This window comes from Mirounga angustirostris, unplaced genomic scaffold (assembly GCF_029215605.1).
Source record: "Mirounga angustirostris isolate CCGP_5_RB_7025 unplaced genomic scaffold, mMirAng1.0.hap1 SCAF_13, whole genome shotgun sequence".
In the NCBI taxonomy this organism is placed as follows: Eukaryota; Metazoa; Chordata; class Mammalia; order Carnivora; family Phocidae; genus Mirounga; species Mirounga angustirostris.
Window position 1 is genome coordinate 68,612,329 of NW_026991721.1, and position 72,089 is coordinate 68,684,417.

At 35.9% G+C, this 72,089-nt stretch overlaps 1 protein-coding gene across 2 annotated transcripts; it reads right to left on the reverse strand.

The window, feature by feature from the left end:
• Positions 1-1,382: 1,382 nt before the first annotated feature.
• CHORDC1 (cysteine and histidine rich domain containing 1) lies at positions 1,383-23,774 on the reverse strand. 2 transcript variants are annotated; one of them, XM_045894596.3, is made up of 11 exons: positions 23,561-23,769; positions 20,051-20,100; positions 16,161-16,217; positions 15,079-15,236; positions 12,322-12,425; positions 11,679-11,737; positions 7,960-8,030; positions 7,082-7,187; positions 5,060-5,179; positions 4,584-4,646; positions 1,383-4,321 (listed from the first exon to the last, which is right to left on the reverse strand). In XM_045894596.3, exons 1-11 carry the CDS (start codon positions 23,622-23,624, stop codon positions 4,175-4,177), a joined length of 999 nt encoding a protein of 332 aa, XP_045750552.1. In that variant the 5' UTR covers positions 23,625-23,769; the 3' UTR covers positions 1,383-4,174. The 2 variants fall into 2 exon arrangements, with proteins under 2 accessions (XP_045750552.1, XP_045750553.1); XM_045894597.3 differs by lacking the exon at positions 5,060-5,179 and having other exon boundaries at positions 23,561-23,774.
• Positions 23,775-72,089: the final 48,315 nt, after the last annotated feature.

Sequence of the window (72,089 nt, forward strand, 5' to 3'; positions counted from 1 at the left end):
ATGGAGATACTATGGTTGGCCAAAACACAGTCAAGGTTATTGTCCGTCTATAAGAGTATACAGACATTAACAAATCAATCATACAAATAAAATATGAATATGGAACTGTAAACTGTAATAAGCATTTGAACGAAAAGATCACACTGTTTTAAAAGCATTAACCCTACTACACTCATCTAGTCTCATTTGTGGAGGGTGACAGGAAAGTACTACAGGTTCATGGATGTTTCCCTCTTCCAGGCTTAATAGTAATCTTACTTCAATTAGCAAAGTCTTAAAGATAATTTAACAATCCAGTCATTTGAGCAGTATACCTGCTTGATCAAAAAGAAATGGAAACCAAGTTATTTTGACACAGTTTTTAATCAACATAAAAATGTTTAAGGCTGGGCGCCTGGGTGGCTCAGTTGGTTAAGCGACTGCCTTTGGCTCAGGTCATGATCCTGGAGTCCCTGGGATCGAGTCCCGCGTCAGGCTCCCTACTCGGCAGGGAGTCTGCTTCTCCCTCTGACCCTCCCCCATCTCATGTGCTCTTTCTCTTTCAAATAAATAAATAAATAAAAATCTTAAAAAAAAAATGTTTAAGGCTGGAAGTTTTATTTCACTTTAATGGACATTAAAGGTGGCCTACTAAATTAAAGATTTTATTTATTTATTTGACAGAGAGAGACACAGCGAGAGAGGGAACACAAGCAGGGGGAGTGGGAGAGGGAGAAGCAGGCTCCCTGCAGAGCAGGGTAAGTAAGTTTCTAAATTAGAAAATTAAGAAAGGTCATTAATTAACATTTAATTAAAACATGCCCTTTAGAGAAACTGTTCTTGAAGGAATTCTTCAAAACTAAGAATTATATAAAAACTTAAAATCAAATAGTAACTATGCAGAAGAAAAACACTGCAAGCTCAGTACTTCAGAGATAATACTATGTGTATAAAGCCCCAGGCATCTACACCTAAATAAAAAAGGCAAGTCATGCAACAACTCCAGATGAGTTTAAGTTCTAAGATACTTAGGCAGGAAGGAAGTAATCAGGTAAAAAATCAACTGCCTATCAACTCAACAATTTAAATAAATGAAAGGAAATATTAACAAAACCTAAAAACAAGCTAGACTTAGCTTGCATTTCAGATCTGAGGCCACAGAATTATGATATAGGCAAAAGAATAAAAACAATACCAAATATGAATGCCTAATCAAAATTAATATGCAATAAAACAAAACCCTGTTAATGTTCTGACAACTTACAAATACCTGGTAATTATAAAAACAAAAAAAGAATATATAATCAAATGCCTTAAAACTGGTAAAGGAACTCATAAATGAGCTTTTAAAAATGTACTGTGGGTGTCAGATTGGGGAATGGCTGACTTTTTTTTGAAAAAAGCAAGGAGTGGCAGAGCAATACCCCAAAGTCATCTTAAAATATTTTCAACAAGTCTTTAAGGTTTTCTTCACCCTTAAATGGTTAAAGAATTGTCTAAAGAAAACCAAACAAGTTACACTTAATAAGAATTAAAATCTCTAGCATAAAATGATAAAATAGATCATTAGTCCTTTGCCAGTATATGGTCACAAGAAGTTACATCACTGACCTATATAAACATGGCTCTCTAAGGTAGGCTGATTTCAATTTATATTTTTAATGGTTTACAAGTTACTATCTGAAATTATTACAAGAAAACTAGGGTAGGTTTTAAGAACTACCCTTCAAGTGTTCCACTAAAAAAAGATGGTCAAAATCAATGTTCTGCTTTAGGTAGTAGTACTGTACCTACTGTACTAATTCTTAGTTTTGTACGTGTTCTATGGTCACATAAGATTTTAATACAAGGCAAAGATTACTATAGAAAATAAGACTTCTCTAAGTACTTTTTTTGCAACTCTTATAAATCTAAAATTATCTCAAGAGTTTAAAAAAAATAAAAGCTCAACTCTTAGGACCATACTACCTTTATACTAGCAAAGGTACTGAACAAGAAAAAAATAGTATTTTCTATTTCCCATGTTGAGTTTAAGCTGTCAGATTAGTTACCAAGTGTATAATAAACTTAGTTTTGACTGCTTTGCTACAAGTACTCTGAATGCTGAGAAAGACAAAGCATATTTCTAGAGATACAAACTTGACATTTTTAATTTTCTTGACAGTTAAAAGTAACACATACTCTACTGAATAATAACTCTGTCCCTTTATGTACGAATCTAAGATAAAAATATTTAGATATTTATTTGGGCAACAAATCAGAGGATCATTAAGAGTAGAGAGAAAACAGAATGGTCACTAATCACTAATGTAACTATATAAGCTACATCTTTCACACAGGCACACACACACACACACACACACACAGTTAATGCTTTGTAACTAACTCTCAGGTGAAAAATCCACTTGCTTTAAATAATAGTTCAACTGCATGTAACACATTAAGACACTGCTTAGGGGAAAAAAAGTCTCAAGAAGAAAACATTAAAAAAGGTGTATTAATCATTACTTCAAATCAAATCAAGTATCAACCTCTCCCCTAAACAATAAACAAGATTTTATGTCTCCAAATGAACCCAGGTCTTTAAATTATGAAAGATAATTTTTAAAAATTTAAATACAACCCCAAGTACTAGAAACTTACATACTCTATTTGGCCCAATTGTACCAAAATGTTTACATGGCATGTCATTAAAATACCATGTGTCATGCAAGCCCAGTTGCCAGATTTTTTATGTCTTTATTTGTAACAGAGCTAAATCATTTAATAATTACTTAACTACCTTTAGTAGTTATTTGCTAAAAGGATAGTTGAGTGAGACACACTCTTTATTAACCTATACTTCTAAAACTGTACTTATGCAAATTTTTGTTATAAGAATAAAAAAAACACTCAAGGGGCTTGGGAAATAATTATTTTAATCTACATTAGCATAATTCATACCCAAATTTCTTAAGTCCTGCCAAAGCTTTGGCCTTCAAAACATTTCTTAATTTTAGTTTTCTTGGTGAGCTCTGCATTGCCTCAAAAAGTAAACTGTCTTTAATGGGTTCAATTAGCATAAACAATCTAAGTCTCTGATACCTGTATCTAATGAAGTGTAATATATAATCAACATTGTCAAGCTGTTCATGAAAGCCTAAAACAAAACTCCAAAAGAATTCAGCTATTTTATTTAACATGTAATAGATATTTCTCATAAAGCAAAGCTTAAATATTTCATTTTTTGATACCGTAATGTATTTCCATAAGCCTTTAAATCTATGGTTTTATACATACAGTTTTCCATCAGGGAGGCCAGATATTTATATATATATATATAACATATATATATATAAAATTATAACATATATAAAAATTTCTCTTTACATGTAACTAATTAAAGATTTTAAGAGGGTGTAGGTTATGAGAATCAGGTACAATTTAGTCATAACACCATACAAAGACCTTATAAAATAATCAGGAAACAGATATTTAACATTATTGCTTAGTCTTAATAAAACGGCAAATTTTAACCAAATTGATACCTCTCTACTCTTATTTATAATGTTTTCTATACATTTAAATCATAGCACTTGGCAAGTAATATAGGTGCTGATATGTTTTAATTTAATTAGCTGTAAACAAATTCCAATTTGTTATTCAATGCATATACTCCCCTTTAACTAGCTACTACACTACCTCAGAATTATTCCTCCTAGAAAAAGTAACCTTCCCTAGGAAAAAACAATGCAGAGCTTCATCTCCTTCTTAAAGATTTTCAAGTATTATAGGAACACAAACTAATGAAAAACTAATTAAAAATCTGACATTCCATCTTGTTTTACTAATTATGGGATAATAGAAAAGAGATGTGAACAAATGTTTTTTTTACCCTTCTCTGCTAAACATAATATTATACCAAGAAATACTGTAACTGTTTATGAGCTACTTTCTAGCTTTTCAAGTATAGGACATAACTACAGTTCTGCCAAGTGAGGAGAAATGAATAATCAAACTTAGGTAACTCAAAAAGGAGACGGGAGGCACGAAAAGATAAACTGCCTTTGGCTTTTAAGAACCTACCGTTGACCCTGAACTGCCAGATTCAACAACAGCAACAGCAACAACGACAACAAAAGAGGACAGCAGCAAGCCACCATTTACCACATAGCAGGAATTCTGAAATAGGCAATAACTTCCTTTCCCTGTCATCTCATTCTGTTGTTTCTTCTTTTTGTTCTTCCTGCTTTTTGGTAACAGGCAGTTCAAGGCTTGCCCATTGCATAGCTTCAGCTTTTCTCATGGTGATCTCAATCTTTGTTGCAGTCATAGTTACATAACTTCTTGTTACATCAATCACCTGCAACGTAGCAGAGAATGACAGTAAACCCTGATGTTGTTTTTTAAGTCTTAGGGGAAAATATTGGTCTTGTCTATGCTAATAATCACAACTCCGAGCTTCTAAGGCCATTTTTATACCCAGATTTAAAGTTTTTAAAAGAATTAATGGTAAGTTATATTCCTACTTTGCATCATTGGTTTCTGAAGTATGGTCTTTTTACTGTACAAATTGGGTTTTTTAAAAAAGTATTAGAAAAAATTCTGGATTCATTGATACTTACACCCCATAATTTCACATTTTGATGAAATTCCTTTTCTCCTTCAAATACAATGTGCACATTTAACTGAAAAACACAGAAACCGATCAGATCCAAATTGAATAGGATTTAAAACAATGATTATAAAAATAAGATACTGATATAAGTCATTTAAGCTATTTCAACAAACTTCCAATATTGTGTATTTTTTTTGAGGAAACCATTAACAGAAAATTTAACTTGCCATTTCATATTGAGAACGAGGTATTGTATTATTTGATAAATCTAAGCTACCATAGTATCTCCAGAATGCTTCAGAAATAATTCACTATGCAGAAATTTTCATTTAAAATAGTTTCTGACAGTAATTTCAAGCATTTTTTCCAAATGGAAAAGATTAAAAAATCTTAAAATCAATCCAAACACAGTATTTATAATACATTAATATAGAGAATAATGTATGAAGACAATTTTTTCTCAAAGATATTTAGTGTACTTACCAATGTACTATTTGCTTCTACTTGGCTAAGTTCTGGAAGTGAATTTTTAGCATATACTGAAATGGTGACCTCACCCCCAGTCTGATGCCAGTCATGTCTACATGGAACAACTTTTTTCCCCTATGAAAGAAAAACCTTATGAATTTACCAAGTGCCACATAACCCCTCAAAAAAAGAGGAATCTGAGCCAAATAATTAAAAAAAGAAAAAAAATTACCGTGTGCAACTGAGCCCTTAATGTTTTTAAGGGCAAACAACTTCAAAAATTCCCAGCTAATGAAGGTTTAAACAATAAACTGTATCACAATAAAGATAACCTTTATAGTCTTATGGCTGGAGAACACGCTTATTCTTCCATTTGATTTTTTTCTTTAAGGGCCATAGCATTAATATACACTGAAAGAACTCCTACTAAATTTTATCCTATTTTAACGTTTCTGAAATCCACTAAGCACAGTCATAAAAACGTTCTATGAAGACTAAAATAAGACATTTGCTTAGTGAAATAATCCAGAAAACATCTTAACCTCATGCATAGAAATCTTCCATTTATTTTCTGTAAGTTGGAACCTGACTACAAATTGAAATTTCCAATTTCTACAAATTGGAACTAAGTGACTACTTACAGCTATCTGCTATCTGTTAGAGAATAGTTTATTTTCCTCTAATAATAAAATGAAGAAAAAAGTGGTAATTTGTGGAAGTAATGTTTTGGTTATTATTATAGAAATAACTATTACCTACCAGTGGAACATCGCTTTATCAAGGACTATTTAAAAAAGAGACAAATTCTGATTTGTTTTGTAAATTTACGAGAGCAACTTAGTTACATAATGCAGGAAACTGTGAGACACTACTGTTGAAAATGCAGTATTTATATTTTGGTATAAATATGCTAATAGAATTTAAATGACTTACATCACTTACATTTTTTGCCCTTAGCTGCTAGCTCAGACACTTAATACTTGATAGGCGCACGCATTAAAATATAACAAAACATTACTTCATCAAGGGTTATACTCTGAAAACTTCTGCATATAATAGAAAACAACATTTTAAGCTAAAACTTCCAAAGTTTTGGTCCCTGGAGAAAATACAGGGAGACTTTACTAAGTCTTTTTGTTAATAAAACATTCGTGCAAGTTTTGTGGCAGATGAATTATAACTTGAAGGACATATTTATAATACCAAAGCACGTTATTAAAAATCAGAAACTATGTTAAAAATCAGAAACTATAGAATACTTAAATGTAGAATGAATCCCTAAAGCAATCTGAAAATCTACAATTATTTTATAAGTTAAAAGACACATATAGTGAAAAGGTTTGTTGTTAGTGGGGTTGTTATTGCCAATATAGCACATAAAACTAATACATTATAAAATACATTACAATAGCTAAGGTGCACTTACTGAGCAATAAATTGCTTGCCTTCTTACAATTTAATGGGATTCTGGACACTTATTTGCATAGCCTATGTCTTTTTAAAAAGCTATCCAGTGAAGCTGGAACCAAAGCTTTTTTGGTTGTTTTGATAAACTACCCCGAAGCAAGCAGAGGCATTCAAGACAATTGGAACAAGTTTGCCATCCTTCTCTTTGGCCGCTAGGTGGAGTGATTTTGCATTGTAAATGGTTGCATGAAGTTTTAAGTGGCCAGAAGAGAATCCAAGGTCTAAGTGATTAGTATCATTGAAGGAGTAGAAAATTGATTTTAAAAAAACAAAAAGTGGGAAGAGCCTATGGAATTACAGAAACACATGCTTCAAATTTGGCAGAGGCTTTAGTATTTCACAAAAGCCTGTATATTTGCATCATCATACACAATGGCTACCTGGGATCAAAGACAGTGCTCTGGGAGCTTGACTCAATTTTAATTTTTAGGCACATCAAACCTTTTTACTGTATGAGAGACAGAAAAACTTTTTTTTTTTTTAATTTCTTAAGACAATAATTTTAAATCTTAAAAAAAAAAAATGACAGATAAATATATCCCAATATGTTGTTATGAAAATGTTACTTACAGCATCCTTTTTAGTCCACATGTGTTTCCCTGTTGTACAGCCCTCTTGGGCTAAGAATGTATTGAAATCAGAAGTTTTTTTTCTACAACAGCTCCAGTATTTCATCCTTTAAATTATCATAGAAAAACTTCAGAAATAAAATCTTACAACCACTTAAGTCCAAAAGTACAGTGACAGTGTGATTTTAAAAGATAAATGTGTGCAACGTTAGTATTCTACAAAGTGTCTAAGTTACTAAACAGTTAAAACTTTCAGAAGACTAATCATTTTAAAACCAGAATGGCATTTATTGTAGCAATTCTGGAGCTCCTCAGTAAAGATGCTTAAAACCATCACAAAATTCCAAATCCACTTTTCACTAATAGTTTTTTTCACTAATAATTTTCACTATTTTCACTAATAATTCCAGTTTCCTCATAAAGCTCCCAAAAAGTGATACAGACTGGAAGATTTTAACATGGTACTGCATTTCTATAAACCACAGCACAGTACGGAAGAGGGGCTAGATCTCAGGGAGGGCTGCAGAAAGTGTGGATTTTCTTGGATGACACAATATTGGTTTCTTAGTGCCCCAGGGCCAAAAATTCTAACTGTCCAGCAATGCACAGAACAGTCCTTCAAACTAAATAAGGGTAACCCATTGGAAAAATAAGGGAATAAGGAAAAACATGAGGTTTGAATCACAATGGCCACTCCACTGTAATAATTGTTTCAGTTTTCTCATATGTAAAAAGACAAAGCCCATATTCTAGGTTATTCTAAAGATTATATGACAATGTAAGTAAAATACCTAATAATACTGCATGGCAAATAATGTTTATAGGCATATTAACTTTTCTAACCTCTACCATGAAGTTTTAATTACATGTATAAGTTACCCTTCATGAAAAATAGGTACTCCAGAATGATATACACAGACTTCTTCTAGACTCTGTGGACCCTGAAATGTCTAAAAGAGAAAAAAGAAGAAAAAATTAGCTTCACATCTCAATGTCATATTTCATAAACATTTGTAGAACTGGTGACCTCTAAGAACTATGAAAATGCTCAAGAAATAGCAATTACCTAGAATATTCATAAATTCACCCCAGGCCATTCCAATAAGGAATGAAAAATGATTCCTTTTTAGATACGCTTAAGTTTTAGTTCCCTGTGAAAAAGGCAAATAGAAAAGTAGGCAATGGGATCTATTAAGATGCTTTCAGACTTTCAGGTACGAGGTCACAATTCAAGCATATTCAGGTATTTAAATTTATAGGACAATACTGAAACCAAGGGATTAGTATTCTCAATGGAAATACAGTTACAGCATGATTTATGTGTACAGGAAACTCTGTGTGGGTATTACAAATTAATAAAGCAATTCTGGAAGTTCTACAGTGCTGTTGACTTCTTATCCCTAGGAAGGGTAAAATGAGCTGCAGACCTATAAATATATCCAGGGTTTGTCTGGAAGATCCGGGCCCCATTGCTGCTGTAGGTGAAGGCTCTACAGATGAATTCACAAAAAGTTATGTTAATAAAACACAGATGCAGCCAGTAGTATATTTTTTACTTTGGTATTTATAGCAACCACCTACAAGTATAGAAAATAAAATTCTGTGTATTTACTTTTGGTAAATCCAAAGTACTGCCTGTGTACATCTCCTAAAGAGATTCCATAAGCTCGTAAAAATCAGTTATGTTAGATTCTGATTTTTTATCACTATTGCCCCCTCAACTCCTACTCTTCTTCCTACCTTATTTGATGGCACCATATCCATGTTTTCTATCATGAAATCCTGTCAATTTAGTTTGAAAATACCAGTTTAATTTGCTCACCTTCCTCATGATCACTAGCAGATTTTAGACAATAAGACTATACTAACAGATTCTAACTCTTTTCTCTACCTTCCATTTCTGTACTCTACTCTCTAACTAAAACATCTATCACTCTCTTGTAATAGTTCTTTAGTTACATCTACCTCACACCTTACAGTTATCAGTTCCAGGTGGTTTGTGTATTTTAAACGTGCCTCTACATATGAGAAAATATTCATGGCCTTCAAGTAGGCAAACTTCTTAAAAAGAATACGAAGAACAGTAGCCAAACAAAATAGACAAATTGGGTTTCATTAAAATTAAACAGCCTCTGTTTATCACAAGTCGTTATTAAGACAGTGAAAATGTATAGTGTCTCTCTCTGGTTAAAAAATAAACAAGAATTCCTAAAATCAGTAAGAAAAAGCCAACTGATAGAAAAATACATAAAAGATTTCGGACATTTCACAAAAGAGAATATCCAAGGGACCAATAAACATACAGAAAGGTACTCAACCTCATCATCAGGAATGTGCAAATTAAAATGGAACACTACACACTAACCAGAATGGCTAAAATATAGAAGACTGATATTACAAAATGTTACCAAGGTGTAGAACAAATGGAAAGCCTCATATACTGCTGGCAGATGTGTAAATACAACCATCTTCAAAAACTATGAGGAAGTATCTGTTAAAGCTGGACACAGACACACAATGATCTGGCAATTCCATTTCTAGTCATATACCTAATAGAAATGTATCCACGTGTCCCAAAAGTCAGGCACAAAAATGTTCAATAGTAGCATTAAACAAAAAAAGTTAAAGGATAATAAAAAGGTAAGCTGACTGGCAACATTCACACAGCAGCACATTTTAAAACAATGAAAATGAACAAACTATGGCTACATGCAACAAAGATAACTCTAACACACATTTCGTTAAGCCAAGGAAGACAGGTGCAAGAATACCTGGTCTACGATTCTATTCACATTAAGCTCAAAAATAGGCAAAACTACTCTATCTTGATAGAAAAACATGGTTACTTTTGGGAGGAAATAATAAATGGGAGAAGGCATAAGGAGGGCTCTGCTTTGTGAAAATCCCTTGAGCTATAAATTTACTTACATCTGTATACTTTTTGATGTTATATTTCAATGAAAAAGATCAAATAATGGCCTCTCTAAACTACATCAAGTGAGATCTAACTTTCAAGCACTATAAAAGCCTTTAAAGGTCTGGTCCCTACTTCTCTCTTTTAATCTCCACACCAACAAATTTTATACATTATTAACCGTTTCTTGTTTGCTGTATACGGCTATCACCTCTGCTTGAGGAATCCTTTCCCTTTTTGTCCATTTATGGAATTGACATTCATGTTTCAAAATCGATCTGAAACTGTCTCTCTCTGATCTTCCTGCACCTCCACCCCAGTACTCAGTCACTCTCTTCTATCTACTACTTCTACCTTACATACATGTAAATCCATTTCCATTTCCATCCCTAAATAAGCAAGGTGATCTCAAACTTAACATGAGGGAAAATTACAAACCTTGCTCCCCAAACCCTGTTTTTTCCTTCTTGGTTAATGGTGTCACCAGTCACCTAGCTGCTGGAGCCCCAAGTCCCCTCCACTTAAAGTTCATTAGCAAGTTCTGCTAATACTTCCAAATAGTATTCATTCTGCATGGTTTGTCAGGAGCCAGGCACTGTTCTGAGCATTTAAGATACAGCAAAGAACAACAAAAAAAATTCTGTCCTTGTAAACCTCGTATGAGTGGAGGAAGGGAAGGGAAAATTAGATCATAAGCAAAATGCATATGCAAAAGAAGTAGCATGTTATAAGGGGATTAGTGTCCTGAAGAAAAAAGGACAGTTGGGAGTGGAGATGCTGGAGGGCATGCAATTTCACACAGAGGGGTAGGAAAATCCTCAGATGTTCGCGTAGATCCCATATTTAACCACTTCTAAAAAATAAGCTCCAATCCCACTGCCTGCTCTTCCACAATTGCATCCTAGCTGGTTTTCCTTCCTCCAAATCCCCAGTGCCCCATTATATTTGCCAGGTTATCAGTCAAAGAGGTTTTTAGAACCCCTCCTTAAAACAGAGAATGTCTTCCCATTATACGAAAAAAAGCCCAAACCCCTCAATGTGCCCTGTAAGGACCACCATAATCTTGTCTACCTCACTTACCCCTACCTTTCATATTTCACACCCATGACCAAGCCCCACGGACTTTTCTCATAATTTCTTGAAAAGCCAAGCTTTAAAGGCCCTACACATACTGCTCCCCTATCGATTGGAGGTTTACATAACTCACCTGCTACATTATTTAGATTTCTGATTTAGTGTCACTTCCCAAAGGGCTTTCCTGACAGCCTTATTTTTAATAGCTTTATCTCCTTGTTTACTATATTTTCTTCGTATCTACCTAAATTCATAATATTTAATTGCCTATGTGTTATCCTTCTCCCTAAATTAAACTATCAGCTCCACAACAGCAGAAATTTTTGCTTCCTTGATACTGTGTTTCCAGCCCCCCAGACACTGTCTGGCATACAGTAAGTGCTCAGTAAATACTGACTGAATTAGAATTATTTATTCCATGATTCTGTCAGATATGATGTTCGTCAGAGACAGAGTCTCTTATCCATGTTCACAGCCCTAGTCCATAGCACACTGACCAACACATAACAGGCACCCAAATGTTTGTTGAACTGAATCAGTAAATTGCACCCTCTTCTTCAAAAATTACATTTCTACTTCCATGACACAACACAAATTTTACAATATATACCTTTGAACACCCTCCATTTTTACATGCGGTCCCAATCTTAATTTCATCACTGTCCTCTTCTAAAACAAGAAAAGAAAATCAAATTAGAAACATTAAAATAAATACTTTAGTGTCATTCTTAAATAACCTCTTTCATAAAACAAGTATTTGAAAAAATACTAAATCTAAAAAACACTGATATTTGAGAACAATTTTAAGTTACTAAGTTTTCTATGTGACCTTTCAGGGAATATATTTAAAAAGCTGGTAAGAATTATTGTGATTAAGTTTTGCCCATGTCCCCAAATGGTATATGACACATTTCTATTCTATAATGCAATACAATATCCAACATCTTAACCCTATAAAAGAGAAATCACGAAAGGGATAACTACTTTTCTCCATGGTATTGAGTGTAGGTCAGAATATACTGAGAATATTTTATATTACGCACAATGAAACATTTAATAAAGACATTTTAACAAAGACATTATGGAATAAACCACTAATTCATTTTGTGGTACTACTGGTATTTAGAAAACAAAAATAAATTCTTTACTATAATGTGCTACCTTTTCATATTTATATTCAGTGAACCACACTGTGGTCTCTTTTAGATAATTGGTTAATTGTACAGAAAAAAAAATACAAAATAAAATCTTACCTTTCTTATTTTCTTCATTCCCCGAGGATAGTTTAAGTTTATCAAGTGCTTGTTTTAGGGAAGCAGATATTTTTAATTCCAATTTTGTCATTGGTTCATCTGGGCTGGAGAATTTTTAAATTTTATTACCATTATTGATATACCAAAAAAAAATACATATATATATATATATATATATTAGTAAAAATAAATACACTAAGAATCTATAAAAAGCCAAATGCTTTGTGAATCAAGTTTTTCCTATTAAATAGTATTTTACAAATAACTGTAATATGTATCTATACTTTCAAGTTTTAACAGAAAAATTCTGATATTAAAATATTAAAACTCAGGCACCTGGATGGCTCACTCAGTTAAGCATCCGACTCTTGATTTTGGATTAGGTCACGATCTCAGGGTTGTGAGATTGAGCCCTGAGTCGGACTCCACACTAGGTGTGGAGCCTGTTTGGGACTTTCTCTCTCTCCCTCCGCACCCTCCATAAATACATACATACATACATACATACATACATAAATACATAAGTAAATAAACATATTAAGTCTCAAATAATCATGCTATTGCCAACATGGTAAATTACTAATCAGTAGGTCTAATGGGAAGGAAGTAAAGAATAGGAATCCACATTTGCCAAGAAGGAACCATGAAGTACTTTTACATTCTACACCTAAGCAAAATGCTGAGCATACAATTAACAGGCAACAAATATGTACTAAGTGAATCCATATTCCTACCAGTGGAGATAATTCACTTTGTGTGGACACTGGTTATATGCATCCATACATTCAGATAAAATTTTATCACAAGGCAATTTCAGTAGGGTTAAAAATCATTAACACGCCCCAACACTTCATAATGATTAAGTGTTATGCGTACAATTTATTTAAAGCCATTCAATAAGTATTAAGCATATTAATAAATGCAACAATAAAAACAGAAATTATTCATTCCACATCCTTAATGAAAACAACTATTGTAGGAAGATATAGGAAGCATTAACAACAGTACATAAAAACCTATATTCCCATAATCTCTACAATACTACCAAATGAATTTATGGAAAAGTACTTAAATTTCTCTCAATTAGTAGTCCATTATTTAAAGTAAATTATTAACTCATACTGCTAATTACAGTAGACACCATTGTAATACTTAAGAATGAGCCATGCCAAAGTTGTCTTTTCCTCTTAATTTTTTTTTGTAACTGGCAAATCAGCCAGCAAGGCATCTGATAAAGTCTCTCATGATTATGAATAAGGTGGAGATGGAATAAAAATCAGTGTAAGTAGTTTGGTTAAATGAACAAATGTCAAAAAGTCTCTCAGGCTTCTTATATTGGTCCAGTATTATTCAGTATGCTATAAATTTATTTAAGATCAATAAAGAGAAAAAATCATGAAAACCATTAAGTCCATTATGGGAATAACATCAACTCAGGGGGCACCTGGGTGGCTCAGATGGTTAAGCATCGGGCGCCTGGGTGGCTCAGTTGGTTAAGCGACTGCCTTCGGCTCAGGTCATGATCCTGGAGTCCCGGGATCGAGTCCCGCATCAGGCTCCCTGCTCGGTGGGGGGTCTGCTTCTCCCTCTAACCCTCCTCCCTCTCATGCTGTCTCTCATTCTCGCTCTCAAATAAATAAAATCTTTAAAAAATAAATAAATAAATAAATAAATAAATAAATAAATAAAGATGGTTAAGCATCGGCCTTTGGCTCAGATCACGATCCCAGGGTCCTGGGACAGAGCCCCAAGTGTACTCCCAGCTCAGCAGGGAGCCTGCTTCTCCCTCTGCCTCTGCCTCTCCCCCTGCTTGTGCTCTCTCTGTCTCTCCCAAATGAATAAATAAAATCTTAAAAAAAAAAAAAAAAAAAAAAACAACTTGGGCCATATTTGAGACCAAAAACCATCTGTTTTCTAAGTCTTATATCCTGGTTCTAAAACAATACTCAAGGGCAAAATGAAGGAGGCCTGGTTTAACAGTGGCAGCCAACATGCATGTGTGAGAACGTAAAACAGAGTTTAGTTGACCAGAAGGTAAGTACAAAGAATCTGGGTAATTCTACTGCATAATGAGCAAAAGGTATTTTAAAAGTACTTTAACAGATCTGCCATCTAAATCAAATAAATAAAAAAGTTTAATAGTAATAATAAAATTATCAGTTTTCAGTTATCTGAAAGTAAAAGGAGTGACTAGGCTTGTTCTAGTGACAAAATATGCAAATGAAGGAGACAGAATTTGGCTCAATATGAGCAAAAAAATATACACTTAGTAACAATAAAATGGACTAATTTAAAATAAAAGTAAATTCCTCTTCACTAGAATTATTTGAAAGGAAACTAAATATCCTTCTGTCAGGAATGTCCTAGAAAATATTCAAGAAAACAGCAGAGGAATGAAGAGGCAGGTGTCTAAAGTTCTTTTTCAACTCAAACTGATTCTATGACAACAATTCCTTTCTAGAATTTCACTATGCCACAGTGAAAAAGACATGTCAAGTCACAAGACAGATGGAGGCTTTTCTGCTTTTGACATATTATGATGATATATGAACAAATATGCAATGGAAGTTTACTGTGTACATGCCCTCAAGTTGAAGGGGGAATAAAAATGGAATGTATACTTAAGAGAAAATCAAATAGATAAAAAGTTGGTGACCTACATAATAGCTATAAATGGTATTATGTAAAATCATAAAATACCAAGAATAAATGCTATTATTCACTTGTGACAAAAATATACAACTGTATAAAGTGTACCTTGGCCTTTTTATTGCTTCTACTGGTTTAGGGGCTTGAATGATGTGCTCCTGAAACCTGGGTTTCAATTCAGAAAGTTCTTTCTTCTCAGTAGTCTTGACTTCAGGTTTGACTGGCTCAGGTGGCTTCTCACTATTATGCCTGCCTTTTGTACAGCCCTGTTAGGAAAGATAAGAGTTATCCTAGCATCTGTTTCACATGCCATGATAGAAAAATTAGTTTTCTTTATTAATAAATTCTACTGTTCGCTTTCTCCACACAGACTTATTTTAAGAAACTAAAAACAGAACTCTAAATTTGCAATATTTGTAAATAAGTTCTTATATCTTAATGTATTTTAAAAGAAGTCTTTGAATTACACTTCATAAATATCAGCTTATACTATAAACGCAGCATAAACTTTTTTTTACAGTAAAATTCTGGAACTCTCACATGGAAGTCTACAAATTATTAACACAAAAGGACCTTGATTTAAGCCCTACTTCTTCTACTTATTAGCTATTTGACCTTGAGCAAGGGAATCTTTTTAAACTTCAGTTTCCTCAAAATGGAGGTAAGGGCGTAAGGAGGTAAGATATTTTCTGAGAAGATTAAGTAAAATAAGAGTATTTGTCAAAACTGGCAGGTGAGTCAAACATGCATTGTAACATTTCTGAAATCATAACTTCAATGGCATGTCATTTCCTTAACAGTTTTTGTTTTCTTTCTTAAGGGTATACAGAATAAATGGTACATTGTGGTAGTATCTTAGATTTGATAAATATCTATTGTTCCTCACTATATAAAGGCCTTAAATAGCTACCTACTACTTCCTTCTTGATGTACTTTAAAGACTACTCATATCAAAGACAAACCTGTATTGACAGGTGGCTAATTAATATCGTGAAACTTTTATCTCTAAAACGGATAAATTCCTTATATTAAAGGCTGTCAAGAGAGGTGAACTTCACTTGCAAAGAAAGGCTCTATGTGCAAATTAACAGACCATTCAACAGATGTCCCAAATCAGACTCCTCAAATCTGGAGCTTCCCATTATTTGTACTTTCTCAGGAGATAACCTAGGAAAAAAATTAATACTTACTGCAATGCTTAAAAAATCAGAAAAATCGGTCGTTCTTCTCTTACAGCAAGACCAACCCTATGAAACAGAAAAAAAATTGAAAATTGAATTTGCATAGAACCACAGCCCACTAAGAGTCTACTTGCATATATCCTTGAATCTGGCAGTGACTTGCACATATATAGATTTCACAGTTGTGAAGTGTTATAAATGATTCATCAAATCAAATTAAATGATCTTTAGTTTTTGATTTAAAAAAAGTTAATTAATCAATGTTAAAGGTGATTTGTATTGTGACTGATCACAAAAGGAAGTACCTTAAAATGGGAAATAAAAATCGCTCATTTTTTCAAGACTAGTACTTGATTTTTAGAAGAGAAACATTTTCTAATTTCTAAAAATATCATATATTTTAAAGGATCTGGGGGGTAAGTGAAGTGCTTTACTTTAAAAATCCAGTTAAGTCAGAGACATTAATTATAATTCAGCTTCTAAAGAACTCACTATAGGTGTTCCCCAACAATAAGCATTCTATTTTCAGACCAACATAGATTGATTAGCATAGTAGCCTAAGGACTGTTAGATCTTTGAAGGTTAAATGATCTTTTTAGCGACAAGCATAAAAATATAGAAATTGCAATGCTGTGTGTGATTTCTAAACAAAATATCAAGTGGCTTACCAAAAAATGGCTTTTAGCTGTCATCTGTAATTTCAATGTAGTATAAAGAATAAGAAAATAAAAATGCAGCAGTTTCAAGACTTGGAATGTCCTAAATTAGACTAAAGGCTAGGATTTGCACATATCCATCTGGGCCTCACTGCTTTTCTCAATACACTATATGAAGAATTTGGTAGTGATTGTTTTCACACTACTTTCTTACAAAATTATTTTAAAGAAAATGTTAAATACGCTATAATTTAAATTTTCCTTTATTTTGAAACTGAATTCTTTTATTCTGAATTGAGATGTATAGATGAAAACCTACTATAACCTTAAAATATAATATTTAGTTAGCATTGATAATACAGTCAGAAAAGTTATTCTGTACAAGAAAAAGCTTTATCATCTTAATCATATATAAAGAATTACGGCAGATATTCTGGGGATACTGGGATACATACATGATATATACTAGTTGTTCCCAAATGCCAATCTGGGATCTATGGCAGTCCTCAGTAAAATAAAAAAATGAAAGAGCACCTAGGTGGCTTAGTCAGTTAAGTGTCTGCCTTTGGCTCAGGTCATGATCCCAGGATCCTGGGATCTAGTCCCACATCAGGCTCCCTGCTCAATGGGGAGTCCCTCTGCCCCTCCGCCCCCCACCCCCCCGCCTGTGCGCATGCATGCGGGTCTCTCTCTCTCTCAAAATCTTTTTAAAAAATGAAAGATAAATTTAAGTATGTGAGTATAAGGTTGTCATTTCTTAAGAAGGATTGTCTCTCTTCTCTGTCTATGCCACTTCTAATTTGAATATTAAAATGTTCTTTCTTTTGTATACGCAATGTTTAACTTCTTATTTGCCAATTAAACCAGCAACAGTAGACATTACACTGATTTACCTATTTTGTCTGTCTACATATTTGTGGTGTGAAATCCAATAGTCTTAAAAAGTACAGGTCTTCAAGAAATGTTTATAGAGACAATAATAAACAGAATTGGAAAAGAGAAACAAAAATACTTCAGAGTGAAATCCTTAAGATTAATTCAACAGGGTGATTAACAGTTGGGTAGTTAAAAAAAAAAAAAAAAAAAGCAATGGACTGAATGACTAGAAAGTTTGTGGTATCATTACTAGCAGCAGCAAAGTTGAAATGCAGGCTATTTTTGGAGTACGAGTTCACTTTAAAAACTGGTTTGCAGTCGCAAATAAAATGGAAATATTCTGCAGAAGCCACGAGCACAGAGATGACGTTTAAGGACAGAAATGCATGAACTAAATGAGAGAAAATAGGAAGCTAAAGACAAAGGTGAAATACGTCTATGGTTAGGAGATAGAAACATATCATAGGAGAAGAAGAAGAAAAACATACGTAAGAAAAATAAACATAGAATAAATGGCAATCCAGGAAAGATAAAATCCCCTCACTCTTCTGCAAAAGTAAATATACCCACAGAACCACAGTTTCCACCCCCCAAAAAGTTTGTAAAGCAGCTAAAAAGATGTGAGAAGAGTCATCTCTCAACTTGCCCTATCAAATGGTTGTTCTGTTTTCCTCACTTAGAACTAACCAGACTAACACAAACTTGTTATCTGCTTACACATCTTTATTAACACTTGGCCATCTAACAGTTAAATACCAAAAAGGGTCCACAACTACTCCTTGGAAGGTATAATTAGAAATTCATAAGGCATCAACAATACTTAAACATGTAAGACTGCTTATGTTCCTAAAAACAAAGTACCAACACCTAAAACCATGGCAGCCACACGGCAATTTTCTTTTGAGATACACATTAAACAAATAATCAAGTCGAAAAATGGGCAGAAGACATGAACTGACACTTCTCCAAAGAAGACATACAAATGGTTAACAGACACATGAAAAAATGTTCATCATCATTAGCCATCAGGGAAATTAAAATCAAAACCACAATTAGATACCACCTTACACCAGATAGAATGGCAAAAATTGACAAGGCAAGAAACCACAAATGTTGGAGAAGTTGTGGAGAAAGGGGAACCCTCTTACACTGTTGGTGGGAATGCAAGTTGGTACAGCCACTTTGGAAAACAGTGTGGAGGTTCCTCAAAAAGTTAAAAATAGAGCTACCCTATGACCCAGCAATTGCACTACTGGGTATTTACCCCAAAGACACAGATGTAGTGAAAAGAAGGGCCATATGCACCCCAGTGTTCATAGCAGCAATGTCCACAATAGCCAAACTGTGGAAAGAGCTGAGATGCCCTTGAACAGACGAATGGATAAAGAAGATGTGGTCCATATATACAATGGAATATTACTCAACCATCAGAAAGGATGAATACCCAAGTTTTGCATCAACATGGATGGGGCTGGAAGAGATTATGCTAAGTGAAAGTCAAGCAGAGAAAGTCAATTATCACACGGTTTCACTTATTTGTGGAACATAAGGAATAGAATGGAGGACATTAGGAGACGGAAGGGAAAATGAAGGGGGGGAAATCGGAGGGGGAGATGAACCATGAGAGACGATGGACTCTGAAAAACAAACTGAGGGTTCTAGAGGGGACTGGGTTCGGGGATGGGTTAGCCCGGGGATGGGTATTAAGGAGGGCACGTACTGCATGGAGCACTGGGTGTTATATAAAAACAATGGATCGTGGATCACTACATCAAAAACTAATGATGTACTGTACAGTGACTAACATAACATAATAAAAGAAAAAGAGATACACATTATCTTTTGAGATAAATGTTACCATATTATCATAAATTGTAAAAGATCAATAAACACACCAAGAAAAACCTGGTCAAACAACATTTTATTATTTCTCTAACTCTCCAGAACACCAAGGAAGTACAGGTGGAAAACAGGTGGTGTCTCAAACAGTTTGGCACTCTTTACTGTTTATAACAATCTTTCCTAAAATTCAGAGCCGCTCTTATTATACAGTAGCTGCCTGATAGATTAAGAAACTAAGATTCAATACACTGCTTTCAATTCCCCTCAAGATTAAAAAGAAATGAAGAGTACAAAAAATGGGAGTTGGAATGGAAATAACATAATTTTATAACTGAAAAAGACCTTAAGATCACCATCTACTGCCTTTGCCTTTAATGGAGTACTTGCTTAAAGCACCCCAAAGTGGTCATTAAGAAAGCAAAAAGTCACAGGCTGAGAAAAAAAGATGAGAAAATAAAGATTCAATATTACACCTCTAAATTTTATGTACAAATATGATGAGACTGAAATATACCCAGTTCTTACCTTTAAGGCATCATGAAAGACTGGAACACCTGGGTGATATGTGCAAGCATCTGGTCAAAAACAAAGAAAGGGAAAAAAATACACTTTATTACGAAGGAAAAAAATCATTTTTTTCAGGTGTTAACATTTAATCCCTTCTCCAAATGCAGGTAATACTCTGCTTTTCCTTAAAAACTCACAAATGCTAGCATCTGATGCATGGCACACAGTGCTTAATATAGTATTGCATTACAATATCAATAGTTAAGATTCTAATTCAAGAGTATGATAGCTGTAGATAAGAATAATACAGAATACTGCAAGTATAACAAATTGTATTCTATTCCTTTAATCTTTGTAGTTAAACTTGTTTAGTACCAAAACTTCAAGCTCCATGATTTTATCACCTTCCAATTCTATTTACAAAAATACTATCAAACTTCTAAAATATCTTTTTAGAGAATCTCTTGGGCAATCTGTGGATCGATGCACATAAGAACACTTTTTAGAAGGACAGGTTCAAAATTTTAAAAACTGATGTCAATATCTAATTGCTAATTTAACTTTCCTAGACAGGTGTCAATAGCTAGATACAAACCTCATTAAATAGATGTTTAAGTTCTACAGTCTATTTTCAGGGTTGCCACTGATTGTTACTCTGTATTTCTCTGCCACTCCCCATTACACCATCAATTTTCACTAACTCTTATGAAAATGAGCTTAATACAGTTTGAAATATGAAGTATTACATTTTAAAAAATCAGATAATAAAAAATTATTTTCTGACTAGACACAACCATGAGCTTAGAAAAAAAACTGGTCGGCTCCACATCTGTGCAATTTTCTTATAAGGCTACTTTGCCCCACCTTTTATTGTCTGTTTAGCTTTTAATTGGCCACAACCTCTGATTCTTGGTGTTGCCTTAAAATGATTAATTCCTGGTTCTTACAGAAATCTTCCTACCCCATATTAATAGCTAGTATGGTTTCCTTAGCAACCAGGTGTTACACAGATACTATGTTAGGCTAATAGAGCAAGAAAGTGTCGGGTATTTTCATGGTACAGTTAGTAAACCCATGGAATAAGAAGAACCTATTAATTCAGGGAAGTAATGGAATTAAGGGCTGAAAAAGGAGATTCAAAGTAGAAATGAATATGCAGAGGGCTATGAAGTTGAGAACAGAATTAAAAAGAGAACAAATAGAGTATTTTCAAACATCAAACTTACACATAGTCAGAGGCATAAAATACATAAAGCATAACACACTAAGAGGCATAATCATCATAATGGTCAGTTTGGGCAGAATGGCGGTAGGAATGAGTCAGGTCTTAACCCTACAACTAGTAGCAACAAAATCTGAAAATCACTGCTTTCAAATGTAAATAACAAGCAGATGGTTATTTTCCTCTCTAGCCTTTTTCAGGTTTACCAGTTTAGCTCAAAGTTGTATTTTATGGGTAACACTGTAGCAGTTAAGAGCCAAGGGCTTGTCATACTGGGTGTGACCCTGGCTCAAATTCTGGCTCTGCCTCTTAGTAACTGATTCAGTTTCTATATACTATATATATACATGTATATATATACATACACACACACACACATGGATTAAATAAAAAACTGAAGAAGTGTTTTTTCCAGAATAACTATTTAATATGTGAAAGATACCAACTGTGTCTTCCATAAACATTGTTAGCTTGTGTTTCAAACTAAAACCTGGTATCAGCTTAGAAGGAAGGCTTATTTTTGTCCATACAAAGGTCAAACCTCTCCCATTCCAAAAAACTTTCTCCTAACCAAGTTCACAGTTTACTATTAGCCCTTATTTTCTACTTCCTATCTCCATTTTCTTAACTTACCATTGAAACAACTTACTTGGAGTTAAGTCTCTAACCCCCATTTTGCTAAAACAACTAAACTTTCTACCACCTTATTGAAGCTCCCTCCTGAATTTAGTACTGATAACACAATCCTTGAATGTCTACTCCTCTCACTTTCCCACTCCCCCCACTCCCATCTCTTTCCTAGGCATTATACCATCTCACTCACACACACACACACACACACACACACACTCGCTGCTGACTTCCAGAAACTGGCTGTATCTCCCTCATAATTTCAGGCTGGTACAGAACATTCTATAAACAAACATATTTACTTTGGGGCATTAACTGTCGTAGGCAACAAAGCCTCAGTCTTCCCCTTTATTTAATATTAAAGTAAAATATAGCAGACACTAAGGCAATTTACTTTTTGCATAGGTTACCAAAAGCAAAGGCTTTAAAACCTCTTTTCTTCGATTCTGTCATCCACTGACATCACAATTTTCTCTCTGAGTAACTTCGTATTATCATAAAAATGTCAAGGACAGAAACATGAATATTGTACAAAGACTGAAAGACTGGATTCTACTTTATCCATTGAATCCTGCCAAGTCTTATCATTTTAAATTATGTCACCAATTCAATACCTGCGCACTAAGTAAGTACTTCAGACAACTCAGGGGTGGAAAAGATTTTAAAAGGCACAAATTTTAATTTCCTTCACAATGCAGGAACATGCCGCTACCATGTTGAACCCGGCTTCTCTATAAACGACGTCTAATAATACCTACTTCACAGAGGTGTTGTGAAGATTAAATAGATGATGTAGTAAGTGATAGATCAATGTCTGGCGTATAGAAAACTCAGTAATTGCTAGCTGAATTTGACAAAGTGGTGTCATTTCCCACAATAGTCAAGAAACCAACTCCCTCTACCCCATTCACCATTCAGAATTCAAACTGACTGTTCACCTAGTCTAGTCACTTTCACTTTACATCCTAACTGTACACGTAGGAACAATGACTTTATCCTGAACATGGCACGTTGTAAAAACGGGAGGACCACAGCAAAGCTACGCAACAAATAACGTTACTAAGTAAGACAAGGGTAACAAATGCACCATCCATCCCGCCAGATAACATCAGAACTTAGTGTAAAGACACAGAGTAATTTTCCTAACCCAGGACACTTAAAAAAAAAAAGTAACTTTCTAACAGTTGGGGGACTGAACACGCGAAAAACAAGACTTCCAGAAAAATAAACTTCTCTTCTAATTCGACGAGCCGAACTTAAACGCCCAAATAACTCGCCCGCTGCCCAACCCTCCCATCCCTCTTCGTCCCCCTCACTCACAGACACGCGCACACCCGCCGCTAAGCGAGCCCTGCAGCACCCGGCTAACTTTTGCTCCCGCAAAGGGACGGAGCGGAGGGGGGCAGGGAAGGGAGAAAGAGGTTCTAAATTCCAGGCGAATCGCCGAGTGAGCGGGCGGCGGGAGACACGTGGGACCGGAGCGTGGGTCCGTCGGGCTGCGCGGCTGCGGCGCGAGGGTCGGACGCCTGTGCCGAGCGCTCGGGCGGCCCGGAGGGACCCAGACCGGGGCAGCGCGGTGACGGCTCGCGGGCGGACCCCGGGACGCCCTTGGGCCCAAGGGCGTCCCCCGGCTGAGGTGGAAAGGGGAGGAAGGGCTGGCGGCGCGTTTTTCTTACCGTCGGAGTTGGTCTCGGGATCGAAGCGCTGCCCGCAGCCCCGGTTGTAGCACAGCAAGGCCATTTTCTTTCCGCACCGGTAAAGGTCGGGTCCAAAGCCAGTGAAGAGCTAGAGGCTGCGCGTACAACCCCAGTTCCGCAACCACCGGTCTGCTGGCTGAGGCGGCTGCCGGCTTCCGGAAACGGCCGGTTCAGCCTCAGGAACCTTCGCGAATTTTCCGGTCGCGCAGGCGCAGAGCAGATGGGAAGAGGCGGAGGGAGCGGCAGGAGGCCCGGCGGCAGGGAGGCAGCTGTGGGTCGGGCTCCTGAGGCTGGCGGCAAGGCCTGGCGGTGGCGCGGGATATTTGAAGAGGAGAGACCCTAAAAGCAGAAAGCCATGGCATATCCGAGGGACTGACGTGCTCTGTCCAGAATTCGTCACTGGGTAGCTCTTGCAGCCCAGCGGCCGCCCTGCCGGCTGGGCCCCAGCACTGCAGCCTTCGCCTTGCTTTTGAGACTTCACTATAAACACGGCATTGTTAGTTCGCCTCTTAGCTGCTCGAGGGGAGGTGCAGAACCGCACAATATTTGCGAATCCTCTGCCTAGAACTTGGTCACTCGCTAGAGCTGAGGGACGGGACGAAATCTCCCTGGGTGGCTATGCCTCCGTTGGTCCTGATCTCTGGAGCGCTGGAGAAATGTAGGCATCGGGAGCAATTGTGATAACTGAATGATTGAGGCCAAAGCACTTTGAAAATACAAAGCACTTAAAATCAAGGTATCCTTAATATTGATGAAATACAGTGCTAGAAATGGCCTCTGTTGCTCTAAGACCCGAGGGTAAGTTGGTGCTGTTTCATGATAGCCTCCGTTTGATCGGTTTGCCGGTACTTAATTCTTCAGTCCTGGAAGCGCTAATCACATTTCATCGAGTGCATTATAAACAGCGTGGTAATACACTGACGAGCACACGCTAAGGATACCAGCTGCAACTTGTGTATTTCCCAAACTCGGGACATTTGAAATAAAAGCAAACACTTCTTAATAGCAGGTATAGTGACAGTCTTAAAATAGTAATTATCAGTACTTAAAGTAAAAAGCTATACAATGTTTCTAGTGATACCAAGTCTGTCAGTGAGAGAGGGTCTCAAAATCTTCCCACCCCAATAAAAAAGACTTGTCATTTTTCCGTATTCCCTTCCTCTTTTTATACCTAGAAGTATTACCGTTTTATGTAGTAATCTCAACATGGATATATGCAATATATTATTCTTCGCTTAACCTAACCTGATTATTTTTGTTTCATAATCATAAATGAAGTAATATTCTGTTGAATAAATTAGCACTATGACCATTCTTCCTTTAATCTCATCAACTTTATTATACATAAGCTTCAATCGTCAACTTATTGTACGTTGTTTTTCTTGTTTTAGATTTACCTCCTGGATAAGTTTTGATAAATGGCAGTACTGGAGTAAAGGGCGTAGTCTTTTAAAATAAATTTAAGATTTTAAGGATAAATATAGCCAGTTGTTTCCAGTAGGTGGTACCAATTTTCAGTTTCACCAGCCATGGATTGGAGGAACAGACCATGGAAATTAATTTTACACAATTAGAAATGGATTGATGAAGACGTTTAGAAAGTTTAGGTTGTGGTTAAATTCATGGTCTGAATGTCCTACTATCACTGCAGCATTACCAGGATTATTAGTAAACTCTTTCAAATGCTTTTAATGTTTGTCATTTTTTCCAGCTACAGCATTTTATAATCAAATTAATAAATACTTTTGGAGATAATTTGAAAATGCAGAAATATATTAAGAACAAAATAATTCTACCACCCAGCTATAAGTACTGAATCACTAAAATAACTCTTGGATAAATTTATTTCCAGGGTTTTTTCTCCCCCGTGGGCATTATTTATTGGTATGAATGTTAAACAAAACAAAAAAACAGCAACAAAAAAGCCCCAAAGAATTGGAGTCGTAATGTATATGGAAGTTTATGTTCCTCTTTTGGGTATTTTAATAAACTACAAAATTAGATCATTCTTTTTTTTTAAGATTTATTTATTTATCTGAGAGAGAGACAGAGATAGAGACAGAGCAGGAGCAGGGAGGAGAGGGAGAAGCAGGCTTCCCGCGGAGCAGGGCGTCCAATGCGGTGCTGATCCCAGGACCCCAGGATCATGAGCTGAGCTGAAGGTAGGCGCTTGACTGAGCCAACAGGGCACTCCTAAATCATTCTTATTAAGAAAACAGAGACAATACATTACACTCCATTCCTAGCCACACTTCTACTCCATCCCCACATTCCAGTGCTGACTACCACAAACTGAGAAATTCTGTGGTGGTAACATTGCACAATTTATATAGCCTTTAAATCCAGGTCCCATTCCCCCTCCCCAACACACACATACTGTTACACAGAATCTTCAGATTTTTCCCATGTTATGAAAACAATGGTATAGAATAGTTAAATGTGGAGCTTTGGACTCAAACCAGGATTCAGATTCTAGCTCTGCAATGTAGTAGCTAATAATCATTTCAGGAAATCTCTGGGCTTCCATTATATCCTTGACCTGGCTATCCATCTACAGTAGGAAGTCCAATCTCAGGGCTTAAAAAGTGATATTAGTTATTTTGATTAGTCATGTAATATTGAACATATACATTTATCTCCCTTTTCAGATCCCACTAAAATTGTGGAATAAACAACTAAAATTAAATAATATATAAACCCACAAGGACAAACTTGAATAGGGTATTGCAACAGACATATTCATCAACAAATTTTGTTTTCTTTAATTTTCTCTTTTTTTGGTATTTAGGAATATTTGTGTTTTTGTTCAATTTTTTCCCTGTATACTAATACCTAATTACCTCTTGCTTTTTTCTTAGGCTTTCCTACTCTGTCAGATTTAATTGATTTTGACTTTCAGTTTTTTCCTATAGGGCAATCAATGAGATTACTACTCTTTCTTCTCCTCTCATTTTGTTTTTTTCTACTTTGTTAGAAAATGTAGCATTTGCATAAGAGTCTTCCACCCTGAATCCTAGCTTTATTATTTATTATATAAATGTATTTATTATTAATATATATGTTAATATATAAATGTATACTTCAAATCTATCTAAATGTATTTACTTAAATATATTAAGAAATATTTTCACTGGTTACTACTAGTCTTTCAGCTTAAGTTTCCTGGCATTCTTGTCAGATGAAGCTTATTTTCTAGTAGAGTTGATAGCAATCATTTATGAAAACAATATTCCCTAATCTTTTACATGTTTAAAACAGCTTCTTCTAGAGACCTGAAACTTGAAGGAAGACTTGAATGGCTATAAAATCCTTACTTCATACTAAGAGTTCAGAATTTGCTTAGTTCATACTAAGTTCAGAATTTACAAATATTTTTTATATATAACTGAATTGAATTTCTTTTTTTGTGACCAAGCCTATGTTGAATCAATGTAAAACAGAATAAAAGGGGAAAACCTCATCATAGCAGTACATGTTTTTCTTGTTGCTTCCCTGCAGCAATCAAACTTTTAGAAATGTCCTGAACTTGGGGCACCTGGGCGGCTCAGTCGGTTGAGTGTCTGACTCTTGATTTCTGCTCAGGTGATGATCTTAGGGTCCTCCTCCGTGGGGGTCTGTGATCTGCGTGGAATCTGCTTGAGATTCTTTCTCTCTCTCCGTCTGCCCCTCCCCTCCCTCGTGTGTGCTCTCTCTAAGAAAATAAAGTTCTTAAAAAGAAAAAAAAAAATGTCCTGAATTTATTTCACTACTCTGTAAATCCATATAAATGTCCTACAACAGTACTGCATATTTTGTAAATGATTTTTCCAAAAATTGTTTACATTTTTTTCAAGATAAACTGAACATCTTTAGTTGAAATAGTTAATAAATTTGGATTGCCGAAAACCCTTCAGCTTTTGAAGTCCTTAGACTATTGCAACTAAAAAAAACCCCCAAAGATTAAAAAAGATTACAAACAAGAATTACATTAAAATTTATGCCTATAAAGCAGGGAGGAAATAATAATAAGAGAGACTAGAGATGATAATTTTGTATGTTAAAAAACACACATTGATGTTTATACTCTAGCATGCATGCACACAGTTATTTGAAGAGTACAACTTTTCTTATGTTACCCCGTTTGATTTTTTGCTATAGGCAGCAGTCCCAATGGAAGTAATTTAGTAAATTGTGAAGTACATTTTCTTCTGATAAATTCTCATTTATTTATGTTTTTAACTTTTAATTCCAATCTAAGATAGTGTCCTTATTAGTTTTAATAACCTAAAAAAACAGGAGGTAAGAATCATACACATTTTGTATCCCACCTCACATTCTCATGGCCCACCATTTTACTCCAGTCATTGTGGATGTAACCGGACATCTCATTTCATCTGCATCACATACCTTCCCTCTGTCCAGTCCCAGGCTTCTCTGGTGCCAATGTGTAAGATGCCTGTTAGCCATCCTGATACCTACCAAACTTAGAAGTCGGGGGAGTAAACATGCATGGTGCAACCCTTGACCAATTCTTGGCTGGGACTGGTAGATTAATGCTTCTGATTCTGTGTCTCGGGTAGGCAGAGAGGAAAATATGAAACGACGAAACCAGAGAGGGAGACAAACCATAAGAGACTCTTAATCTCAGGAAACAAACTGAGGGTTGCTGGAGGGGAGGGGGGTGGGGGGATGAGGTAGCTGGGTGATGGACACTGGGAGGGTATGTGCTATGGTGAGTGCTGTGAATTGTGTAAGACTTTTGAATCACAGACCTGTACCTCTGTAACAAATAATACATTATATGTTAAAAAAATGAGAGAGAGAGAAGGTATTAGGAAGGGAACAATGAAGGGGGGGGAATCAGAGGGGGAGATGAACCATGAGAGACTATGGACTCTGAGAAACAAACTGAGGGTTCAAGAGGGGAGGGGGGTGGGGGAATGGGTTAGCCTGGTGATGGGTATTAAAGAGGGCAGGTATTGAATGGAGCACTGGATGTTATACGCAAACAATAAATCATGGAACACCATATCAAAAACTAATGATGTAATGTATGGTGATTAACATAACATAATAAAATTAAATTAAAAAAAGATAACTAAGTAAAAAAAAAAAAAAAAGACTGATGAATCACAGACCTGTACCCCTGAAACAAATAATACATCATATGTTAATAATAAAAAAAAAGGAAGAGAAAACAACAACAAAGAATTCTGAAGTGTGTTCTACAAGGCTTCTTAGAGGAATTGACTGCCAGCTACTTATTGCAGTAATAATGCTGCTCAATAATTTACCCTAGGAGTCAATTTTTCTTCCCTCTCTTGTCTTTCCAGTTTCCCACTCCTCTTCTTTGGAATAATTTCCTAAAATAAACTATTTTCTAAAATAAACTACAAGCTTTTGTCTTCAGCTCTGCTTTTGGAGAGGACCTAGGCTGAACAAAACTGAAATATGTGCCTTCTTACTGAATATCTTTTTTAAAATTAAAACTACAAAAAATGAAATTCATCATATCTCAGAATTTTATTGCCTAAATTCTATTAACAGAAAAAAGAAAAGACAACTTCACAGACTGTAAGTTTGAAGCTATCGTCAATTAGGAAGAATTGATTTCCTTGTACAATAATTGCTGGCATTTCCATAACATTACATTTCCTTTACTGTCTACAATGCTGGCTTTTCCAAACAATTTCAACTTTCATTAAACTTCGGCTCTTCAGTTGGTGCATATGGGTGTCAAATGACTTGTTCAGATTTGAATAAGCAAAATTTAAAGTGTTGCTGACTCATTTATTTGTAGCCCACTTTTCTGTCATCCTATAAATAAAGAAATAATCACTAGGACTTCCAGTTTCTACAAAATTTTATATGCATGGTCCTGATTTTGGAATATTCTACATTTTTTTTTAAAGAGAAAGCCCATTTTTGTGATAGTTTCTTGTATATCTTCTTTCCTTCCAAACTATAAACTTATGCAGTTTGTCAAAGTGGATTACAAAGATTGTTTTTAAAGAACATTAAGACATACAAATCCACTTTATATATCCAAGTAACGTGTAAGATCCTTGAAGGCAGGGATTTTTGTCTCTTTATTCACTATTATATCCTGAATGCTTAAAACAATGACTGACATAAGATAGGCACTCAATAAGTATTTGTTGAATAAACTGAAGGAATGAATTTGTATGTGCTTAATAGGAAAAGAAAAGACAATCAAATCAAATTCAAAAGATGGTCAACTACAACCAAATTTTTTCTTTACCTTGTAGAATTTGGAGAAAAGTGAACAAAAATGTAAATATAGAAATTAATTTGGAGATATTTATATCACAATAAACAAAACAATATTTAAAAACATACGAAGTCCATGTAGACTGAAAAGTTAGTTTGCATGAAAGCAGCAGAAGGAAACCTTTAAGTTGGAATCTATTTCTAAAAAACAGCTTTACTATGGTTAATTATGGACTCAAGTCTCCCAAAACTTATGCATTGTTATGATATAAATATTTTGCCACAAGATGGCAGCAAAGATTTATTTTAGAATCACTGGCAGACCAAATGATGTACATCTTTAAAAGTTACAATGTGTAAGGAAAGTGGGGGATACATTTTTATTATTCCTGGGAGGTACCTCTTCATTAGAAAGGTTGTATCACTGGTACCTAGAGTTTCTGTGACTCTTTACACATGCCCCCTCTTTTTTATACTCTCCACTTCAATTTCATTTTCTTTACGTCCTTCCAGATTAATCTTAAATTACAAATGTGAACATGTCACTTAACTAAAAAAAAAGAAAACTTCAATAATTTCCTAAGCTATATGGAATAAAGAATAATAGTTTTATTTATTTATTTATTTTTTAAAGATTTTATTTATTTATTTGACAGAGAGATAAAGAGCACAAGTAGGCAGAGAGGCAGGCAGAGGGAGAGGGAGAAGCAGGCTCCCCGCTGAGCAGGGAGCCCGATGTGGGGTTTGATCCCAGGACCCTGGGATCATGACCTGAGCTGAAGGCAGCCGCTTAACCAACTGAGCCACCCAGGCACCCCAATCTTTTTAGTTTATTCACTCAGCCTATTCAGTAACTATATTCTATGTACAAGTTGCCATGATAGGCACTAGGAGTAGAAATGTGAATAATGCTTGGAGCTTTTCATTTTGGGAATTACAAACATGTAGATACAGCTGCCACAAAGCACTTACCTGGAGAAAGTTTGATTGGGGGACTGATGAGGCACAAAAAGGGAAGAAGGTGAGAGATGAATTTGACTGTGGGGCATCGAGGTCTGGAATTCAGGGAAAATGTCTGGGCCGAGAGAGCAGTTTGAGAATCAACATACAAGTATAATTGAAGGGCATATAAATATAACTGGTGAATTTTTTCATTGAGTCCCCTTTTAAAAAATGTATACATTATAATTACAAAAAATACTTAAGAACAATAGAAATGACTAATGTGAAATTCACCTAGAATTAATGTGAAATTCACCCAGAATATATATATGAATATGTGAGAGAGAGAGAGAGAGACTTATCTTACACATAAACACAACTTATCTGTGCATACTCTGTATATTTGTCTATGTATATAAAACAGATCATAAATAGGGTCATAAAACACATCTTGTTTTTGTAACTGCAATTCACTTCATAGTAAGTCGAGGTGGGGAAGCTGGCGGGGGGGGGGGCAGCAAATGAGACTGAAGAAGACTGGCTGCATAAAAGGAAAGGCAAGCTGTGTAAGAATCCAGAAAATAGTACCACGTATGACAAGAAATGAATGACTTTTAGGAATGGAATAATTTAGTGTCAAGTTCTACAGAGTGATTAACTGAGAAGAGAACAAAGAACAATCGATTGGATTTGGCAATTAGTATCCTGGATGGTGACCTCTGCCAGAATAGCTTTAGCCTGACTGCTTTGTGACAATGAGGGATGAGAAGCAAGGAAGGGGTGGCAGTTGTCATGAACTTTCCCTGTGAGAAGATCCCCTTGAAATGGAAGAGATTAAAGCATAAGTATAATTTGTGAAGAAATAACCTGGTGGACAAAGAAAGGTCTAAAATATAAGACAAATAGGAAATAACTAATAGAACAAGATTCTGGAAATGGTCAGATGTGGTTTAAAACAAAAACTAGGTGAAGTATTTGTTTATACATAAAGAGAGGGTTTTTTTTTTTTTAAGATTTTGTTTTTTTAACTTATTTGAGAGAGAGAGAGAGAATCTCAAGCAGACTCCCCACTGAGTGGAGAGCCCCACTTGGGGCTCGATCTCATGACCCTGAGATCATGACCTGAGCCAAAATCAAGAGTCTGACATTTAACTGACTGAGCCACCCGGTGCCCCTGTTTTTGTTTTTGTTTTCCTTTTGAGTATGGTTAAGTTTTTAGGTGCAGAAGTGGAAATTCACATTCAGGAATATTTACACTACGGTCTCAATCCTTTATTGATACATTTCATGTGGCTTACACATGAATCAACTGAATTATTTCCTCTTGTCCTGATATTTCCACCCCGTGATTTCCTTATTGCTTTGTTTACTTCATTCTCTCTTCTCCAATCTCTTCTTGTTTAAAGCTTATACATTCCTTAAGGTCCAAAACAAATTATACTTCCTACTGGAGCTAAGTTGACAAGCACAAGTTGACAATTAGAGTTCCTCAGCAGGGTGGCTCAGTCAGTTAAGCGTCTGCCTTTTCAGTCATGATCCCAGGGTCCTGGGATTGAGTCCCACATTGGGCTCCTTGCTCAGCAGGGAGCCTGCATCTCCCTCTACCTACCTCTCTCTCTCTCACTATTGCTCTCTGACAAATAAATAAATAAAATCTTAAAGAAAATGTAAGAAAAAAAGAGTTCCTCAGCAGGGGCACCTGGATGGTGCAGCTGGTTATGCAGCAAACTACTGGTTTTGGCTAGGGTGGTAATCTCAGGTTCAGGGTGGAGTCCACTTGGGACTCTCTCTCCCTCTCCCTCTGCCCACCCCCCCCATACTTGTGCTCTCTCTCTCTTTCCCTAATAAATAAATAAGTCTTTAAAAAAGATTTCCTGGGGCGCCTGGGTGGCTCAGTCATTAAGTGTCTGCCTTCGGCTCAGGTCATGATCCCAGGGTCCTGGGATCAAGCCCCACATCGGGCTCCCCGCTCAGCGGGAAGCCTGCTTCTCCCTCTCCCACTCCCCCTGCTTGTGTTCCCTCTCTTGTTGTGTCTCTCTGTCAAATAAATAAAATCTTTAAAAAAAAAAAATTTCCTTAGCAAATGCTTTTGTTAAATGAAGTAATAGTGAATAATTGGCCCTATCGTGAGTCCCTTTAAAATAATTTATTTTTGGTTTTAAAATCAGAAAGTCTTAATTACATGTCTTAAATATAGATACAGAATATTTTGATCTATTTTTCACCAATGAGTATTGAACTTTAGATTTTGATCCTAAAATCATTTTGCCTTTTGTTCACACATATTAAATATTTTATTTTATTATTCTTTTAAAGATTTTTTTGAAGATTTTATTTATTCATTTGATAGAGAGAGAGAGCACAAGCAGGGGGAGCGGTAGGAAAAGGGAGAGGGAGAAGCAGGCTCCCCGCTGAGCAGGGAGCCTGATGCGGGGCTCGATCCCAGAACCCTGGGATCATGACCTGAGCCAAAGGCAGATGCTTAACCATCTGAGCCACCCAGGTGCCCTCATGCATATTAAATATTTTAATCAAAATTATTACAAAACTGATTATTTTTCTGTGTGAAAATATCTGGGGGAAAATAAAAAATATATATTTGGGGGACTAGATGCCATTGTATCAGTTTAATCTGTTGATCAATTTTTTCTCCACAGTTCACAGTTTTGCCATTTTCATTTTAAATTTACTGACATTGTTTTCATTAATATGATTTTTTCTTATTAAGTTTTTAACTAACATTGGATCCATTGATTGTTTTTTCCTATATAACATATTATCATTTATGATTTATGCTACTAGAATTTTCTTTGGTAACCATTATTTCTACCAAATCCAATGTGCTTGCATCAAATTTTACATAGCACAGTGTTAACACCTAGAGTTTTATCTATTTACAAATGTATTGGTCTTGCATATTTGTACCAGTTATAGTCATCAAAATCTTAAAGACTGAAAGTTTGTATTCATTTGTTGGTTAATCTTAGAAAAAAAATATAGAACAATTGCTTTCAGATAGTTTAAGATTGAGCTAATGTCCAGGGCTGGCTTGTTGTATGGATCAAGTAGAAACATGATGTTTAAGCTACATTTATAATGTACTTTTTCTTTTCTTAGAGTCTGCAAAATGAGTCAGCTTAAGAGATATCATTTAAGTAGATATTTAAAAATCATATATTTGGTCAATTATCTGTGGTTCTGAATAGTATATGCTTAGGCTTTTTTCCATTTCTTTGAATAACTAAGGCAATACAAATTATTTTGTGGGAAATATTAGTGATAAAACCCTCATGAGTTGGTCATGAGATAATTGAATGAGGAATTCATAAAAATCAAAGCAGAATATGTTTGAGAACTGAAGAGAAACAGTATTGTAATACAAGAACAGAAGTTTTAAATAAATATAGTTTCAGGAAAAATGTTCCAATACCAAAATCATGCTATGAAATATCTTCCCATGGGAAGTGTGAACACTTCAGCTATTCAAAACCAGCCTGGAAACAGCATTAAAAAATATATCCTTGGGAGTAATTTTATACAGTGGTTGAGTTGACTAGGAGCCTAATAGGCCTCTACCATATCTACTTGGTATGGCTTAAATAAAATAGCAACTTCTACACAGTATTTGCCATTGGAAAGTAGAAATTAAAAAATAATGTGGCCAGTGCAGGTAACATGATTCTTTTAATAAAATACAGTCACATTTTACTGACCTATCAAATAATAGAAGTAATGATGATTTTCAAAGAATTTTGGAAATAAAAAATGTTATGAAGTGTTGTCAGGCTCTATAATATATTTTTATTCACCCATATTACTTCTCTGGAAAAACAATTCTATAAGCTGAGAAGTGGAAAAGCAAGGGGGCTAATATAAAGAAAAGGAAAAAATAAATAAGAAGGAAGCAGAAAACATCTGCTAGGAACTTTAAGGACATCAGACTTTAATGGGACCTGTTCAGAATATATTTGTATTTATAGTAAAATAAAAAAAGAAATCCAGATTTTTCAGTTTCAAATGTGTTAAGAAGTAAATAATTACTCTGTTTTTATGAATACTAATCTTTTACTGGTAGCATTGCCATTTTCAAGATCTAATGTAAAGAATACTTCATTGGTTAAACTTTTGAGTATCTGTTTCATAATGTTTCAGTTCATTTTTCATCATTGGAAATAAGTAAATATGTCTGAAACTAGCTACGCAAACTGTAAGTCCAGAAGTTAAGAGCAGTTTGACATATATTTCCATAATAGAGTATTCCATATTTATTAAAAACTGACAGTCCAAAGCTCTTTAAAAACAGCAAAAGTCAACAAAATAATGTCTAAATATATGCATGTTTAAACTTGTCTATCTAAATATGATTTCATACTTTTTAATAATTGCTGAAAACATGGGATCATTCTGTTCTTTTACATTCATTAAAATATGACAACAAGAACACTTCAGTGCTTACCCTGTTCCAGCTCTTTCCATTAATTAATTCTCACAAGAACTGAGATGGGTACTTTATTATTCCAAGTTTTCAGATTAGGAAAATGAGGCATAAAAGAGTTAATTAACTACCCTAAGTTATCACAGCTTATAGGTTGCAAAGACTTAATTCAAACCCAGCCATCCTAAATCCAGAGCTCATATAATGGGGCTCTGTCTAAAGCATTTAAAATGTTTACTTTATAGTATTTGGGCGTTACAGAATTAACACAACAAAATACTAATATACATTGTAGTAGTTGTGCAATTAATTGCTATTACCTTCTCAGTAAGTGTTGTCTTGTAGCTAAAGTTAAATCTTACTTTCCCTTCTAAGTGCCTAATACACTGTCATTATATAATTCTGTGGATGCCTGATGCATATTTGTTAAGTTATATATTAAAGTTTCACAGAGGAAGTTACTCAGAAAAAGGAGAGGGGGCAATATTTGAAAGCTACGTTTATTCTATAGAGGAAGTTTGTTTGTTTGTTTGTTTTTTAATTTAAACAGGGCCCTTGGGTGGCTCAGTCGTTTGAGCATCCAGTGCTTGGTTTTGGCTCAGGTCATGATCTCAGGGTCGTGAGATGGAGCCTGAATGCCTCCAGCTCAAAGCCCCAAGGCCTCCAGCTCCGTGCTCAGCAGGGGCATCTGTTATTCTCTCTCTCCTCTCCCTCTGCCTGTCCCCACACTTGCGCACATGCTCTCTCTCTCTCTCTAAAATAAATAAGTGAATCTTTAAATAAATTTTAAATAAATTCTAATTTTGTGATGATTGAAGATTCACATGCAGCTGTAAAAAGATAATACTGAGGGATCCCATGGACCCTTTATATGGTTTCTCCTCACATGGTGATATTTTGTAAAACTAAATACAGATACCATGATGAGGAAATTGAGATTGATACAACCAATTCATCTTTTTCAATTTCCCCAGTTTTACCTGTACTACTTGCATGTGTTCATTTGTGTGCGTGGATTTAGTTGTATGCAATTTTGTCACATGTATCAGTTCATGTAACTGCCATGGCAATCAAGATACAAAACAATTCCATCACTACCAGAGTACCTATTGTACCTTTTTTTTTTTTTTTTTTTTTTTGAGAGAGAGGGAGCGGGGAGGGGCAGAGGGAGAGAAAGAATCTTAATCACAACCCTGGGAACATGACCTGAGCCAAAATCAAGAGCCTGATGCTTAACCAACTGAGTGACCCAGGTGTCCCCCTACTGTACCCTTTTAAATGCCCTCCAGTTCCTCCACCATCCATAATCCTTAACAACCACTAATGTGGTCTCTATACTTTTGCCATTTCCACAATGTTGTGAGTGGAATTTTATAGCATGAAATCTTTTAGGATTTTTTTTTTCACTCATAATTCTCTGGAGACTTATCCAAATTGTTGTACATATCAATACTTCATTGCTTTTTATTGATGGGTAGTATTCCATAGTACGTATGTGCCACAATTTGTTTAACCTTTCACCCGCTGGAGCACATCTGGGTTGTTTTCGGTTTTTAGCTGTTACAGGTAAAGCTGCTAGGAACATCTGTCTATAGGTTTTTGCATGAACGTAAGTATTCATTTCTCTGGGATAAATGTCCGTGAGTGCAACTGCTGGGTCAAATAGTAGGTGCGTGTTTAGCTTGTAAGAAAATGGCCAACCTGTTTCATGGTAGCAGTACTATTTCACATTCCCATAGTGATGTATGAGTGATCCAGTTTCTCTGCATGCTTGCCAGCATTTGGCATTGTCACTATTTTTAATTTTAGCCATCTGATAGATATGTAGTAAGATCTCACCGTAGTTTTAATTTTCATTTCTCTAATGGCAAATCACGTTGAACATTTTTTTTACATGCCATCAGTCTATCCTCTTTGGTGATATATAGATGGCACATTTTATTTTATCGCTTGGTGACATGTCCATTAGTCTTTGTCTATATTCTAGCTGGATTATTCTTTACAGTTGAGTTTTGCAATTTGTTTATATAATCCAGATACTTATTCTTTGTCTTTTTTATAGTCTAGATACTAGTCCTCTGTGTGGTTTGCAAATATTTTCTCCCAGACTGTGGTTCATCTTATAAATCTCTTAACAGAGTCTACTGTAGGACAAAAGTTTTTAATTTTGATGAGGTCCAATTTATCGATTTTTCTTTTATGGATTGTGTTTTGTTTCTCTTTAAGTTTCCCAAAGGTACTTATAAAATTTTATTAAATTGTTTATATAAATGTGAATTTTTCTCAATATATAAGAAGGATAAAATTAGGAAGTATAATAAAAGGCAGTTGGATATTAATATAATAATCATAAACACAAACTGGGTATTGAGTTTATAAGGCAGTTCTTAGATTTAAGGTTTAAGATGGTCTTCAGATAATCTAGAATATATGTACATTAAATATCTTTTTTTTTAAAGATTTTATTTATTTATTTATTTGAGAGAGAGAGAGAGAGAGAAAAACAGCATGAGAGGGGAGAGGGTCAGAGGGAGAAGCAGGCTCCCTGCTGAGCCGGGAGCCCGATATGAGACTCGATCCCAGGACTCCGGGACCATGACCTGAGCCGAAGGCAGTCGCTTAACCAACTGAGCCACCCAGGCGCCCTAAATATCTTAACATATAAATTAAGTCATAGTTTTAAAAAAATCTTATAGACAATAACCCCATAAATATGTCCACAAACATCATTTAGGAAATGCTGATCTTTAATTTTTCTATTTAAAAGCTGGCAGCATGGTCTTGTGAAAATTATATCTGCCTAAACATATCTATAGACTTTTGAAAAAATGGGTATATGTAATTTATCTACAGTATTGCTTTGGTATAACTATTTTATTCTGAAGGATTCACATAGAATCCTTATCATCTAGAATCTGAATTCTAGTTAATACTATAATGTTCTTCTAAGATATAATGCATTTTGTGTTATTTTCTAACAGGTGTCCACTGAATACCTACTGCATGCTAATATTGGAAGTGAAAATAAAATTAAGGCTTCGTCCTTGTCCTGGAGCAATTTCTTAACCAGTTGAGGAAAGAAAACATTCACTTTGAATTTGTAATATCAGTATCAAAAGCTTTTTTCCAGTTCTATTCTAGGTTCTTTATTTGTATTACATCATTTGCTCATACAAATAATCTTATAAGATAGGTTCTATTATTTTCCCTCTTTTACAGAAGTAACTAAAGGACAGAGACTGTAACTTGCCCTGATCCCACAGTTAAAAAGAGCAAAATTACCATTGAAACTAGGCAGTCTGACTCAATAGTCTGTGCCTTTAATCTTTCTTCAATATTGTTTCTTTAGAAGGGAAATAATATGAGGTTGGATGATCAGGGCCAAGTGTCAATTGATTCCACAGGTTATATTTTACCACCTCATACCACTTTGCCAATCCAATCAGTAAATTAACACAACCATTTTTGGAAATTATGTAACTGGGGGAATTATTTGGTCATTACAGTAGCCAAATTTGATTACATAGGTAGGAAAACTCCTACTATGTAAACATCTTTAACTTAATTTTGAGAATCTCTTTCAGAACGGCTGTCCCTTTTTTGGACTCCCTTTGTTGGACTGGTAAGGCACTGCATTTACTGGGGAGGTTTTATTTCTTGACTAGCCATGTTGAAACATAAAAAGAATCAGGAGAACAATGTATTATGATCAAATAAGCCTACTAGAGTTGAAAATTATTTGGCTTGTACTGATGTATTTTAAAGGGTGTTTCTGTACTCACATCAAATTTTGATTGTTGATTCTTTTAACATACATGAATTAGTCCAATCAGGGATAAAAGTCATTTTTTTGTTAGTAACTTCAGTAATAATTATTAACAGGACTTGATGAAATGTTTTTTTAATAAGTGCACTTTTACTATTGAGTAAAACATTCCAAATATAAAATTCAGTTAACCCTTTTTCAGAGATGACTCAATAATTTGGGCTCTTTCTTCCACTAAGTTTAAGCCATTTAATTAAGAGCATGTCACTATAATTTTATAATTGCTTCTCCCCATAACAACTGAACAATGAAAACCAAAATGTATACTAACTCTTTGCTATTTTATTAATTAATTTAATCAGCAAATTTTAGTGAGGGATGTTTTTATTTGATTCAGAGATGGGTTGTCTCCACATTTTAACATTTTGAAATTGAGGTACATTGTATAATCCATGTTGAATTTTTTTTAAGGTAACATCATTTATTATTGGTTTGTGGTGTTGCCATTTTCATTACACTGTTGTGTTTTGTTTTTTTTTTAGGATAATCGATACACAATGTTACATTAGTCTCAGGTGTACAACTTAGTGATTTGACAAGTTTAAACATGCTGTGATCACCACAAGTATAGCTACCATCTGTCCCATTACCTCACTATTACAATATCATTTATTGTATTCCTTATACTCTGCTTTTTATTTCCCCGACTTACTCTTTCCATAACTGGAGAACTGTATTGCCCTCTCCCCTTCACTCATGTTGCCCACCCCAACCCCTACCCTTGGCAACATCAGCTTGTTCTCTGTATTTAGAGTTCTGATTCTGCTTTTTGTTTATTCATTTTTCTTAAGATTCCATTTATTAGTAGAAATATATGGTATTTGTCTTTCTCATTCTGACTTATTTCACTTAGCATAATACCCTTTACGTCCATCCATGTTGTCTCAAATGGCATGATCTCATCTTTTTCTGTGGTGGTGTAATATTCCATGGTGTATATATACCACATTTTCCTTATCCATTCATCTATTGATGGACACTTAGGTTGCTCCCATGTCTTGGCTACTGTAAATAATGCTGCAATAAGCAGGGGTGCATATATCCTTTTGAGTTAGTGTTTTTGTTTTCCTTGGGTAAATACCCAATAGTGGAATTATTGGATCCTGTAGAATTTTTATTTTAAATTTTTTGTGGAACCTCCATACTGTTTTCCACAGTGGATATACATTCCCACCAACAGTGCACAAGGGTTCCTTTTTCTCCATATCCTCACCAATACTGGTTGCTTGTTGTCTTCTTGATTTTAGCCATTCTAACAGGCATGAGGTGATAATTCCATTGTGATTTTGATTTGCATTTCCCTGATGATGAATGATGTGAGCATCTTTTCATGTGTCTGTTGGCCATCTGGATGCCTTCTTTTTTTGGTCCTCTGGCCAGTTTTTAATCATAATCCTCGCTGAATCCCAAAACTTTGGTAAAGCAGTAAGCTGTCACGTGGTCCTCCCTGCCTGTGAACATAACTATGTATAGGTGAATATTTATCTAATTATCAGTTCAGCTAGGTTACTTGCAAATTGATTTTTTATTTAATTTGGAACCGTAATTGCAGCCCAAAATTCATAAAAATTATTACATTGGGATGCAACACTGAGTTGAAAAGACAGAAGAGCATAACGTGGATCTGCAAGATGAAAATTTATAAACCAAGCAAATATTTGTTACTGGGGCATTATCTGCACATTTTGAAGGCATCAACCAAGTGATTTATAGTACCTAATCAGAGAAAAATATACAAGAATATAAAGACGAGTTTCATTTTCTCATTGAGACATTTGTAAAAGGATTTCTGGTCACACTCCAGACAATGCAATTAAAGATAGGAGAAATTGCCAAATCTCTTGGAACAGAACACAGAATTTTCAAAGCTAGGAAAGGTTGGTGTGATGATTCATACATCACGAAAATCTATGCCTCAGATACTGAGCATGTAACTTTCAAAGGCTTCCAGCTGACTTCCAAGAGAAGCTGTTAACTTCCAGATATACATAAGTCTTATAGGGAGAAAAGGAAACCTTGAATTTAACTAAATAGGAAATGCAGATGAAATCTTGACATTCTTTGATATGCCAAAAATTATACAGTCAATCCTAAATGTGCTAAAGCAGTCAGGATCATGAGCATAGAATATAAAAAGCAGTAGTTCTCTGTTATGTAACTGCATATGCCTGGAAGTGATTCAGGAGAAGATTTGGATTCCGAATTATTAAGAACATTTGTATACTCTCCAGGGGAAGGAAGTCTTATTACATAGCTAATGTCCAGAGGCCTCTAGCCTATAAATAGGACATCTCACTTGTCTCCTAAATACAGATGGTAATTCCAACAATGAGAGCAAGAACTAGAGCAAGAACTAAAGGAGTGAGAGAGAGATGCTGAGAAGAGAGAAATGAATAGGTGGCCTTCAATATTTCAGAGTCCGACAGAGGAGACAACAAAAAGACACTGAAAGAAGGTAAGCAGAGAGAAGGGAGGAAAACCAATGGAATGTGGTAAACTAGGAGGCCAGGAGAAATTCGTCTTTCAAGAAGAAGGGAGTGGCCAACCATTAAATGCTGCTGCAATATTGAATAGGGTGAGGCTGAAACATGTCCACTGAATTTAGTTGCTGGTAGTTAATGGAAACTTAAGGAAAGTGGTTTTCATGGAGTAGTGGGGCAGAAGAGAGGTTAGATTGGTCTGAGAAGTTAATGGTACACAAAAGTGGAGACTAAAAGTTATTTAACTTTTCTTGTAAGCCTAAGTGTGTAGAAGATATGAGCTGAAGGAGCACTTGGGGGTGAAAGCTTTTTAAAAATTTCAGATGAAAGAATTCCAATATAAAGTTATAGGGGAATAGAATAATTCACTGTGGTTCAAACTGCAAGTTATGACTCATTAGTGTGTTGTAACATTAATTTAGTGAGTGGGGACCAGCATTAAAGAAAAAAAAAAAAAAGGAAAAGAAAAGAAGAAAAAAATATCAGTGTATCATGCACCATAAGGTAATCTTAAGAAATTTTGTTCTGGTTATTTGTATAAATTGTCCTCTGAAATCCACAATAAGATATGTTTTGCATGTTTATACAAGATACTTATATCTAGTGTATGTATTATTTATGACACATATAGTATATATATGTATTGGGTTGCAATGTAACATATATTTCTTATTATGGGTTACAGCAAAACTTGTGGTCACGGAGGCTCTGAAAGCTAAAGCATTAAATGTTAGCGTATTTTCTGGAGAATGTGAGAGGGATGGGACACAGATAACATGTAGACATACTGGCCTTCAAGGAGGAGAAACATGTACTTTTTTGTATCAGGAAAGCAGGAGAAGATTGGTCCAAATGCAGGTTAGTGATATATTTGGCAGCAGAATGTTGGAAGGAATTCCTTTCTGATGGTTTCAATCACTTTAGTGAAGTACAATGTAATCATCTGATGAGAGTGAAGAGTATACAGAGTATCATGCTTTGTAAATAATGGATAAAATGTGAAATATTTGTTATCGAAATTAGATCAAGATTATTAGAGAATTATATTAAGATTGTGGGTAGGTGAGGTTGTTTATTGAATTCATAGGAATACCAGTCCCCTTAAAGAGTGTTCAGGAATCTGAGTGTAGACACAGACACAGGTAATAAAAATTGTTGGGTTTAGGGTTTGGGTTTTTCTCATTGGAGGCTTTGAAAGAACAAATGGACAAGGGAGGTTAGTGTACTGGTACCAAAATAACTGAAATGAAAGGTTGTAGAATAAATCAAAAGTATAAGGAGTTTCATATTTTGCAAAAAAAAAGTGAAAAGGTCAGTGGCTGAAGGCTCAAACACTGAAGAACAGTGAGAATTGGGGTTCCTGAGCAAGCACATGGAATTTTCACCAGAGAGTAAAATGTCTGTGATTTTGGAAGTGGAAATTTTTTTCAGTGACATGTTATAGGGGATTGGTGGGAGATGATGTGAAATATACTGGTAATGATAAGGAAGTCAGGGAGCCATTAGAATATGATGTTGGGTAGATTGTCCATGTGGACATTGAATTTTCCGAGATGATGGCAGGAATTGAGGAGGAAAGGGATCCCCTGGGCTAGGTATCAAAATTTTTAGTGGATGAGTTTGGCCAGGAGTTTGGTGGATGAAAATAACAAGGAATGGGAGTTTTTGGAAGTGTATGGAAGAGCTTTTGTGGAACAAGGCAACAATGAGAACTCAAGCTCCATTTCTAACCCATGAGCTATCAAAGAAGTGAGTATTCCCCAAGAGCATCAGCTCTGTAATCAGACTGTCTAGGTTCCCTTGCTGGCTTTATCTCTCTGTACTTCTGTGACCTTGAGAAAGTTACTTAATCCCTTCTGCCTCAGTTTCATATCTCTAAAATATGGATAAAAGTATCTATCTCATGGGAGTGCTGTAGTAATTAAATGAAATGAATTTATGAAATTTATTCATGAAATAAATTCATGTACAGTCTAGGTTAGTGCTTGTATATAGGAAATGCACAATAAATCTGCTGTTATTATTGGTTATTGTTTTTCTAGAATGTTAAATGAACAACCTCTATTTGGGAGAGCTGTAAAAGTTTTCTCGATAGTCACCTAGTTGTCAGTTAAAGTAATGTTGGGGGAAGCTGGTGGGGTTGTAGGGAGAGTTCCAGAAAGCCCAGTGGAATTATTTTGTAGGAAAAGAAAGTATGAATGGGATGGTAGGTGAGGGAGCAGACATGAGAGTCATAGACATGAGAACAGAACTAGAGATAGCTAACAGAACTTAGATCCTCACAGTGTCCCTGCCACAGTGGCACACAGATCACACAAACTCCTCATAGAAGCTGGGGTCGAAGACGAGGAGATGAGGCATATAGTGAATTTAGTAGCAATAGTTTTTTGAGGAAGGAAGGATATTTTGGCCTTATAGAATTCATGCATGTGTGATCTGGAAGAAAGATACTCTAGGTGAGGTATTTCCTTTCCTTCTCGTGTCGTTAGCTACAATGAGAGCAACTGTGACCAGCAACTATGGGTAAATGAGCACAAGCCACATGGTCTCTCATGGAAGTAACAGAGGATGAACATTGACTGTAATTCCCAAACATACCCAATTGGTATAACTATCCCCCACATCCCAATCACTATGGTTTCTCTATTTTCATAAGGGTCATTATCATTATCTAAGCTACTACCATCTTTATTTTTTTAAGAAGATTTTATTTATTTGTCAGAGAGAGAGAGTACACAAGCAGGGGGAGCGGCAGGCAGAGCGTAAAGTAGGCTCCCTGCTGATCAGGGAGCCCGATTCAGGGCTTAATCCCTGAGATCATGCCCTGAGCTGGAGGCAATTGCTTAGCTGACTGAACCACCCACGTGTCCCTAAGCTACTACATTCTTGTTTACTTCTTTGTTTAGTTTACTTGAATTTGAAGTCAATAAGAGCAGCAATTCTCTCTTATTTACTATAGCATCTACAATGCCTAGATAGTTTTGTTAAATGGAGACTATCTCCTCTTCCTTTCAGTCCAGCGGACTTAAAGACTGTAGGGTGATATACCTCAGCCTAATACATGGAGTTACTTTGCCTTATAAAAATATCATATTGCTGTTAAGTGCCTAGTACTTGATGTAATTTGCCGTTTTGAATCTTTCTTACGATACAAAAAATGGAATCATGATGAGTCATTAAAGTACCAACTAATGGTTTTGTTGTACAACAGTATAAATAATTATATTCTGTCTAAATGTAGACTTATTTTTATGAAAACTCACACTTTTTTTTTCTTTCTATTTAGTCCTCAGCAAGACAGAACATTTGGTTCATCCAAAGTGCACTTGGAAAGAGGCAGGGGAAGTATGACAACTTACTGATGCATCCCTCGTTCAGGTGGTCTCTGCTCTGTAACAGCCCTCCTTGACTTTCACAGCCCTCAAAATGAAGGGAAATTAGTTTCTGGATTAGAAAGATCCAGTAGCTTCATGAGGAATTCAGAATCTTTGGCATTTATTTTTTTCTGGGAACAAATGGTCAAGTGGAAAAGTTTCCTCAGTAGAAGTGAATAGATATTTCAGAAAGCACAAATTTTTAAATGACAATAAAGTGGTAACTTCATATAGACATTTGCTTTAATGGTCCTAAGGGATTGCAGGTGTTTTTTGACAGCAGAGGCCATATTCAGCATTTTTAAATTAAGCGTCTACTAAGATTCTTCTTCATGAATCATATTTGTAAAGGGAATATAATGAATATTTGACAATTGCTATCTTTTGTCTTATCCTCTGCTCCTTTTCAGTTTACTTTGTTGGAATTTCTTAAGGCTTGATCTGGGCCCCATTAAGTTCTTTGTGCTTACTCCATACCTATTTCAAATTCAACCTATATATACAGTTCATATACTCTCCTAAGATTCAGATTCATACATCCAATTGTCTTCCTGACATATCCACTCAAAAGGGGCAATGTTCTCTCAAATTTGACAAGTGTAAGAAGAGATTTGTTGAGTTCTTTATTCACGAAACTGAGCTTCTTTGTCTTTCCTCACACTATTTGGCGTCACCATCCATTTACCCTGACTCATAAAGCAAAAGTTGAAGGTCAGTCAAATCTACTTCAAAGATATGTTTGCCATATCCCTACTCCTCTCTATCTCCTTCCACCCATCTAAATCAAGTCAGGCATTATCCCTTTCTAAGTACTTCAAATGTCTCATAACTGCATTGACTTCATTTTAGAAAAGCTCTCCATCCCAGAGAAAGATCACTTCTCTTTTCCAATTTTTATGCTCTAGTAAAAGTCTAAGGTAGGGCTCTCATGAACCTGGCCCAGGTCCTATGGGCATCCCAGAACCAGGTGCTGGACCAGAGGGAGACACTGCTCTCATTTTTCAAAAGCAGCTATGTGAAGTTCTGGTTCAAGTGGGGCAGCCCCACCCAATCCACAGGGACAGAGAGATGGGAAAGATCATTCCCGAAAGGCACTATTTCCAAGAGATGAGGAAATGGATGTTGGGAAGGAGAAATAATGTATGTCTCCCTCTCCCACTGTTGCCTTCCTACAATACGATCTCCATGTATCGGATCATATGCTTATTTTGAAAATTCAGGTTATATTACTTCCGTACCTTTTAAAACTCTATTTATTCACGGTTACCTCTTTTTTGCATATGCTTCTTGCAAGCTCTAAATATGAGTTGCTATTGCCTACCTTCCCAAATGGAACAAAAATTCCAGAGGAGCTTTTTTATCACAAACTCAAAACTTCCCACAATCTCTCTGGGTCAATATGGTCTGGATCACCGAATCCTTAAGGGCTATCTCTGCCACTGTTCATTTTCTATATTTACTTACACATCCCTGGGTACCTGGATACCTGCCGTGCTGCATCGGCTACTATAATATCTAATTGTTCGGGCCACTCATGTTCCATAATGCTTATTCTATATCAGCATTAACAAAGTTCTTTAATTACTCAAATATATTCCTATGTTTAAAAAATACCTTTATTTATAGATTACTCTTCTCTCTCCCTTCCTGCAATATTACATTACATTCCCTCCCTGCAAGGAAATAGATCTAATTTTATCCATTTTAAAATCAATATATCCTCCAGTTACTGTGTCATGTAAGCTTTATTTTTCTGGTTTCTTTACATTTTCAATCCCTTGCAAGGTCTGAATAGGTTATATTTAGAGTCTAGGCCATAACTCATGAAAATTTAAGATGAAGTGATAGCATAGTTTTTAAAATACCAAATAGAAGGGACAGAATACAAATGTTTCCATTTGGGGGCGCCTGGGTGGCTCAGTTGGTTAAGCGACTGCCTTCGGCTCAGGTCATGATCCTGGAGTCCCGAGATCGAGTCCCGCATCGGGCTCCCTGCAGAGCAGGGAGCCTGCTTCTGCCTCTGACCCTCCCCCCTCTCATGTGCTCTCTCTCTCTCTCATTCTCTCTCTCTCAAATAAATAAAATAAAATCTTTAAAAAAAAAAAAAAAACAAATGTTTCCATTTGTACCACGGAATAAAATCAACTAAGAAACACATAAACTAGCAGTATTCAATGTATGGACAATATTTATCTACAAATATGTCAAGAAGAAGAGGCTAGAGATTTTTTCTTACTAGACTGAACAGCAAGATCATAATCATATAAGGCTATGCCCATTCCCTTTTTCAGGCATAAGACTTTATCACATACTTTTGGCATATAGAGCACATGATTTTTTTTTGTGTGATAATACAATTATTAGTAAAGATTGAGCAATCAAATGTTTTTGAATGAGGATTAAATAAATTATCTGGCATTCAAAATGTTTAATGATAAATCAGAGTATTAAATTATCTTTTTAGAAGTGAATTATGTATTTATAGTTTTTTGACTTAAAATTTAATGCGAAAGCTATTACAATGTAAAATTTAGCATTATCATTAACATTTGTATGATCTGCATTCTTCAGCTGGAAATCAAATTGTTGTCCGGGGCTTTGCAACAGACATGTGGAATCAAGTCCAGCAGCAAGGCTATGGAAGGATCAATAACCAGTATTCTCAACAAGGTACCAAGAATTGTTACAGGCATGGAATCAGATACAGAAATCAAGGGAACAGACAGGTATTGTAGGGGGAAAAGGGTGTTCAGCTTCACGGATATTAAAAATGTCTTTTAAATGGTACATTTTGCCAGGCATTTTGTCTTTTAAGTACCTTTCCACTCCTTTCAAAAACAGTCATATAATTGTTGGGAGGCAAGTCACCTATTTGCCTTACATGGATCCTTTTTTTTTTTTTTAAGATTTTATTTATTTATTTGAGAGAGAAAGAGAGAGAGCACGAGCAAATGAGAGGGGGAAGGGTCAGAGGGAGAAGCAGACTCCCCACTGAGCAGGGAGCCCGATGTGGGACTCGATCCTGGGACTCCAGGATCATGACCTGAGCCGAAGGCAGTTGCTTAACCAACTGAGCCACCTAGGTGCCCTGCCTTACATGGATCCTTATATCCTTTCATAGATTTGTGTTTAGGATGTTTCAGATCTTATCAATAACAGTACTACTGGGCCATCCGTTGGTGATTTTAAGGGATCTCCAAGAGAAAATAATACAGTTTAAAAAAATTAACAGACTTTAATTTTTAGAGCAGTTTTAGGACTACAGAAAAACTGAGCAGTAAGTAAAGAGAGTTCTCATGTACCTCCTCTCATCCTGCAGAATTTCTCCCATTGTTTTTCATCTTTTTTTTTAATGCTTCAATTGTTGTACCAGAGAACTGGCAGAATTCAAATATGACCTCCATAAATAAAATTTATTCTAAGCATCTCTAGATCTACAAACTTTAGTGTAATGATTAAAAGTATGGTCTTTAATATCAAATAGCTGCATTTGTGGTCAAATCCTGTTTCTTTTTTTTTTTTTTGAAAGATTTTATTTATTCATTTTAGAGACATTGGGAGAAAGAGAGAGAGAGAGAAAGAACACGAGTGAGGGGGAGGGACAGAAGGAAAGGGAGAAGCAGGCTCCCCACCGAGCAGGGAGCCCGATATGGGGCTCGATCTCAGGACCTGGAGATCAGACCTGAGCTGAAGGCAGATGCTTAACCATCTGAGTCACCCAGGCGTCCTCAAATCCTGTTTGTGTTGCTTGCTAGCTATGGGACCTTGAGCAAATTTGTTAACTCTTTTGTGCCTTAATTCTATTGTCTGTAATGTAGAAATAATAATATCTATCTCATGAAGTTGATGTGGGGATTAAATTAGATTGTGTAAATATAGCATTGATATAACATCTATCATAATAAAGAGTAGGTGCTATTATTTTTATTACAAATGAATAAATATTACTTTTTTATAGCAATGGTGTGGAATTTGAGAAACATCTAAGGAAAAATTTAAGGATACTTAATTTGGGCAGAAAGGTAAAGTACAAAAGGAAAACCCTGGGCTTTGGAGTGAAACTATTCAAATCTCAGTATTACTACATAAAGTATTACTACAAAAACCTGGGTGACTCTGGACAAGTAGTTTAAATTACCTGATCCTAAGGGACACCTGTGTGGCTCAGCTGGTTAAGCATCTGCCTTCAGCTCAGGTCATGATCTCCAGGTCCTATGATCAAGCCCCATGTCAGGCTCCCTGCTCAGTGAGGAGTTTGCTTGTCCCTCTCCCCCTCCCCCTGCTCCTGTGCTCTCTCTCTCAAATAAATAAATAAAATCTTAAAAAAATAAATAAGTAAATTACCTGATCCTCTGTCTTCAACTTAAAAATGGAAATGTTACTTACTTATATTTTGTCTTGAGAATTAAATGAGATAATATATGTTCCCAAATGTATTTAACATAATTGGCCAAAGTGTATGGTTGTACTTCTAGAAGGAACATGCATATGCACAGTAACCTTTTCTGATTGTGCGAGGTGATAAAATATAAATATGGTAAGCGTGAGCTATTTCATATAAATTTTTTGGATGTTCAACACAGTTTTTGACAAATTTCTATACCAAAAGTTACCTAAATAGAAAGTTCTTAACAGATTTCTAATTATGATTTAGCATAAATGACTTTACTAAGATATTATAGGTAAATAGAAATAGCCATGTCTCTGCACAGTTGTTTTGTCATACACCCTCACCCTTTTACTCTAAATTCAGACAGCTCCACAGTTCTTAATTATGTGATCTTGGGTTAGTTACCTATCTTTCTATGTTTTTATAATTCAGCTATAAAATATTTATTATGACAGCACACTTAATAGGGTGATTATATATAAAAGACATGTGTGTGTGTGTGCGTGTGTGTGTGTGTGTGTACATACATTCGAAGCTCTGGCATGACACCTGAAAGGTGAACAAGTTAACGACCAAACAAAGTATAGAATTTAGTTGGGAGTAAAGAGATCAGGGTTCTCTTCTCCCTTACAGTGGAAGATTCTTCTATCTTTTGCGCTGGAGTGTTAAAGACAAGTGTGCGTTCTTCTTGGGAAGCTCTCTGTTTAGAAAGGTCAAACAGATCTATGACAGGGCCAAGAGTAAAGGAGATATGGAATAAATTGGTAGAGTTGATCCTGTCTAGGACCTAAGAGTGAGAGTTGAAAAGGTTATTGTTTTGCAGAAGAGAATAGATAGGGCTTGTAGAAGGCTTAGCTAGGAATTAAGAATGTGCATACAAGGGGTATTTTTGAAATCATATTTCTTGGGAATATTCTTGGGAGTGTAGAAGAAATATATCCCAGAGGCTGATATTTGAGGGAATCAAATTTCTGGCTAATGAGTACCAAAGCAGCTTGTTTGTTTTGTCCCCTACAAGATCCAAAGTAATTTAACATTTTTAATGACAATACCTGAGAACATAAGTTGATTTTTGCTTTGTTTGTTTTGTTTTGTTTTACAAACTGCACTGAGTTATGAAGTAGTGTAAAATCTAAGTTCTGAGAGATTTAGAGGCAGAGGAAGAGGCTGACTTTTAGGTCCGTGAGCATCCTGCCCCAAGTCTTACAACGTTTAGTGACACAGCTTGGATGGGTAGTCAGGTTTCCCAGCTGACTCCTCTTCTCAGGACACCACGTTGAAAAGTAGTAGGTGGGGTTCTAGGTTGTGAAGTGCAGAAATACATCCAAACAATAGTTACATAACAGTAAGCATTAAGACTTAAGTAAACATTTCATAAAGAGTCTTTTACAAGTGTTGGTGACACTGGAAATGTGGTCACCCATAGGAGTTTTCTGATGGATCTGTCTTTGTAGGACTTGGAAGCAGGTGACGGGGAGATTTGTACAGGAACAGGCAGATTTCTACAGGGACAGACAGAGGGCCCTCTGCCTGTCTTTTCAGCATGCTAAAAGTTTCCCTCCTTTTCTGTCTGGAAGCTACACATGAAAAAATATAGCTCTGAGTCATTCTAATACGATCATCTTTTTCTATTTTCCAATCAGTTCAACTGTTTGATAGTACTTTTAAAAATATACCTATTTAATGAGCTACACAATTTCTCCAATACTGAACATTTTTTGTAATATCTAACAAAAGTATGAAATTAAAGGCATTTATATATTTAAAATATGTACAGCATGTATTTACACAAATCTAATTAGTTTAGATGTGCAGAAATGGATAAATACATGAGGAAAGGAAGTGAACCATAAACTCATTGACAAATCATGAAAAATCAGTTTCACATCAGTGCGTATTACCAGAATATATTTTTTTTATTTCCTAAAACACAATGATTTGTAAATATAAAAAGGAACAGTGAAAGAAAAAAACAAAGCATTGAATATTTTATAGATGAGATTTTCATAATCTACAATGACAAATACTAGAATATTTTCTGAGGCTAGATTGTTGGCATTTCTTAAAGTACCTGACAGAGCATCTTCTTTTAGTGGGAAATAAGTGCTTCCAGTTGGCCAGTGGATTTACTATTCTGCTGGTTTATTTCCCACCTAGTACGTTTACATGGTCCTTGAATTTCAGGTTACACTTAGTGACGCATTTAAAACATTCTCATTTTGTATCAATCTGATTTTTCTGGGTATATCATTTGTTGATAAAAGCAGAGAAAATTGCATATCTATAAATTACAACTTTTTCAGCATCAGACAAAATTAGTCCTCAAATGCTCCTGCTCACGCTGATCAAAATTTCACTTCTATGTAATCTAGGTGATTGATGTCTCTGGTCACCTGACAGCATCTTTTATTTAGAAAAGATGGTGTCCTCCAGTGCCTTCCTGCTCAGTTTGATCACATGGTCAAATTTCAACTAGACTCTTTTGAGAATCCTTGATTTCCCTATTCTGTTTTTCTTTACATCTTACCTAATTTTCTAATGTCCAACCTAAGGTAGACCATAAATGTGTACTTTTTAAAAATTTCTATTCCCCATCTTCCAAGCATTTACAGATACAGCTACGAAATTGGCCTGATCAGTGTTGAGTCCAGTTTTATCTCCCTTGCTAAGTATGGCCAGTTCTAAAGAAGTCAAAAGGAAACTATATGTATTGAGTTCCTATCACGTGACTGTTTGAGCTGATATTTAATATATATTTTTCACCAGTTCTACCTGCATGATACCTATGATATTCATCTCCTTCTCTTTTTTTTCCACTGTTTCTACTCAAATTTAAGACTCCAGTTATTCCTAGATTACTGGCTTATTGAAAAAAACAAAACAAAACAAACCCAAAACCCTTACTTAACAAATTGCCTTATTGCCAGTATCTATATAAATTCATTTTATATGTTGCTTTCATATGGCTCTTTCTAAGCTATAGTTCTTATCATATAATGCTCTTGTTTAAAAATCTGCAGTGGCTTATCATTGTCCCACAGTAGATTGCAAAAAGGGGTGAGCATATTTAAGTGAAAACACAAGATGAGGCATTACAATATGAGAAGAACCATATTAAAACTTTCTTTGTATTATTACAGTAAAAAAGAATATATACTCTATAAATAAGTGAATAAATATAAAAGTGTGGGTGAGATATCTTTCTAATAAAAGTACATGGTTATTAATAATTAGGAACCACTAGTCTATAGAATGATATCCAGGTTACTTAGCCAGATGTTCATTTTCTCTAGAACCATTACCTCAAACATCCCTTTACACTGTATCCTTGTTCAGTCTTTATTATAGTCAAACAGAGATGCATTTTACCACAGAAAATTCCTACTTTCTTTCTGCCTGGAATGTTTCTTTTCATTTCTAGGCTCTAATCTTAACCAGTTTTCAAATTCCAGCTTGGATGCTAATTCCTTTATAAATATTTGAGCAGTTAGAACAGTTTGATTATAAATAGCAGAGAACCACACAAAGTGCTATGATTAATAAAGGAAATAAAGGCTCATGCCACTGAAAAATGAAGATAAAGGGAATACTTCAAGGGCATTCATCAGGCCCCAAACCCATTTATACATGATTCCCTTGGCTCTCAATTCCTGCATGTGGTCTCTTTCCTCAGGTTGGTTTTCTTAATGGTTACACAAGGTTGAGGCAGTTCTAAGCCTTATGTTTGCATCCCACATCATGGAGAGCAAGACAGAGAGAACCCTCCCCCACCCCCCGCCCCAATTCAATAAAAGTCCTTGGCTTGGCACTGAATTAATGTAGGTCATCTGCTCACTCATGTGGCCAGAGAAATGATTAGACTAGGTCATACAGGGCCTACTTTTGAGTTAAGCTAGTCAAGGTCCATCCCTGGAGCTGGCAGGTCAGTAACTTCATGGCTGCTTCATAATGGAGAAAAAAACTATATTCTGAGTAGGTGGACAACAATGTACACCATAACCCTTAAAAGTCATTTACCAGCTAAACGTAGACTCTTCATCTCCTGAATTACTATGACATTTTATGTACTGTCTTTTACTCTTTTTTCCTTGTATTATTGCAACTTTCTTTCAATCTACCAGGTTTTAAGCTGCCTGAGGGGCAAGTACCTGGATCTGATTCATCTTTTTATCCAATTTCCTCTTGTCTAGCACTGAGCATAGTCCTTTGTTAATTTACCATTATGTAGAGCAAGTGGATAAATGAAAAAATAAATAAGAAATAAGTGCATGATTGAATGATTGTGTAGAATCATTACCTTGAAATATAGGTTTCCTTTCATTAGAAGATTTCAAGCAAAGTTTGTCACAACATATTCAGATGTGGAAAGGATTTATTATTTAGAGAAAAGCTGGATACAATTATCCCTAAGACAGTTTCCATTTCAACAGTTTATATATTTCATAAAGATTTGATCTTCTGAGAGAAGGAAGTGTCTTTTACATGGTTTCTTCTCAACTACATATGCTTTGTAATCCACAGGTAATCCATAAAAAAATTCTACTTGTGCAGAAAAAACAAAGGAAAGTAAAAAGTGATTGGGAGAGACAGCATGTTCGCTTGCCAAATATCATGACTTTCTGTATAGGAAGAAACTTGATCTTGGATATTTCTTGCTTGCATTTAAATGAATAATAATCACTTAATGCTATTATTAGACAAATTAGTTGACTTTCTTTTGAAAAGATAATTTATTTTCATCAGAATTTTAATTAAATGAATAAAATGTATGTAGTTTTTAAGCTTCCAGACTCATGTTGGATGAAGATTTTGTTTCACCTAATAAAGAAGTTATAGTTAATGAAAATTTTTACATAACTTTACTTATCAGAACTATCCCCCCAAATGCTTCAATCAAGTATTTAATATGAAATCCAAATTGATCTCAAGACCCATACACACAGTGGCCTACCTGAATATTCCATGTTGGTGCCTCACCATCAGAAATTGAACCCATGATCCGCCCCCACCAAAGCAGCTTGTCTTCTAATGTTAGCTGTCTTGGTAAGTGACTTTTTCATCCACTGAGTTGTTCTTTTCAGAAACCTGGGAGCCATCCCTGACAGTCCCTCCACCTCATTCACTCATATCCAACTCATGATCAAATCTTGTCAATTCTACTTCCCATATGTTGAAAATATGTCTTGAATGTGTTCACTTCTCTCAACCTCTATTGCTACTACTACAAGCCACCATTAACAATTGTCTGGACTTGGAAAAATAGCCTCTTAATTGGTTTTCCTGTTTCTGATCTTGTCTTTCTTCATTCCAGTACCCGTACCCATACTTTCACCAGATCATTAAAAAACCCCAGTAAAGGCCTTTAATAGCTTTCTGTTGCTCTATAGATAAACTTACAAGTTCTGTGAGATTTAGACAGTATGGTTCCTACCGGTTTCTCCATCCCCATCTTTGACTCATCTTTCTCTCTTCTTTACTTTGCTCCATCCACACCAACCTCTCTGTTCCTGAAATACACAAAGTTCTTTTGCCTTCACAGCCCTTGTGCATCCTGTTTCCTGTATGTGAGATATTCCTTTCACCTCTTCCTCTCTTCCCCTCTCTCTTCTTCCCTTTGTCTGTCTGTCTGTCTGTCTCTCTCTCTCACACACACACACACACACACTTTCTTTCTAGCCTAGCTAACTCCTACTCATCCTTCAAGTCTCAGATTAAATATTAATTTGTCAGGGAATCTTTCTCAGAACCCCTTACCAGAACCTCTTACTAGATTAATTCCTCCTGCTATAAACTCTAATAGCCCTCTATCTTTTTAGCATGTACGATAATAGCATGTATGATAATCACATTAAATAATTATTTGTGCAATTATTTGTTAAATATATGTTTTCTCCTTCATACTATAATTATTATGATGGTAGGCACTGGGTCTTTTCTGTCTATCATGGTATCCCTGCTACCCAACATAGGGACTAATATTTAGTATGTATTCAATAAGTATATGTTAAATGAATGAATAATAAAAGAATTACAGAAGAAAAAGATTTACTGAATGATTCTATTTGCCAAAGGGTAGGTCAAAACAGAGAAAGATAAGATGTGGCCATGTGAGGCAATAAGCCACAGCCAAAGTGTTGTCCACTTGAGTTTTTAAAAATGAGATCTATAACATGGCAATTTTTCTCAGCCTTCTACTTCCAGGCACTGATCTTGACTTTGCTTTGTGTACAAAAGTTCATAAACCAGCATTTTTTTCTAGTCTTAGCCTCTCTCCAAATTACTCTCTATGTCACTCACAAATTTCTATTGATTGTTCTTTGTAATATCCCTACACTTAAAAAAACTCCCACTGGCACTACCATGTTACAGAGCACAATTATCTTATCCTTAGTCTTCTACCAAAATCTCCTAAAACATCTTCCTACCCTCAATCCATAAAGCACTCTGATGCCACATTAATCTTCGTAAAACAATTCTCTGTTCATGTTACCCACAGTTCAAAAGTCTCCATTTGCTTTGTTATTTTATAAAATAAATTGAGGCACTTTACTTTGGCATTCATGGCCTTACTCCCAAGTTTTCTGTTTCTTATGTGAACGTTCCATATATTCTCCATACAGTCTTACCTCCACAATTTTGTTCCTTCCTTTTCTTTATTAGAATATCTTTCTTTCCTACTTTACTTGCTTTTTAATCCAAAATGTATTTCTGGACTACTCCTGTTGACAACAATCTCTCCTTTCTCTGAAATTTGTTCTCACCTACACTCTGACAATCACTTGATACTATATCATAGTTCACATTATTTATTTTTATTTTTATGTAAAGGAGCTGAAACCCAGCTAAATGGTGAATCATTGAAAGCTTTATTGTAGTCTAAGCATTCGGGATGGTACCTAGCAATGTAATTGCCGTCTCTCATAACTCACTGTAGTGCCAGCATTTAGAATAGAATTTAGTGCATAATATAGCTTAATGAAGACTGACTGCTGCTGCTGTGGCTGGGTGTTACTTAGAGACAGAGAGGTGGGCAGGCTGAACAGAATGTCTTGTGAATTGCCAAACATGCAGAGTATTGCTAGTAGAGAGGCTAACTGAATTCACTGGCCTTGATATTGCTAACAGTTTGTTGGTATCAGCTTTAGTTGAATGGTTCCCTGATGCAAGAGAGCATGAGGAAAGGGCATTTCAATAGAAAGAATGGCATAATCAAATGGGGCTGCAAATATGTACAAAAGATGGGCTAGTTTGATAAAAAGGTGAGATTGCTCACTCCATGTGGAGACCATTATCTTTTAGGGATAAAATGAAGCTGCATTTATGTGAAAAATATCTTGAAAGTGCATTAAAAGAATTTTTCTTCCTATACTAGCCTATCTTTTTGAGAAATTAAGAGAATTTTGATCAAGAGAAGAGTAGAATTGGAGTATTTGTAGGTATTTAGCAAAATAGGTAAGAAAAATTATCCAAACTGAAGAAAACCTGAGCCCACTCCCATACTCTCCCAACACATATGGAATTATGGGTTATTTGCTGCACAAATAAGTGAACGATTTTTTGATACTGCTACATTATAAATATTATTGCTTTACACATCCAAACTGTTACTTTTATAATTTGGATTTTTTTTTTCTTCTTCATTGAGATGTTGGTATTGATCAATATTAAACTGGAAAGGAGTAAAAAGGTTAAAATCGATGTACTCAATACTTACCATAAAAATCTCTTCTATAGTCTTAAATTTGGGGATGAAAAGAGAGTCTATAAATTTAATAATTATAAAAGATTATTTTCTAGTTAATAGAATTTTACCACATCTAAATAATATAAATTGGTTTCTTAAAGATAAACTAATATCTTGTTCTGATATTCAGAGGAACATTTGAAACTTTGATATACCCTGTTCCTTGGTCCTTAATATAATTTTATTTACATACTTATATACTTTTTAGATGCTATCATGTTAATCTGAGAGGCTTGAATATTAAACTATGCACTCTGTAAATAACTTTTAAATAAACGTTTAAGATTGCATCCTTGTTTTTTTTTTCTTTTACGTTTGTTTTGATTCATTTTGGTTTTGATTCTGCTTACCTGAAAGCACTCCTAGACCTTTGCTGAAGGACATACTAAGTAATGAAAGAGTTGGTTATGGAAAGTAGACAAACAGATTACTTTCATTTTGTTTCAGTTTTGCTTAAAGTATGAGCTTGGAGGCTTCCAAGGCGTTCAAGTTATCATGCTGGTGGTTTTACCATAGATATAAAGTATCTAAGATAGCTACCCATAGAAGCATTCACATCATCTTAATATGTCTCCATCTTCCCCTGTAGTGACCAAAGCTACCTGTGATGACAAACTTATATTTGATATCATTAGCCTAATTATTCATGCTGTGGCCTTAGTCAAGAATATAATCAGGTAGGGCAAAGCAGGGGGAGTAAGGTACATGGGCCCTCCCCAAGCTCTTTTCTTTGTGATCTGGTGACCTCTCCATCTCTTTTCATTTTGGAACAGGAAATGGTGACATTATAATATCATTTGTGTTTAGGTGGTAATATTGTGTGTCTGATATGTGGTCATATGAAGTTGACAAGTCACCTCCTAAAAGGTGGGATGGTGACAGAGTGAGGTGATCTTGGGAAAATCTGAGGCTTCCCTGGCAGATGAATTAAGTCTTTCTGCCTCCAAGTATAAGACTATGGAAGACAGAAAAAGTGTATGATTTTACTTTTTGTCACAAGCACGCATTGCTAGTTGAGTAAAATCTTTTCTTTGGGTTGATTTTGAGAACTTGAGCAAGCACTGGAAATGTACATTGCATTTCTAGTGGCCTAGCTGATATTACTACAGTCTGGAAAGTTGAATGCATGGAATGGCCTTTTTAAAAGGACCTAATGGTTCTAGAAAGATGGATCACTGTTTCTGGTTGAAGTTACATTTTAATAGAATTCTGACAGAAACAATATGCATTTTAATAAGTTCCATGAAATGGCAACATTTTCAACATACAAAATAAATAGCAAGAGGGATGGCGGTGTTTGAATCAGCACATGTAACTGGAAAGTTCTGGAATATTATGAGAAGCTACAGAATGTATCAATCAGATCCTGGCTTTATGTTTACAGTAGTAAAGGAGGAGGTTTCAAGATTTATAGTCAAGGTCTCAGAAACATGAGATATACACTATTAAAAAAGGTTATCCTAACCCTGGGGTTAGGTTATATAGGGAAGAATGTAGGGAACAGACCATGAAGTAGGAGAGCGATGAACTGCATGTGGATCATCATGGAACACAAATTTGTGGTCTGAGATAATGCTTTAGATATTTTACTTTTCCAGCTCTATTTCCCACATCTCTACATATGTCTAGATCAGGAGGTTGGCAAACATTTCCTATAAAGGGACAGATGGCAAATATTTTAGGCTTTCCAGGGTATGCAGTCTCTGTTGTCACTGCCGCTGTAGCCACAGCCTGTACATAATAAAATGGGAGTGGCTGTGTTTCCACACAGCTTTATTTACAAAGCTAGGAGACAAGCCCACTGACTGCCATTTGCTGACTCCTTATCTAGATGCTTAACTTACCAAGTTAGATCTTGGCTGGACCATGACATTAGCCTCCTTGCTCCCTATGAAAAAGGTCTTTATATCTTCATTCATTTGTTCGAGAAATTCTATAGAACATGTAATACATACCAGACATTGTATCATACAAGGTAGTTACAGTAGTGAAAAAGATAGATGACTTTCTTTCCTCTAGGAGTTTGTCTAAGAAACACTGAAAAATAGACAAGAAGCAAGTAAACAAGATAATGAAAACTTCTTTTAGTTATTATAAAGGAACTAAATACCATGACATGAAAGAAAGTAATTGGAAGTTGGAGCTCAACTTTAAATAGGTGGCCAAGGATTGCTTTCTGAAGAAGGTGACATTTAAGCTGAAACCTGAATGACAGAAAACAAACAAACAACCATACTGTAAGTGTAAGGAAAGAGCATTCTAAGAAAGAGAGATAAAAAGTATAAAGGCTTTGAGGTGGGAAGATGCTTGATATGTTCTGAGAAGAGAAAGGAAGCCTATGTGCCTAGAATGGAGGAAAAAGGCGGTATAAAGTGAGGTTGGAGATGAAGGCAGCATCCAGATCTAGAAGAGCCTTGAAGGTCATGGTCACATGTGGAATGTTGTCTAATTACAGTGGGAAGCTGCTGAAAATACATTATCAGGGAGGTAACATGATCTTATGTATAGTTTACAAGAATTAATCTGGCTACTAGATAATGAATGAAAGGGGAGAAGCGAGACCAGATGTAAAGAGATTAGAAGTTTCTTGGGGAGCCTGGGTGGCTGTCAGTTAAACCTCTGACTCTTGGTTTTGGATCAGGCCATGATCTTAGGGTCATGAGATCGAAGCCCTGCATTGGGCTTCATGCTCAGCAGGGAGTCTGCTTGAGTTTCTCTCTCCCTCTGCCCCTCCCCTCCATGTGCTCTTTCTCTCTCTCTGTCTCTAAAATAAATAAATCTTAAAAAAAAAAGTTTCTGCAATAGCTCAGATGAGAGATTCTGAGAGTGGTTTGTAGTGTAGACAGAGACAAGAGGTTGTATTTGATATGCATTTTGAAATATAACAATAGGATAAAGTATTGCTAATGTATTGGATATGTCAGTTAGAGGAAGAGGGGAGTCAAGGATAACTCCCAATTTTTGAATTGAACATCCAGGGGGCTGATGGTGATATGTTCTGAGATTGGGAAGAGAAGAGAGAAACAGATGGGAAGGGAGTGAATCACAAGTTCTGCTTTGGATAAGCTGGGTTTGGAATGTCAATGAGAATTTAAGGAAAAAATACAAAATAGAAAATAGGATATGTGTGTAGTTCAAGGAGAGTTCCGGACTGAAATTTTAATTTTTGGTGGCATTAGCACATGGATGGTATTTAAAACACTAGACCAGGCATCTGTTTCTGGCCACGTGGAGTAAAGGCCTGGATTTACCCATAACCTTAAACAAACAAAAACAAAGACAAAATATTTTTAAAAATGGTTTTTGGACATTGAACAACCAGTATTTGAGAGAAGGAAAACAAATGAAGTGAATCCTACTATTGATCCAACTTTCTGCCTTAAGAGAATTTCTAGGACTCAGTACAGGGACAAGGAACCCAAACAGAACCTCACAATTTCCTTGAGTTGAGAAATAGAGTTGAGAATGCAGAGAGAAATTTAGAGGGCGACATGCTGGGCAGGAGAGATGTGGATAGGGCAATAACTATAGAAGTTGAAAAGGATTCCCCTCAAGTCTTCAGCTGAATACTGATTGGCACTTGAAGTGAGAAAACTACCTGAGCCTGGAGAAAGAGTAACAAATTCTTTGATACTCTCTCCTCCTTCCAGGAGGTAGAGTTTACAGTGGAGAAAACTGGCAGATACAATCTTTGTCAAGTGATTAAAGTTAACATTGTCATAATAAGACATATTGATATCATGTACCTCCCAATATATTTATTTATTTATTTTAGAGGGGAGTGGAGAGAGAGAGAGAGTGAGTGTGTGAGTGGGGGGAGAAGCAGAGGGAGAGGGACAGAATCTCAAGCAGACTCCATACTGAGCACGGAACCCAATACAGGGCATGATCTCACAACACTGAGATCATGGCCTGAGTTGAAACAAGAGTTGGATGTTCAACCGACTGAGCCACCTAGGTGCCCCTGTACCCCCTGATATAATGTGATGAAAAGTCCACCTCTCCTTTGTGGTATTATTTCCAAAAATCAATAATGCCTGTGTAATTACGAGAAAACATCAGACCAACACAAAGTGAGGGGCATTCTACAAAGTTTATGACCAATATTCTTCAGAAGTGTCAAGGTCATGAAAAACAAGGAAAGACCGAGGACTGTCACAGATTGGAGGGGACTAGAGATATAACAACTAAGTCCAATGCAGTATCCTGGAATAAAAGAATGGACATTAGTGAAAGCTGGGGAAATCCAAAGTATATTTGCAGTTGAGTTATTAATAGTACTGTAGTGATGTTAAATTCTCACTTTTAATAATTACACTTTGGTCAACTACATTTGTATCTTTGGGTACATGCACCCTGATGTTTAGAGCAGCAATGTCCACAATAGCCAAACTGTGGAAAGAGCCAAGATGTCCATCGACAGATGAATGGATAAAGAAGATGTGGCATACACACACACACACACACACACACACACACACACACACACACACACACAGGAATATTATGCAGCCATCAAAAGGAATGAAATCTTGCCATTTGCAATGACGTGGATGGAACTGGAGGGTATTATGCTGAGCGAAATAAGTTAATCAGAGAAAGACATGTATCATATGACCTCACTGATATGAGGAATTCTTAATCTCAGGAAACAAACTGAGGGTTGCTGGAGTGGTGGGGGGTGGGAGGGATGGGGTGGCTGGGTGATGGACATTGGGGAGGGTATGTGCTATGGTTTGTGCTTTGAATTGTGTAAGACTGTTGAATCACAGACCTGTACCTCTGAAACAAATAATACATTATATGTTAAAAAAAGAAGATAGTAGGAAGGAAAAATTGAAGTGGGGGGAATCGGAGGGGGAGACAAACTGTGAGAGACTATGGACTCTGAGAAACAAACTGAGGGTTCTGTGGGGGGTTGGGGGGATGGATTAGCCTGGTGATGGGTATTAAAGAGGGCATGTACTGAATGGAGCACTGGGTGTTATACGTAAACAATGAATCATGGAACACTACATCAAAAACTAATGATGTAATGTATAGTGATTAACATAAATAAATTTTTTTAAAAAATTTAAAAAAATAGAAAACAAAAAATAATTACACCTTGGTTATGTGAGATATTAACACTAAGGAGAAGCTCAATAAAGGATATAAGAGAACTCTCTACCATCTTTGCAACTCTTCTGTAAGTCAGAAATTATTTCACCATAATTTTTTTAAAAGAGCAAAATTAAGACTCGGGAAACAATAAAGCAGAGCACCGACACATCACTGGTTGGAGCCCCTCTAATTAACCACATACAAGAAAACCCAGTGATATTCACTCAGTCCTTTAATATAAATGTATTGGGGAAATATAACAGGCAAGCACTATGCTATGACTAGGCTTATAGAATCAAATGAAAGATATGTACTTTTTTAGTTTCCAAAGAGAATTATGAGTTTTATAACTATGGGTAGAGAGAGACTGAGAAAGTTTGAATTTGCAATAATGAAATTGAGTTGAGGGTTCAGTCATTGAATCATCTTCAAAGTCTGATTGTCTTCAAAGTTGATGTGTAGTGGGAAAAGCAAGCTTTCATAGAAAAATAGCAAAATGGTACAAATGAAATGCTTCTAATTTCTAATGTTTGTACAATAATCCTTTCTCTTTTACTGGTCTTTTATAATCATATGTATTGTGGGCTCTTTCATCACCTGAGTGAGTTTTGGTTTGATCAGAATCAGGAGCATAGGTATTAGAGAAAGCTTGCCAAAGCTTCCCAGGTATATGCTGAATGTTCTTGATGTATCCATCAGTATTAATGTTGTGAAATCAATATCTGTGTTTATTGTGTAGCACTTCCAATATTCCTATTCTGTGTCCCCTATTAAGGAACACACTCAATACAACTACTTTTCTACTTTTTCTCCATTCCTTTGTGAATGGTAATATTTAAAGGGATTATTAAATATATTAAAATAAGTAGACTGAATTTTGAATGAGTGAAGAAAAGGTATTTACAAGATTTGTATGTTCCTGGAGTCCTCCTGAGATTTTTTTGCTGGCAACATAGCCTGTAAATATTTAATAATTTCCAGAAATTATCCTCAGAGGCTCAATCCATTAATTCAAGTGCATGTTACAAAAACAGATTTGTATACTATCGGCAGTACATGAACAGAGGAGGGAAAGAAAATGAAATGGTTTTTCTATCAAGTACCATGATTTAGAAATCTGTGGGTTTTATGGCTTTAGCTCAGTGCTTGGCACTGGAAGTTCTACATTCAATTTTGTTGAAATCAGTAAATGAATGAATGAATACATCAACCAGGGTTTCATTTAAAGAGCTTAAAGCCTCACAACCTTTTCTTCGTCTCTGGCAATATCCTTGGTAAAACCATTACAATACCTGGTACTGTTCCAGCTATTTCAGAAATGTTTCCTATACACCAATAGATGGCAGTCTCTCTTCACGTCTCATCTTCATTTAGCGAGAGAGGAAAAAAAAAGAAGCAAGGGATTGAAAAAGAAAGGGATGGAAATAGAAGCCGATAAAGATAGATATTTAAATTAAGCACATTCTGTTTAACTTTTATGAATGGATTTTTAAAAGTGAACTGTTAAGAAACAGGGAAAATTAAAATATGTCTTGAGTTATTTGGAAATAAGACATCAAACAATTGACTTTGTGCTAGCTCATCAAATTTCATACCAATGTGTTACATTTTGATTAAATGACAACTGTATTTCTTTCTGAAAATAAGTTCATCAATAGCCATGCGGAATATGTGGTTTTCCATGTAAATGTCAGCCAATTTCTTGTCATGCTGAGTACCCAGGTAAGGCAGGCTTCAATTTTTAAGGTTTTTTGGGCTGCACTTTGTTATCAGCTTGGTGCTTTGGAGAGTGCTTAGGGAAAGCCTCAAACTATTTTTATCTCCAAAATGTTTAAAATTTGTTGAGCAGCTCAGGATGCTACAGACATCCGGACAAATGCATGCCCTAGCACTGAAGCATAATATGGAAAACTGCCCCAACAGGAGCTCATTATACATTTCCACAGAGATTCCCAATATGTGAAACACACTGATGCATTCAAATTGCATCTCTGCTACAGTAGTTGCTAGGGAGCAAACTGAGATCACCAATTTTATTTCCTTTAGAAAGTATCTTTATTTGAAACCTAAATCATGGGTTCTAGAATAATTTCCTCAACCTCTTCCCCTCATTACATTCATCATTCTTCCATCTACTTCAGCCCTCTCACCCTGACCCTACTGCAACGGGAAAAAAATGACTAACGCCTGGAGAACAATTCAGAATTTGAAATACTGGTCCCATTTCCACTTGATTTTTTTGTATCCTCCTATTTAGTCTATTCTACAATTTGTCAACAGGTAGAACCACAACAACCTTAAATGAACTCTAATTCATAACCACCGTTAACTGGAGAATACAGGTCATAGTAAAATACATTTTTCTTGAAAAGGGTATCTTCTCACATATTTCTCATAAAACTCAATCCTCTGAAAATAAACCATATGGATAGTTTTACTGATTTTATATTATAAAATTGTACTCAGGGGCGCCTGGGTGGCTCAGTTGGTTAAGCGACTGCCTTCGGCTCAGGTCATGATCCTGGAGTCCCGGGATCGAGTCCCGCATAGGGCTCCCTGCTCAGCAGGGGGTCTGCTTCTCCCTCTGCTCTCTTCCCTCTGGTGCTCTCTGTCTCTCATTCTCTCTCTCTCAAATAAATAAATAAAATCTTTAAAAAAAAAATAAAATTGTACTCAGATCTATGTTTGTATTTAGCTTATTTTATTTAGGGGATATATAAAACCAACTAGCTATAGTAGAACTAGGAAATGACAGGAACGATCTAAACAAATTGCAAAAGACACAGAAAAACACTTCTTGTTCACACTGAAAGTGTGTGTTTTCCCTTGACCTATCCAGAAATAACAGAAGGCAAACAAGTCAACCATTGCAGATATATACTCTATTATAATTTTTGATGTTTGTGTATGTTTCCCCATTAGGCTTTGAAATGGTTGAGGGGAAGAAACATTTACATTAATTTATTCATGTAATCATGGTTTTGTCAATCACTAATTGCATACTTAATATGTGACAGATTAGGGATAAAATGACAAATAAGACGTAACTGCTGTCTTTAAGAAGCTTACAGTATATGAAGGTAAAACAAACACATAAAAAATAGGGTTAATAATTATAGGTGCCATGATGGAAGTATGTATTGACTATAGTGGACTCACCGAAGATAGAGTCTTTTCATCTTTTGGGATGTAAGGTCGAATGATGGAAAACTTCATTAGAGATCAACCCTTGAACTATTTTGAAGGGTGGACACAGATGGACAAACTGTGATGTAAAATATTCTACACAGTTGAACCAGTGTGGAAAAAGGTATAGGGTTGTTTATTTGAAAATTGGAAATTTGAGTGAGGCAGTACAAAAGATAGGGCCGTAATTGTAGTAGGGATATGGTCAGGAAGGCTTGTAACATCACGTGAAGGAATTTGGACTTTATTATGTGGGCACTTGGGGTCAGGAATGAGTTTTATGCAGGCAAGTGGCAAATTCTATTTCCTATTTTTTTTTTTTTTTTGGTGGTGAAACAAGAAAGGAATTTAATTCAGTGAGGCCAACACCAGGAAGACAGCAGACTAGTGACTCAAGACTGTCCCCAAAATGGTGAAAATACTTCCAGGTTTATATAAAGAACTGTGGGACAAAGGTCAGAGGGTACATGTGGTAGGCAAGTTCATTCTGACAAAGGACTTAGTGGATAGACTTGGGGTGGAAATTTGGCAACAAGGAGATAATTTGGGAGGCTTTGCAATAGTTTAGGCAAGAAATGGAGGATGAAATAAATCTAGGAGGATAGGTAACAAGGTCAGTTTTAGATAGATTTAGACTGGGGTGCATATTGGGTTTACAAGAAGAGACAAATGGGCATCAAGGGAAAGCTCCAGATTAGAACTGTGGCCTTGGAATCTATCAGTATATAACTGATAGCCATGTATACAGATGAGATCATCTAGTGAGAGAAGAGAAAAGAAGAGAAGAGAAGGGAAGAAAGGACACAACATTGGGAAATATAACATTTAAGGTATAACTAGATAAGAAGGAACTCTAAGATGAAAAATATAAAAAGTCAGGAACAGAAGATAGAATGGATTTACAGAAGTGAATGCAAAAGTAAGCAGTCAACATGACAAATGCAGCAGAGGTAAAATAGGGAGAAAATTGAAAGGAGTCTATTGAGTTTGGCAATTAGAAAGTAATGAGGGTCTTCTACAGAGTGGTTTATATGGAGTAGCGAAGTATAAACCTGATGGCCGAAGGTTGAAGAAGGAATGGAAGGTGAGGAGGAGGAGGTGATAAATATGTAGATTTTTCTTTTAAAAAACTTCTCTCTAAAGAGAAGAAAAAGATATTACCAGATTCTTGCATTGGACCTGGCACTGAGTGGGTGTGAATGTATGTCTTTGGAATTGAACTTACCAAGTACATTTGGTCATCACTACAATATTATTTGTAGATATAGTGCACCATGTAACACTCAGAAATATTCCTGTCCTATAACTGGAGAGCATTCTTTTAGAACACACAACTGTATAATCAGGTGGAACAACCAATGTGTAGTTTGGTCAAAGAGTAAAGCTTATGTCCTTGTAAGGGGAAGCAGAGTGGAATCTACAGCTCTTCCTTGAAGAATTCTCTTTGAGTTTACTACATGGATGGGGTTTTGCTTTGCCCAGCATAGATGGGTACTGCAGTTTGGGAGCAGATTTCCATGGACTATCTAAATGAAGCATGATTGACAGTGTGAAGACTAGACGGAAGAGGACTATTCACTTATAAACCATGAGAGCTGGAAGAATCCTCAGGGATTGTCTGACAACAAGTTTTTGAGAACTTTTTGTTTTATTAATAGAATTTCATTTTACCAAATAAGTTTGCATTTGCAATCTTAATATACCACACTGATAGAAGTGGAATTTAATTAGCATAAATTTATCTTACAAATTTAAATTAAAAATAGCTATATTTTTGGAGCACCTGGGTGGCTCCAACTGAGTGTCAGACTCTTGATTTTGGCTCAGGTCATGATCTCAGGGTTGTGAGATCGAGTCCCATGTTGGGCTCTGCACTCTGGGCAGGCTTCTTGAGATTCTCCCTCTCCTTCTTCCTCAGTCCCTCCCCACCCTCAGGTGCACATGCACATGCGTTTTCTCTCTCTCTCAAATAAATAAATCTTTAAAAAGATAGCTATATTTTTGAACTTAATAAGACAATGAATGTTTTAATTAATACAAATGTCTAAAAATCTGAATGTGATAGTTGCCATGAGCTACAATATACAATTTTATTTCTGTATTTTGCTTTGATTGTACTTTTCAGAGAAAATCCTCAATCACACAGGTAAGTTGTGGTACATGGCAACTACATTTTTTTTATATGCCCCCTATGTTTATTGCAGCATTCTTTTCTTTTCTTTTTTTATTATGTTAATCACCATACATTACATTATTAGTTTTTGATGTGGTGTTCCATGATTCATTGTTTGTGTATAAAACCCAGGACTCCATTCAGTATATGCCTTCTTTAACACCCATCACCAGGCTAACCCATGCCCCCACGCCCTTCCCCTCTAGAACCCTCAGTTTGTTTCTCAGAGTCCACAGTCTCTCATGGTTCATCTCCCCCTCTGATTTCCGCCCCCCTTCATTTTTCCCTTCCTATCTTCTTTTTTTTAAAACATATAATGTATTATTTGTTTCAGAGGTACAGGTCTGTGATTCAACAGTCTGGCACAATTCACAGTGCTCACCATAGCACATACCCTCCCCAATGTCTATCACCCAGCCACCCCATCCCTCCCACCTCCCACCACTCCAGCAACCCTCAGTTTGTTTCCTGAGATTAAGAATTCCTCATATCAGTGAGATCATATGATACGTCTTTCTCTGATTGACTTATTTCACTCAGCCTAACACCCTCCAGTTCCATCCATGTCATTGCAAATGACAAGATTTCATTCCTTTTGATGGCTGCATAATATTCCATTATATATATACCACATCTTTATCCATTCATGTGTCGATGGACATCTTGGCTCTTTCCATAGTTTGGCTATTGTGGACATTGCTGCTATAAACATTGGGGTGCACGTACCCCTTTGGGTCCCTACATTTGTATCTTTGGGGTAAATACCCAGTAGTGCAATTGCTGGGTCATATGGTAGCTCTATTTTCAACTTTTTGAGGAACCTCCATACTGTTTTCCAGAGTGGCTGCACAAGGTTGCATTCCCACCAACAGTGTAGGAGGGTCCCCCTTTCTCTGCATCCCTGCCAACATCTGTCATTTCCTGACTTGTTAATTTTAGCCATTCTGACTGGTGTGAGGTGGTATCTCATTGAGGTTTTGATTTGGATTTCCCTGATGCCGAGTGATGTTGAGCACTTTTTCATGTGTCTTTTGGACATTGGATGTCTTCTTTGCAGATGTCTGTTCATGTCTTCTGCCCATTGCTTGATTGCATCATTTGTTCTTTGGGTGTTGAGTTTGGTAAGTTCTTTATAGATTTTGGATACTACCCCTTAATCTGATATTTCATTTGCAAATATCTTCTACCATTCTGTTGATTGTCTTTTGGTTTTGTTGAATGTTTCTTTTGCTGTGCAAAATCTTTTTATCTTGATGAAGTCCCAATAGTTCATTTTTGCCCTTGCTTCCCTTGCCTTTGGCGATGGTTCTAGGAATAAGTTGCTGCAGCTGAGGATGAAGAGGTGGCTGACTATGTTCTCCTTTAGGATTTTGATGGACTCCTGTCTCACATTTAGGTCTTTCAAACATTTGGAGTCTGTTTTTGTGTGTGGTGTAAGGAAATGGTCCAGTTTCATTCTTCGGCATCTGGCTGTCCAGTTTTTCCAACACCATTTGTTGAAGAGACTGCCTTTTTGCCATTGGACATTCTTTCCTGCTTTGTTGAAGATGAGTTGACCATAGAGTTGAGGGTCCATTTCTGAACTCTATTCTGTTCCATTTATCTGTGTGTCTGTTTTATGCCAGTACCATACTGTCTTGATGATGACAGGTTTGTAATAGAGCTGGAAGTCCGGAATTGTGATGCCACCAGCTTTGGTTTTCTTTTTCAACATTCCTCTGGCTATTACTCTGGTTCCATACAAATTTTAGGATTATTTGTTCCATTTCTTTGAAAAAAGTGGATGGTATTTTGATACTGATTGCATTAAATGTGTAGATTGCTCTAGGTAGCATTGACATCTTCACAATATTTGTTCTTCTAATTCATGAGCATGGACGTTTTTCCATTTCTTTGTGTCTTCCTCAATTTCTTTCATGAGTATTTTATAGTTTTCTGAGTACAGGTTCTTTGCCTCTTTGGTTAGATTTATTCCTAGGTATCTTATGGTTTTGGGTGCAATTGTAAATGGGATCGACTCCTTAATTTTTCTTTCTTCTGTCTTGGTGGTGGTGTATAGGAATGCCACTGATTTCTGTGCATTGATTTTATATCTTGCCACTTTACTGAATTCCTGTATGAGTTCTAGCAGTTTTGGGGTGGAGTCTTTTGGGGTTTTCACATAAGTATCATATCATATGCAGTGAGAGTTTGACTTCTTTGACGATTCGGATGCCTTTTATTTCCTTTTGTTGTCTGATTGCTGTGGCTAGGCCTTCTAATACTGTGTTGAATAGCAGTGGTGAGAGTGGACATCCCTGCCATGTTCCTGACCTTAGGGGGAAAGCTCTCAGTTTTTCCCCATTGAGAATGATATTGGCTTGGGTTTTCATAGATGGCTTTTATGATATTGAGGTATGCACCCTCTGTCCCTATACTCTAAAGAGTTTTGATCAAGAAGGATGCTGTACTTTGTCAAATGCTTTTTCTGCATCTATTGGGAGGATCATGCGGTTCTTGTTCTTTCTTTTATTAATATATTGTATCACATTGATTAATTTGCGGATGTTGAACCAACCTTGCAGCCCAGGGATAAACCCCACTTGGTCGTGGTGAATAATCCTTTTAATGTACTGTTGGATCCTATTGGCTAGTATTTTGGTGAGAATTTTGGCATCTGTGTTCATCAGGGATATTGGTCTGTCATTCTCCTTTTTGATGGGGTCTTTGTCTGGTTTGGGGATCAAGGTAACGGTGGCCTATTAAAACAAGTTTGGAAGTTTTCCTTCCATTTCTATTTTTTTGGAACATTTTCAGAAGAATAGGTATTAATTCTTCTTTAAATGTTTGGTAGAATTCCCCTGGGAAGCCATCTGGCCCTGGGCTTTTGTTTGTTGGGAGATTTTTGACGACTGCTTCAATTTCCTTAGTGGTTAGAGGTCTGTTCAGGTTTTCTATTTCTTCCTGGTTCAGTTTTGGTAGTTGATACATCTCTAGGAATGCATCCATTTCTTCCAGGTTATCTAATTTGCTGGCATATAGCTCATAATATGTTCTTAAATTTGCTTCTATTTCTTTGTTGTTGGTTGTGATCTCTCCTTTTTCATTCATGATTTTATTTTGGGGGTCCTTTCTCTTTTCTTTTTGATCAGACTGGCCAAGGGTTTATCAATCTTGTTAATTCTTTCAAAGAATCAGCTCCTGGCTTCTTTGATCTGTTCTACTGTTCTTTTGGTTTCCATTTCATTGATTTCTGATCTGATCTTCATTATTTCTCTTCTCCTGCTGGGTTTAGGCTTTCTTTGCTGTTCTTTCTCCAGCTCCTTTAGGTGTAGGGTTCGGTTGTGTATTTGAGACCTTTCTTGTTTCTTGAGAAAGGCTTGTATTGCTATATACTTTCCTCTTAGGACTGCCTTTGCTGCATCCCAAAGATTTTGAACAGTTGTGTTTTCATTTTCATTGGTTTCCACGAATTTTTTAAATTCTTCTTTAATTTCCTGGTTGACCCATTCATTATTTTGTAGGATGCTCTTTAGCCTCCATGTATTTGAGTTCTTTCCGATGTTCCTTTTGTTATTGAGTTCTAGTTTCAAAGCATTGTGGTCTGAAAATATGCAGGGTATGATCCCAGTCTTTTGGTACCGGTTGAGACCTGATTTGTGACCCAGGATATGATCTATTCTGGAGAATGTTCCATGGGTACTAGAGGAGAATGTGTATTCTGTTGCTTTGGGATGGAATGTTCTGAATATATCTGTGAAGTCCATTTGGTCCAGTGTGTCATTTAAAGTCTTTATTTCATCGTTGATCTTCTGCTTAGATGATCTGTCCATTTCAGTGAGGGGGGTGTTAAAGTCCCCTACTATTATTGTATTGTTGTTGATGTGTTTCTTTGCTTTTGTTATTAACTGGCTTATATAATTGGCTGCTCCCATGTTAGGGGCATAGATATTTATAATTGTTCCATTTTCTTGTTGGATAGACCCTTTAAGTATGATATGGTGTTCTTCCTCATCTCTTACTATAGTCTTTGATTTAAAATCTAATTTGTCTGATGTAAGGATTGCCACCCCAGCTTTCTTTTGGTGACCATTACCATGGTAAATTGTTTTCCAACCCCCACTTTCAATCTGGGGGTGTCTTTGGGTCTAAAATGAGTCTCTTCCAGACAGCATATTGACAGGTCTTGTTTTTTTTAATCCAATCTGATACCCTGTGTCTTTTGATTGGGGCATTTAGCCCATTTACATTCAGGGTAACTATTGAAAGATATGAATTTAGTGCCATTGTATTGCCTAAGGTGACTGTTACTGTATATTGTCTGTATTCCTTTCTGGTCTATGTTGCTTTTAGGCTCTCTCTTTGCTCAGAGGACCCCTTTCAATATTTCTTGTAGGGCTCGTTTTGTGTTTGCAAATTCCTTTAGTTTTTGTTTGTCCTGGAAGCTTTTTATCTCTCCTTCTATTTTCAGTGACAGCCTAGCTGTATATAGTATTCTTGGCTGCATATTTTTCTCATTTAGTGGTCTGAATCTATCCTGCCAGTCCTTTCTGGCCTGCCAGGTCTCTGTGGATAGGTCGGTTGCCAATCTAATATTTCTACCATTGTAGGTTACATATCTCTTCTCCTGAGCTGCTTTCAGGATTTTCTCTTTGTCTCTGAGACT

What these genes read in the sequence shown, in the direction of transcription:
- CHORDC1 (XM_045894596.3), bottom strand. Translation starts at nt 23,624, where the DNA reads ATGGCCTTGCTGTGCTACAACCGGGGCTGCGGGCAGCGCTTCGATCCC. An exon ending in GAAGCAATAAAAAGGCCAAG is followed by an intron (nt 12,426 to 15,078) that starts GTACACTTTATA and finishes AAAATTCTCCAG; the next exon opens with CCCAGATGAACCAATGACAA. An exon ending in AAAATGTGAAATTATGGGGT is followed by an intron (nt 4,322 to 4,583) that starts GTAAGTATCAAT and finishes GCTACGTTGCAG; the next exon opens with GTGATTGATGTAACAAGAAG.